General features: G+C 44.5%; 1 protein-coding gene across 1 annotated transcript; it reads left to right on the forward strand.

Moving 5' to 3' along the window:
• The first annotated feature begins 3,590 nt into the window (after nt 1-3,590).
• On the forward strand, nt 3,591-51,834 carry OVOL1 (ovo like transcriptional repressor 1). The gene is made up of 4 exons (XM_078660709.1): nt 3,591-4,382; nt 30,386-30,588; nt 35,028-35,214; nt 47,634-51,834. The coding sequence occupies exons 1-4, from the start codon at nt 4,283-4,285 to the stop codon at nt 47,927-47,929; spliced, it is 786 nt and encodes a 261-aa protein (XP_078516835.1). The 5' UTR covers nt 3,591-4,282; the 3' UTR covers nt 47,930-51,834.
• The last annotated feature ends 20,255 nt before the right edge of the window (nt 51,835-72,089 follow it).

Consider the following 72,089-nt stretch of genomic DNA (forward strand, 5'->3'; position numbering starts at 1 on the left):
CATGTCGCTGAAATTGTTCTGGCGAAATCTGTGCCATCGGGCATAATCAAACGTGGTGGTTCTATCTGGTCTGTCCATGTGAGTCTGATTCTTCTTTGTCTCGCGCCTTTTCCCTTTCTGTCGGCCTGTTATTCCTGTCGGCCCTCTATTCCCACTCTTGCTCAGCAGAGTCGGGCATTGTGCTTTCCAGTGTCCGACACATCTACAAAAAGCGCATTGGTCTTGCCCTAAGTCTGGCCGTCCTGCGCGTAGTGTCGGGGGATAACTTTCGGGTCGTGGTGTCCAGGGGTTGTCCTGTCGATATATTTCTCTACCTGCTCTGTCCTCGTCTTTTTTCTGTCGTTGCATTGCCTCTTTGCGCCACATACCGAGACTGTCGAGCATAATAGGCGTTGTCTTATTATTGCGAAGAGCTATTTCTAACGTTTCTATTTTATCAAGCTCAAAGGATCCTACCAGTGGCCACTGTTTGTCTTGACTTTCTTTGGTATACCTGTGCCACAATTTATTATAGGCTATGGTAACTAATCCATAGTTTATGAACATGTCCTTATTAGGGGTGCCTTCCAGCGGAGCTAGATGATCCACCTCTAATAAACGGTCCGGGCTGAACCAATTATCAACCAGTGGGGAGAAGACAGACATGACGGCTCGCAACGAGGGACAAAAAGTCAGCACTGCCTATCTTATCACTGTGCGCAAAGACTAGACAGAATATTTCTATTCTACGTTGTTTGCAGGCAGTGAATACCTCATGAACCAATAATAAAGAATAACCAATAACAAGGAACAGCCAATAATAAATAAAGATAAAATAAAATCAGTGGGGAGAGTAAGTAGGGCGCAAAAGTCTGCGTCCTCTACCCTTTCACTATCCGTAAAGAGGAATCTGTTATTTCCTGTTTGCAGACAGAGAATCTCCAGAAGACAATCCGTGAACAGTAGTTCGGGGTCAAAGAACCCAGTTAATCAGTGTGGGAGAGGGAATCTCCCGAAAACCGTTAATAAATAATAGGATTCAGTGGGGGAGAAAAATAGGCACGACGGCTGCGTTACCTATCCTTCACTGTTTGCAAAAGGGAAAGAGCCTACTGTTTCTCCGCGTGCAGACAGTGAATCTCCAAATAAGTTAACAAAGAGTAATACTAGTATTTTCTTGAACAATCAGTCAATTATTTTGCAGTTTGTCGTGTTTACACGACCTTACCCGGACCGCATGGACAGTTTCTTGTCTTCCGAATCCAGCGCCCGATCGTCCTCTTTTTCTCGTATTCCTCACAGCACTCCTAATGGTTCCCAGTCAGGACCGTAGATCACTCGAGAGAGGTCTGTTCGGAACTAGTGAAGTTCGGATGATCGGCTGCCAGACGAGGGTCTATTGGGCAAGAGCTCTCCCGATCGTTGCAGTCGTTCACTCTGTCGTCAGGACCTCTCCCACTGGATCCACGAGTCGCTGATGGGCCCCACGCTTGGGACGCCAATTGTAAAACCTAAAGGTCGGGGACAATCGATATTTGCCCGGCGGTATCGCCTCTTTAACCCACGAAACATTAATCAATGAAGAGGCAGGCGCTGGAGACTGGAAGGCAGGAAACAAGGTTTTATTTTCTCCGGAGGAGAAACACATCAGTTGGACAGCAGGTATCGTTCTGAGGTGCTCTACCCGCATCTCTGAGGCCTGGCCTCTTATACACAAGTTTGTCACTTTATTGCATGTAACACATTCCCGTTAATACTTTGATGTACGGAAAGACATCCCCGGGATCTCCCCCTCGGGCCCGTTCCCACACACATTTACAGTAGAAGTCCCCACCCCGGTCACAACAGGTGATGGTTATCGCGCAGCTGGATATTCCGCCGATTCATGGAATGTGGGAGGTTCGATTGGATCTCGAGGGGTGGGGGCTTTGATCAACTCGGGGGTCCTTTGATGAGGGAAGCTTCCTACTGTACGGAGAGGGGCGAGGAATAGTATCGGCAGAGCTAGGTGTTGGCCTGGGAGCAAGGAAGACAAACGGGCACAGGAAAAGGGGGTTTTTGTATCAAAGGGCCGGGGACTATAAAAAGAATGAAGGGAGGGGTCGCGCTGGGAACAGGATGGGGCTTTGAGGCAGAGCTGCGCTGAAGAGGGGTTTATGACTCAAAAGCATGTGCGAGCGAGGGGGGGGTTGGTCAGCGTGCAGGCTTGGTGAGGGCGAAGGGCTATGTCGGGGGCCAGTGGCATGCAAAAGGGATGGTCCTGATCGAGGCACCTAAAATGGCGGGCGCGCACGACAAAAGTGTGGCATCAGGGGAAAAGGCAAGATGGCGCAGATAATGTTCACCAAACCGTACTAATTTTCCACACCTGCGCCTCCTGGACAATCCGGTAACACAGGGAATTATTGAACCACCGTTTGTGTACGTATTTCCAAACACATGGCATAAAAATTAAAATTGCCACTAGTTAGTTCCCGCAGGGGTACAGGTACCAGAGTTACCTGTAGGTGAGAATAAATGATGCAGAGAAGTTCGGTTAGAAACTTCTTCTATCGTTCTGAAATGAATAAATATGTTCTGAATTTGAAGGGGGGGACGGGTCGGCCCTTCGAAAATATCGTACCTGTGAGGTTATCTCCCTGCGTATTTGACTCGGTTCAGGGGTTTCGGGCACCAGTCGCCGTCGACATAAGTTGTGAGCACCATTGGAAAATATATGCCAGCACTTCCAGTACTAATTCGCAACTACTATCAGAAAACAGCTTTTGTAACACAGATGACACTGGGTGTGAAAGTGCCTTTAACTTTTTTTTAGTGTCTAGTTCGTCCTGTGCTTTCTATGTGGGCGAAAATAGTGACTTAAGTCATTCTGTGCCCTAAGGTGGCTGCATATTTGTATTCCTAGATTTGATTGTGACATATTCTGGTTTTTGGTTTTCAAAATCTGATCACCCAATCAAAGCGTTATCTTCAATAGAAAGTGTGCCGTGAGCCACAATGTACATGGAAAATGGGACATTTATGTATGGTTGAAAAAAAAACGAACAGAATTGGGATGCAATGGGCCTCTCACGCCCTGGGCCCCAGTGCCACAGTCCCTGTTATACGAATGTTAGCTCTGCCCATCCAGGCTCAAAAACTTCCTGAGCAGCCTTCACATTTTCGGTTTTCAGAAAAATCTACAAGAGCCATCCATGTGAGTAAATAAATAGGCGCCCATTCTTGACAAATTTGGGCCCCACCCTGCACGGAGGCACGATTTATATGTAAAAACAGTCGCCCGCCACCTCCTTTCGGGGCTCTAATGTATGCAAACTGCAGGCCGCAGTAACGTTACCTCAGCCGGCCCCTCCCGCCCTGCCTGCTTCTTTTGAAACGGTGATTTCTTCAGAAAGGCATTCAGAGAGGGCAGGTGTAACCACAGCGGGTGGGGCCCTGTCATGCCTGCTGCAGTTTCTCCCCTCCCGGAGAGAGAGATCCACCTTCGGGAAGCGGCTTGGAAACCGGTATTACAGGTACATCCGAAGGCGAGGATGTCACCGTTATTCCTGCGCGCAGGCGCCTCCTCCCCTCCCTGAGCCGGTTTATAGCCTCTCTCTATCACTTGTCCTGAAGTCAGGTCTCTTCCTGCTGCCGACGACACTGCACGCCTGAGGTCCAGTCACCTTTACTGCGGCGAGAAATGACAGGGTGCTGCAAAGCGTGAACACGAGGAAGCGAAGCACGCACTAAACAGAATTATATATAAATCAGGGTAAAAAAAAGATAAGAACGTGAACGAAAAAAATGCGAATTCGAACGGGAAACAAGAAGAGACGATTAAAAGAAGTGAAAGGAGAATATAAAAAGAAGTTCGAAGTAAAATAAAGACGGGTTGACTTAGAGAGAAACACAAGAATAATGAACAGAAAGTGAAAATACAAAGGTGGGAGAGGCAAAAAGCGGAGAGATCGAAGAGAAAACAAAAGGTGAAGAAAAAAACTAAAGTTCCAGGAGTTGGAAAGCAAATACCTCACAGAAGAGAAAAGAAGCGAGATGGAGACCGTGTAAAAAGTCTCACAAAAGGAGAGCTGCCTGGACCAGCCCGGTGCACCTTCGGAGGGGGCGGGAGCTGCCACCCAACGCCTCCCTCCTGTGGGAACCTCTGCAGAGACTTACCTACCCCGGAGCAAGCGGCGGAGCACCCCGAGAGAGAGAGAGGCCGGGCGAAGGCACACAAAGTGCCGGAACCGCCGCGAGGCACTAGATCGAGGGGCGCGACACCCCAGTATAAGTCCGCACACTGCCCGGCGCCCCCAGAACCATGCCGCGGGCCTTCCTGATCAAGAAGTCCTCGGCGTCCAGCAGCAGGAGGAAGTGGAGCGAGCTGCCCGACGAGGAGCGGGGCGAGGTCTACATCCCAGGTGAGCCCGGGCTCCGCCGGCCGGACACATGTGTATTGCCTGGGCCCTACTGTTGGTAAACAGGGCTCGGGCGGGAGGGGTCTGGCACCCTCTCACCCAGGGCCGCGGTGTCACTGCACCTGCTGCACTGCTAGTCACTTCTTTCCTAGGGGAGTAACGGGTCTTCAGCTCTCTGAGCTCCAGCTATTACTGCTTTTTTTTATGGCGCCAACATGTATGCATCACACTGCTGTGTGCAGCAGGCACGAAACCCACTCAGACACCTAACTGTATCTGGGCCTGCTGAAGCATGCCCTGATCTGTTGGGGACGGGGGGTGGGGCTGTGCTGTTTGGTGTCGAGTGATGGAAGTAACGGGTTTCCTCTGAGGCTGCTCGGTTTTGGGGGAGGAGAGGTGTGGGGGTCTGACACCCAGGGCCACGATGTCACTGCATCTGCTGCCCTGCTAGTCATTTCGTTCCTAGGGAGTAATGGGGCTTCAGCTCTCTGGGCTCCGCGGCTGGTGATGTAGTTGGGGGGGGGGGGGGGGGGTAGAGGGTCGACATTAACGCTCCAACCACTATTCCTATAGGGCTGATCGCAGGGATACGTGGCTGTGGGAGAAAGACCTGCGGGTGTGGGGACCTACTGTGATCAGAAAACGCTTCTAGGGCGTTTTAAAGGCAAATGAACCCTAATCTTTTTTACAGACCCTGCATCCTTCAGATGATACCCGTTTAATGGCCCTAGGCCATTACTGCTCTTTTATGGCGGTAACCTGTATGCATCACACTGTGTGCAGCAGGCACGCAACCCACTCAGACACATAACTGTAACTGTTCCTGCTGCAGGATGCCCTGATCTGTTGGGGAGGGGGGGGGGGGGGGGGGCTGTGCTGTTTGGTGTCGATTGATGGAAGTAACGGGTTTCCCCTGAGGCGGCTCGGTTTTGGGAGATGAGGGGTGTGCGGGGGTCGGTAGGAGGGGCCCGCGTTGGGCACAGCATACACAGGAGTGAACAGTAACACGTTCCCGAGTGTTTGCGTCAACGTGGGTAGGTCATCCCGCAATGCGTCTGTTGTCTCATGTACGCGTCCTGGCGTAAGCAGGTCCCGCCATTTTATCACACTGACAGGCGTCACTGTGTGAGGAGGGCGCCCTGCAGCAGGCACTGATTTGGGTCAGATAGAGGAACACTGAGCATCCTGGCGCTAAATGTAGGCCTGCTGCAAATGTTTACCTCCAAAAGAGCATATTAAACATAGGTTGATTTTCATTTATCAGAAATGTGTCAGAAAAGCATCGCCTGCCATATCAGTCCCTGATTACTGATGGGGCTAATTCCCCACTTTCCACTTGAAAGTTCATAATGGGATTATGTAAGGTCTTTCTCACACCTGCCAAATAAAGCAGCCCATCCCGTCCCACTAGTAATCAGGACTTAAAACAACAGCTGGCGCTGCCATCCTATGGCTTTGTGCAATGTCACAAAAGTTGCTCTGCAGTTTCAATATTCCTGTTGCAGAAATGGCACCGCCAGGAGTCTGCACCGAGCGACTGACAGGCCCTGCGTTTGGAATCAAAACGCTCCTAACAGTAAGAGCGCATGACATCCCTATTGGTGTTTTTTTTTTTTAAAAAAACCTTGCGAGCCTTTTGTTCTCAGCTCTAAAGGGCCAAGCCTCTGCAGGTGTTTTTTTTTTTGCCAACGGCAGAAGCCCGCAGGGCCGGCAAACTTGAAATGGGGTTTCAGTTAAAGAAGTAAACTGATTCCAAGATGGCTAGGGAGTTTATGCGGGCTTTATGGCAAGCGTGCGTCCTGATGCTTGAGTGGGCATGAGTCATGAAGCATAGAGGCTATTTTAAACGTGCCAATCCAAAATGGCGGAAGGCCATGCTAGGGTGGCAAATTAATTGTTAAACAAGTTAAAGAATGTAAGCAAAGCGGAAAAAAAGGGACACAAGCAGGCCTGCAGCACTTGGCGCTTTATTGCGTGCCTGCCGTCTGAAGAAAAATAACATACATAAACATAATAATTCAAACAAGGTGGGGGGGTGATATGAGAGTATGCAGAGTGCGGGGTGGGAGAGAAAGCAATGAATAGCATGCACTTCCATTGAGTGTTGAGTGCTTAAAACAAAATTAAAGAAGAGTCTCCTCAGGTTTTTAGTGGAAGCATACAACTCATCCAGTTAGAACATGGCAAGGCCTAAACGCCCCTGAGCAGGGTAAACACAAGAATAATGAGGAAAGCCATCGAATCAGGAGCAGACAACTGAGATGGGCAAGAGAGCCATCCAGTTATGAGCATGGGGCTGGTCCACACTCCACTCTATATATGTTGTGTATTAGAAGAAAGAACCTTCATAGCTCTCTGTGCGGAAGACCTAAAAATAGGACTGTCAACACATCCTTCTAATAATGTGCTAAAAAGCTAAAAAGCGAGGCCTGACTACACTGTAAGACAAAATGAGAGCCATGCTGTGCACACCAATGAGCTGGCCATTCACATGGCACAAACCCCTCCCTTTGGAGGGATCACTTCCTAGGCTTTGGTAATGGTTCTTGACCCATGGGCTTGGGTTGCTGAGAGTGGTAGATGAAGGGCATACTGTGCTTTCAGGGAAGGCAGTTGAGCTAACATACCTCAGTGAAAGCATCGGGATGGCCTGGCCTATAGGACTGTCTGGCAGTCCTAGAAGGACTGATCTGACAGGTCAGCGTGTGGACTGTGTTTTCAGTTTGCTTGTGGACCTGTTTTATGGTCTAGTGGACTGATTTTTACTGATTTCTCTGATATTACCACACACATTGCCAGAAGTGTACTTTCAATGGGGGGTGTTTGCAGTGCTTATTTTGTAAAAAAGATAAGTGCCAGGGCTGTCGTCAGGAGGCCACTGGAGCTTGCACCACACATTGCCCCTGCCATGCTGCCAATGATAGCAATTACACAACTACTAACCTTCACTCTCCTACAAGTGTGACAATTCGGACTATTCCAGGCGACCAAAGCTATAAGAATGGCTTGGGCGGTAGGTAAAAGTAATTTTTAATGTATATTGAATTAACAATTAACTGTTGTTGTGGTCATTTCTAAATTTGCCAGACCGGTTCATCCTGTGGCAGATTGTCACAAGCACTGGTGTTGACTATTAAGTGCAGGTGCCGAGCACCAGAAACCACCGGCTCAAATTGAGCATGATATCAATGATAATTAATTTGGTATCCCAGCTTGATTGTCGAAAAATCCAAAGCTCACACCCCCTCAGTCTTACTGACCAAGCTACGCCCCTGCTCATTTACAAGTTCATGGGGGCCACTTTTTATTTATTTGCTATGTGATTCGCTAATCAGGAACACTTTTATGTTGGGGTCTGGGCCTGCTTTCTGTCCCAGTTTGACCCTGAAGGCCTACTTTGGACAGTCTTCGCAATAAGGAACTCAATAATTTTAATTGGAGAGTACGGGACTTCTCAGAAACGAGCTTGTACTCTGGTATAGAGTACCTGCACTTCTATTTTTCCATTTCAAGTACTGCCTAGAATGACCTGTACTTATTACATTTTGGAAAAGGGTAAAGTGCAGCTCTGCAGGTAAACTACTTGTAGGTGCTTCTAACCAGGAAATAGGCTATACTAGTCAATTTAAGAGAAATCAGGCTGAAGGGACAGTCCAAGGGGCCCTTTAGTTAACATTACTTCTGAAAAGGGTTACTTACAATACTCGTCCTCATCACGACCAACTCACCCCAGCAATCATTCACATGAACTGCCCCCCTTAACAATCCTATGTAAGTCTATTTCTTCTATCACAAACGGACTGTGGTTAATGTATGGAACAGTTAGTGATTTGCCCATAATCACAGGCTGTTGAGCCGACGCCGAGGCTCGAACCCGGTCTTCAACTCCAAAGTGGGCAGCCGCAGCTCTAGCCAAAAGGCCACATCCTCTCCCCTTGCTACAATGGCATTAAGCCGTTCTACTCAGGATCGACACACACACCTCTCGGCAGCAAGTATTTATTTTTATTTTATTGTATTTAATGCAGTTTTATATAGCGCGGATTTTACCCAAAGTTGTCAGAGCGCTTTACGTTAGAACCAAGACCGTTACACGAGAACATTTACATACATTCAAGTTACAAAATACAAGGAAGAAGAAAATACAAGGAAGAAGAAAACATTTTAAGAAGTTCCTTGAGGGCCTAGAAAAGGGATGCATTAATTCTGGAAGTGTCTTTGGAAGAGAAGTAGTCTTGTGCGGCAGAGGGGCTGCTTTGCTAAACTCTCCGAATTAAAGTGTCCTGTGTGCAGGAGCAGAAGGCGACTTCATCAGGCAATCTGGGGAGGGGGTGGGGCGATGTGCCCCCTAAACTAACAAAAGTGCCATTTGGGCTGAGAGCTGCGTTATCCAGTGATTGAACATGCCCGGGGGGAAGCGGAGGGGGTTAAGATGCCCCTCCCGAACCAGTAACTCGCCAAGGCTGTGTTTGACTGGCCTCGCCCGTTAGCTTTGGCACTTCCGCCTTTGTTCTGGATGAAAAGTTCGAGTAATCTCCGGCGCTCGGTGTAACCGGAGGAGGCTCGGATAATTGGGTTTGGGGAAGGGGAGGGCAGAGCTGTGGGTCCGTTCTCACACAGGTGGGCCTGAAGGAACACTCCAGCCAGTGGAACAGTTTCTTTGGGATTTACTGGTGGGAAATTGGCCCTTTAAACTGCAGCAGTGCACGTTTTCCTCCAGCGAGCATTTTTTTGACCAGTTGACACTGGTAGCGCCCGTAATAGTCCGAGGTTCACGAGTGAGCTCAGGTGTGTTTTCTTTGCCTTTGTGGGACTAGTAGCCCTGTTAAACCAGTTATAATATCTGGACTACAAGTCCCAGAATGCAAAGCAAACACCCAGCCTGGTCGAGCTACTGATGAATGCGAATAGAGCTGTGGAACTTAAAAGCTCCGCATTGGTAGTACGGCGTCAATAGTTACAATGGTTTCAGCTGTGTAAACTAGATTAATTGTTACACAGATTGAAGGGTTACAAGGTGTAACTCATGACTTTCAAAGACAATTTAAGGTTATTAAGTTTCTCAATGACACCCGAAGCACAGTTTTTCAAGTGGGGGCCGGCCGAGCACTTTAGCCAGGGCCGGTTTTGGTTCCCAGTCCGGCCCTGGTCAACTAAACTAGTTTGCAGTGCATTTTGAGTGTCACTTTAAGCGTGGACTGAAGGAAGAAGTAATGAGATACATCTCACATGTTACCGCTTACTTGATGCGCAATATAATTGTCTAGAAATGTTCTTAAAACAGCACCAGTGCTCCCAGAGTGGATAGGTATAGTAAATAACCTATGTCAATTCTTCCGCTTGTTTACTGTTCGTTTTTGATACAATTTTATAATGGGAAACGCAAGAGTTATTTATCTTATATAATCAAAAACAATTGACAAAGCCAATAATCCTGACTTGTAAGGTATGATGTTACTTGTTGTACCATATCTGGATGCAATGACAGAAACCGGAAAAATACTAGTCAGGCGGCACACTATGCTAAGCACAGATTTTTAGGTTATGTATTTTTAAGCTACGCCCTTAATTATATTGGCCACACACCTTTGGGAGACCCCCCCCCCCCCTAGATTTTTCATCCCACTTAAAGACCTGAGTAGGACTAACACACTGGAATGCAGTGATTAGAAAGGGAAACCCAAAACAGGAATATGGGGTCCCTGCATGTATGGAGTCATCTGATAACCTTAGTAATGTTTCTGTATCCTAGTGGCAAGGAGACATCTGGTCATCCTAATGACAGATCAACTGTATCCATCACCTGCTACAAGTGGAGGGAATTGTCATAGAAACAACATGAATAAATACATTATATTCAGGTTGATAACATGAGGCATGTGGTTGTGCCTGGGTGATGACAGTAAATGTGTTTCTTCTGCATTTCCAACCCTTTGAATAGCGCCATCTGACGCGCATGCGTGCTTCACTATCAGTAGGGGCAAGTTTTTCAATGTTCCTAGAAATGTCTTGATCATACATGCCAACCCTCTCGATTCAGGCGGGAGACTACGGATTTCAAGGCCAATCTCCCACCTCCTGAAGACTGATCTTATGTGTCATGGAGTATGCACTACCAGTAGCCTGCTCCCACAGGCCAACGCATGACAGAATTGTCGCGCCCTCTCTGCCTGCCATAGCGCTTTCTCCTTGCTTCTGAGGAAAAAAGTGTCTGTTTGCATTTCTGATATCCCATCTTGCAGCAGCATTCGTCCTGCTGGTTATTTTTTTTTTTAAATCTCCCACTTCACCATAAAATATTGGCATGTATGCTTGACTGTCGGCCGGTATAGGCCGGAGCCGCCACCAGTGAGGCAACATCTGCGATTGCGGCGAGGGCGTGCTGTGTGTTTTGTTGATATCACAGCAGGTGTGGTTAGGGCCCAGAACAAACATATGGTAAAGTCCCTGCTTTCCAACCTCTTACTGCTTAGCAAACGTGCCAGTAACAGGTACACCAGGGGCGTTTCTTCCTCACCAGAGATCTGTGAGAAGAATGCTGCTCTCCAATGCTGTCAGTTAACCATAGAACTGACCTCCAGGCGCCCCTAAAGCAGCAGCTGAAGTGTATAAAAAGACATATAGGGAACTCTGATATTGAGTACAGTGAATTTGAAAGCAAGGCCGGAGACATAGCTAAAAAGAACCACATTATTTTGAAACATTAGTACAGATGACTGCATTTTTTTTTAAAGTATTTTTATTAAATCAAACTTCTCATCGACAGTTTAGACATCAATTACATTTTGTGTGTACAGTAACACCATCAATTTTCATTGGATGTACAGATCTTCTCATATGTTTAGAGCACATCATGGAAGAAAGAAAAATAATATAGTTCTGAATCAGATGACTGCATATTTAACTTAATTGACAGAATTTTAAATGAAAAATAAATGCAGGTTAAACCTATATGTTGGAAATACACTGATCTGGTTAAAAAAAAAAAAAACTCAGTTGATCAATGCAATCGCTTCAGGTACCTGTGAGTGTCAATGGAGTTTCACTGATTTGAATCCTGGTTTGTGCAGTGGGGAATAGTGGCATGCGTATTTGTAGAGCCACGAGCACCGAGCCTAGTATCGAAAGCACTACAAATATGTTAGTCATTAATTTAAAATATTTTAAATACAGTATGAGGTAGGCTGCTAGAGTTTAAAAGTGCATTACTGTATAAGAGAGGCTACCAGATAATTTGTAAAAAGATTAAGCGCTTTAAGTGCTTGCTGTGCTTTCAAATGTTATATTTTTTGTGATATACAATCAGGCTTTACACAGTGCAAACATTGTTTCTTTATTTCAGCTGGCTGGTACAAGTAGACATTTCAGAACTGGTAACATCCTTAACAGTATCTCTCAGAAAGAATAACTTTTTTGCCACCATGAAACTGCAAATGATTCTATCAATTAAAGCCCATACTGGTTCACAAGCAGTATGTGCACTTACCGATTAAGCAACTGCATCCATGTATAATTCTTTCAGATTGCAGGCACCCTGAGAAGAAAGGTTTGTTGCTTTTTCAGCTGTCTGTCCCTTCTTTCAGTTTACGAGATCCTTTCCAGCCCCTTCAATTTCTCACTGTTTGCCTCTCCTTCTCTTTCTCCCATTTCTGCAGTTCACTTTCTTGCACTGGTTAAAAGTCTGATGGTGAAAAACAAGCCCTGGTCCTTAAAAATGAGAGACATTTCAGAATGAGTAAAAACACTAGCTGAAGAACTTGTTTAAAAATGAAGGCTAACTAGGTGTTTATGATCTTTGAAAGGGAGAGTTATTTTGAAATTGTAAAAAAGGAGTTGATAGTAAAATGTGTCAAAGAGCCCTCTTACTAGGGTCTAGAACCAGAAGGAGGTTTCAATTGCTTTACATCCAAAACAGCAAAGTATTCCTACTGACCCTTGAAAGGTAAGGCTCAAACACTTGGAAGTCCAAACTAATAAATCCATAAAGCCAATACTCCCAAAAAGTACTGCTTCAACACCTCGTGTGGGCTAGTAAATGCTATGTAAATGTTACTACAACCTTACACACTACAATCCAAAATAGAAAAATATTTTTCCTTTTTGTTGATTAATGCAGAGCTCTGAAATTTCCCAGGTGTATGTGTGAGAAGCTCAGCCAGATCAGATTTAAGCTGTACTTTGTGACTTTGCGACCTGTTTATCCCATTTTTAATCAAGACTACAAGTACCAGAATGCACAGTGAAACCCTGAAGATATGCATGGACCTTAAAGAACCTTGATCTTATCGCATCCCTGCTCTGTTATTGCATATTGTAAGAGTGGCTCTGCAAATCTGCTTGTGCTGGTACTACTCCCCATTATACATAGATGCAATTTGTTCTTTTAGTACCATTTACCACTCTCTGCAACATCAAACTCATTTCCTTGTTTTGGGCAAGCTGAGATGGCTTTCAAGGAAACGGAGATGTTAGATTGGCCAGCCAGCTGCCACTTCCTTAATGGTAAATTACTGAATTCCAAAAGTACACCCTCTGCTTTTATACAAGCAAGGAGATACTTAGTCTAATAATCAAAGCACTGGTCTTCAAAGTCCTTTCCACCCAGACTTTTAAGATTATGTGAGTGTGAACAAATTAGAGAAGAGAACATTCACTACACTTGCTTGTGTTTTATTTGTTCTAGTGCTTGCCGATGGCTGGCACCAACTCTCATTTTTGGGGACCTGACTTATTTTTCACAATCTACCAGACTTTGACCTAGAACAATAGTGAGAAATAGAGGTAGCCGAGTCAGCAGATTAACAGGGAGAGCAGAGCCAAGGGTGTGGCTTGGCTCTAAGAGTCCGTGCAGCAGCCAAGCCATGAACATATTTGCAGGTACATCAACAACACACATGTACAAAGATGTCAAAGTTTCTTCAAAATTAAAATAAGTGTATTTCTTTACCATACAGTAGTTCTTCACCATAGTACATCAGATGATGTCTATGCACTGAGAGGTATTTATTAAAAGTGATAGTTTTTAACCCTGAACTACTCCACCCCATTCAGATGTCAACGTTATTATTGAACTAAAAGACATTCTTGTTATAGCTGGAGCAACATTATAGTCTATTAAATAAAGACAAGGGCCCTTATTTACGGGGATTTGGCATAGAGCAGCGCAGCAAGTCATCTTTCTGCTCTGCCCTACTCAAAATTGAAAAGGAAAGAATACTCAGTATTTATGCAATATGGTGCATTCCTGTCCTTTCTCCCTGCTCTGGCGCTGTTTCCGCAGCCTGGTGCCAATGCACGCCCCCTTGCTCTATGGTGCAAGTTTGCCCGTGTTGTCAGCAAGATTGCTTTTGTGCATGAAGGAGTACCTTCCTGCGCAGAAACAATCCTAAGAGGCAGCACACATAGAAAGAGGTAATAGCGAGGACACATAAAGAAATGTCTCTGCGTTACGCCTCACCTCGGAGGGGCGTATGCAATTGGCACTTCCCCAGGTTTACATACTCTTGTATATCTGGGGCAGCTTCAAAATCCATGGGTGCTGCGTGGGAAAACCCACCACAACGCCCATGAACGGCTCCCGAGCACAGAGTAAGGCAATGCAGCGATTTGCTCTGCCTTCCCTTACTCCATCTCTATGAGGCCTTTCAAAGTCATGCATAGTGGCTTTGCGTGGCATCATAGGTATGATTTTTTATTCTGCGCTGCTGGAGCGTCACAAAAAGTAATGGTCCAGTAGCACTGGGGGCTCGTAAATAGGCCCAAGGGATTTTTTTGTACAGTGCCCTCCCTGAACACACATTTTTGAAGGTGCTCTTATATATGAATATGAATTACTAAAGAGGCTCTGCAAAATAAAATGTTTGCCTAGGATTGCACATGTAGTCAAGCTGGGAACCTGAGATTTATCCCAGTTTTTCTAGTTCACATTGCGCAATTCAACCACTAGATGGGTCTATCTTTCTCTCTCATTTTTACTTTACTTAGTCTTTAATTTTTGGCACATTAGGTTGGCGTGTAGGTGGCAAGTAGAAGGCACATAAAAGCTTGGCTCATTTTGGGCTTCTGGGCCCATAAGGACCACAAGGTGAGCTAGAACCAGGCATCCGGCTTTAGCTTTTCCTGGCTCACCCGTCTCTAGTGAGAAATGCAGAAAAGTGAGAAAAAAATAGGAAGTGAAAGACATAAACTGGTATCAAAAGGAGAAAGCACAGGTGAAAAAGAAGTGGCACAGGTCAAAGTTACAGGAAGTGTAGAGTGGAGGATGAAAGAGGCATGAAGTGGAATCTGGACTGGGCATCCTCTGTATTCGACACCTCCAGCAATCTCCTGTGCGAGCAGTTGGGGTCCTAGGAAAACCTTTGGGCCAATGTGCTTTTAAAAAAAATATACAGTTAAGGACTGGTTTACCCCCTGTGATGACGTATGTCAGCTCTGTCCTCACTGCACTCATGATTTATAAAAACGGCCCATGTAGCATGTGAGAAGAGCTTTCCTACAGCAATAATGATCAACAATAATAAACTGCAAAGTTACAAATCAAACAAAATATCTATATCCAAAAATGTTGATATTCACACAGTATCAGCATCATGCATTTGTAACCAAAAATTATAGTGCTGTGCGGAACTATGGTACAGTGACGTAGCAAGCGTACCATGGGCCCACATGCAAGCCTAGATAATTGGCCCCCTTTCTCAGAGCCATGTAGTAAGAGACAGCCGTTGGGAAGGGAGTATGGCAGGATTTGAGAATCTATTAACAGGTAGCCATTTTTGTAGGGACCTATTGCAAGTCACTCAGGAGGTCTGTGACAGTAGCGGCTGCTACCGGACTCGGGTGGTAGGCTGGGGAGGGCGGTAGGTCGAGGAAATGAAAAAGATCAAATAAAAAAAAACACTTACTTGGCTACCGCCGGTGTTGCCGCCAACTCTCCTCCGATCTTCTTCATCTTCCTGTCTTCTTCCTGTCTGAAGTCCGGCAGCAGGAAGCACCCAGGCTCCCCTGACCAATCACAACGCTGCAATACAACATCGTGATTGGTCTGAGCGCCGTAGTTCGGCGCTCAGACCAAGCTTGAGGGCCTGGGGCATGTTCTCCACCCAGGCTGTAAAGCAGCCTGGATGGAGAACATGGCAAGTGCGCATAACTGTTATGGACGGCCCGAGAGGACCAGTCAAAATGTCATGCACACTTGGAGTGCCACCACTCCTCTCCTGCAGCGCTCTGGCATCACGGGGCCCAGCCCCATCCCAGGAAACAAAGGAGCCACTGCAGTAGAAAAATAAAATAATAATGTTATGTTACTATAATTTCTTTTCCCTTTTTTCACTGCTCGGAGAGCATGAGGCGACGCTCCTCCACCCTAGCGGAGCAGCCGCCACTGGTCTGTCACCATATTCCTTTAAAAGGTCTGAACTCTGAAATGGCTTGAAATATCATTTCAACGTATGGCAGAGGTTATTTTCTTATAATAAGTAGTCACACAAACACTCTTTCCACAAACCTCTTAAATCACTGAGCTCTTTCTCCTTCACATGAAAGAGATATTGGTGGCAGACATTAGTAATACAATTGGATTCTGTAGTGCAAAATTAAACACACTAAAAAGTAATTGGCACTTTGTGGCAAAAATATATTAAGATCAGTCTATGGTAACTAGGTTAAAAAGGGTTGTACCTCACAACAAGTGGTAACATACTGAGAAATTCTTTCTTTCCAATGTGCAGAAAATAACCATTACCATAAATATCTCCTTTCTACTAATCACTGTTCATTTTAGAAAAACAGATCATAAGAACGAAATTACAGTTCTCGTTGTTTACAATGTAGATGCAATGATGCCATTCACCTTGGTTGCTGGCTATGTCAGCAGTCATTATGATGTTACATTTCAACTTTAATATTACAGTTGAACAACTACTTTCTTATTACAGGCGACTAGATACGTCGCAACTGGACTGTATTAACATTAGAGACAGGTTTTTGTTCTGGGAATGCAGTCTTCCATGTATTTTATTTGTTTTCTAGACGATACATAAAACCAATTGTTGCACTTTTAATTAAAACATGTTATCTTGTTACTTCTTAGCGAGAACTACTGAATTATTGTCACAAGGTGGAAAGCAGCTTCTTCAAGCTGTTCAATAAAAGACTGTGCTTGTACCACACAGGGACATTCTCTCAATGCTCGACCAGATGCAACTCTTGAAAGAGTTAAATGCAAATTAAGAATTGAATTGAGGATAACATCAATGGAACACACTATACTGGATAAAAAACAAACAGTGCTTAAGGCAGAGCCCAAGTGGTGCTGTTTCCAACACTCCATCTCCTGATGTGAGTCGAATGTCATTCACAGGCAAATATGTGTGTGACCTCTGTCGACTCTGGTTTTTTACCATTTCACCTCTATCTATGCCACTTCGATTTTCTTCTGCCAATTTTGTGGCGCGGAAAGGTGGGCAGGCCTTTAAATACACACAGGTTGAGGCAGACACACGAAAGCAGGCATTGACAGACCCGGGAACTGCATAGTGGCAAACACAAACATGGACGCATAGGGCAAAATCACTGGGCGGTATTTAGAGTTTACAGAAGTGGTACTCCGTAAAAACATGACAGACATCCCATCTGCAGTACTACCTGCAGTACTACCAGTGCCACAGGCTATAATGCACTTGTGTTACAACGCATGCCATTACCCTGTATTTTTTACTCTGCAAAATCTTGTACAACGCAGGGCTTTACACCGCAAATCATTACAAAGCATTCCCCAAAGTAACACCCCAGTGGAATTAGAATAGTAAATTGTGTTGTATTGGGGAATGCGTTGTAATGGATTACATTGTAAAGCCTTGCATAGTAAAAGATTTTGCGGAGTAAAAAACGCGGGGTAATGGCACGCGTTGTAAAAGCGCGCTGGGCAAAGTGTTCTATTCGGCAGGCACTATGAAGACATAGGAAGACACAGGCCAGGACAACAAATGAAGAAACACAAACTGGGCAAATTGTGAAGGTAGTAAACAGACTGAGCTGGCTAGACAAGGGAAGATAGTGGGAGAGTCTCAAGATGGTCTGATAGTGACACAGATGAAGTTACTGGGCAAGGCCAATGCAATTTCATACTACTGTGCAGTAAACCTATGGAAATCTGGGTCACCATTAGAGCTTTTAGATTGAAACAATATTTTAAGTAAATGACTTGACCTATTTATATGTTGCAACAGTTGTTGGAGGAGGATGAGGTGCAACCCTCTGGAGGCCTTAAACAAGCCAACTGTCATACAACCAGCGTCGGATTGGCAACGCAGGCACTCGGGCAATGCCCGAGGGGCCGGTGTCCAGTTCCAGCTGTGGGCTGCTTTTTTTAGCAGTCTGGGGGCGATTTGGCAGTTTCTGCATTGCTCGGATGCTGCCAGCGGCCCAGAGGGGGCCTGAGTGGCCTTTCTGGAGGCAGATGGGCCTCAATTACTTACCTTTCATAAAAGGGCAGAGGTGTCACTACCTTTATCTCGCTGGGCCGGCCTATTAACGTATGCTTATTGAGCGGGGGCAGGGGTCTGGAGCAAAAGTGGCCTCACTTGTATTCAGGGGTGTTTCACCAGTGTAAACTAAATTTACACCCTCCCCCCTTCATTTTTTTTAATAAAACTTCGCCGAAGGTGTGTTATGCAAAGGCAATATGCAAGTGTGGGCCACTTTTTTTTTTTTAGCATGCCCGGGCCGATTTCTTATCCCAATCCAACCCTGCATACAACAGCTGTCCAGCCTGCAGTCTGTCAGAACTGATGACAAGAGAGTGCCCTACGAGTTCCTAGGCAAGCTTACTTCACGCACTCAGGAGTCTGCCGACGACACACCGAACAACCAATCCATAGGGCTGGGCCACACGCACATCTGCACCAGCAAGCACCGATAGGCACGACCCCTCACACACCTATTCCAGACCCAAATCCTGTGAGAGGTCTCCGCTGGGACAGCCCAAAAAATGTCAAACAACGGGGTCTAGGCACAGAACTCTGAGAAACTAAGCTCACACCAGGGCGAGGACATAATAACTGATATAACTGATAACTTAGGTGCTGCAGGGGTACCAGAGTCAAGGGATGGCAGGGGCCCATTGTAGCAGAATTAGGGCTGTGTTTTTTTTGTTACTAACCAACCAGGGGACAAGAGGGCTTATTTGTTATGACGTGCATTGGAGCCCGTGGCTACCTTTATGCAAATGATCACAACAATCTGGATCACAGGGACACTCATAACGAATCCCTTAGTAACTTTTTTAAAGATTTATGCATCGTGTACTATCGGGTTGCTTCTCGCTCAGAGACCAGTACCGGCAATTCTCACAAGAGATGTAATAATTGTATTTGGAGAGTACCGACACTTCTCGAAAGCCTGCACTTCTATTTTTCCATTTAAAGCACTGATCTTACACTCATTCGGCAGCAGTTCCCAGTTCTGTTCTTTGCATCCCTTCGATGGCGCCGAGGGCGCGCGCAGAGCTCTTCCAGAAGTAGAACGAGGTCTGAAGCGCACGCAGGCCGACGCCGGAAACGCCATGTTTGGACGGTCTCCGTTGTGGCTCCCGTGCGCATTCCTAGGTGGTGGCTAGAGTAACTGGTTTCCCAGAGGCGTTGGTTCCTTTGCAAGGTTTCAAAATGTTATTTGGGATGCAAATGGTAACAGTAATCTGGGCGGCACTACAGTAGACGTAGGACGAGGACGCCAACCATCCCAGCACAGGTGTCGAACGTGGGCCCTGATGGCTGCGCTGCCGGAAGGCAGTTAGAGGAACCTCAAAACAACATACACGTCACATGGGTCCTTATATCACACCCAACGCGCGCACGTTGAAATGTTTCCTTCAGTGCTGTGTGTGAAGTAGGAGTCGGGTAAGAGTTTCTTGTCCTGGCATGATTTCCCATTTTGTTGAAACTTCAGAATAAAAAAAAATGCACCCTAACGTCTTTCAACACACTCACAGCATTCTCTTTAATGCACTTTCCTAGAACGTGCCATAAGCAGTGGCCTAGCCAGTTTGGTTGCTCGTGTTTCATCTTGTGAATGACTTTTAAGATATTGACATTCAATAAAAATAAAGTTAAAATGAAATTATGGTTACTACAAAAAATGCTCTCTGGGTGCCCATTGGGCATCGCCAGTGCCCAGATAAACCCTGGATGGTCCATGTCTCCAGAGCTGCTGAGAACTTCAAATGCCAAACACAGCTAGTTCAATAACCTGTGGGCTGGCTCGGGGTCTCCATTCAGAGCCTGCTAAAAAGTCCAAATACATGGATATTCTTTAAGCAACACAACTGTGGTTGCGTACAATGGAGGGTTAGAGGTTGGGCAAAGGCCTGCAGCCAAGCCACACTGTGCACAGGGAAAGCCTTGTGCAGAGTGAGTTGAATGCATGGTCGCAGGACCTGGCCAAAAGCCTGGTCGTGCGACCAACCCTAGCTGTACACGACCAAAGGCAGCGGGGGATGGAACAATGGGGTACGGAGTATGTCATGAAAAACAAAATTCCATGAAAGAAAACTTTAATTGTAAACTATGGTGTCTTCTGCTCATAAGATATTGACATTCAATAAAAATAAAGTTAAAATGAAATTATGGTTACTGCAAAAAAAACTAAAGTGCCCTGAAATTGGCCAGTTATGGTTAGCTGAGCAAGATTCTACTAGCCATTGGATAGAAAGCGCAGGAAAGAGCAGAGTAATTCTTCAATTTTCCTGAAGACAGTCTGCTCACATCATGAGCATGGAGATTCGGTATCCCACAATTAGCACGTTTATGCATTTTATGGATTTTAAATATTCCAAGTGATTAATTGCATTTTAATGAGGAGTTGCTTTGATGCTGAGATGGTAAATGAGGGTTGTGTTTATTATTATGTGGAAAGGGTACCTCTGGATGTTTATGCACATTCCTTTGAAGTTCTCTGAATGATACATACTGTAAAGTTTTTTTAACGTATTAGAGCTTAATCTATGTGCATCGCTAATGTTTCTTGTGTCTGCTTCTGAACCCACCTAGAGGGGCTGGTTTACGCCTCCTTCTCCCTGGAAGCCATTACCATTGGTCTAAGTTTCCGCACTTGTTTCCTTCCTCCATTGGCTTCTCTCTTTCCAGGCAATTGGCATTTAATAGTGAGAGACGGCGCAGCACAGATCAGTGTCCTGGTACCCTTGTGCTCCTGACGCCCTGCCCCCCACCCTGAGCATGGAGCTCTGATCTCCTCATAACCCGCAGTTAGCCGAATTGTGGATTTTATCTATTATATACAGATTAAGTGGGATCATTAATCTCAATCTGGAGTTACACTGATGCTGAGATTGCAAATGGAAGAGCTGTTTTTAATATGTGGATACAATGTCTCTAGGTGTTTCTGCACATCCATTTGAACTGTCCTGGAATGATTTGAACTTCATTGTGTTTTTTAATGTACTGGGGTTTAATGTCTGTCCATAGTTTGTATGTCCCTTGGTTGCTTTTTGACAACATGTAGGGGCTTACTATACTCCTGCCTCCTATAAAAGTGATTGCAATTAGCGTCTGTCCACCTTCCTTCCCTATCAGGCCAATATTTACCCCCCCCCCCCATTCAGAGCGTTAAGTCCACCTGACCAGGTAAAGGGTAAAGCGGTTAAGGGTGGCTTCTTGGAGCCACTTCCCTGTTTGGACTTGTTAAGGCATGGAAAAGGCCTAGGGCCAGAAAACCTTGTCCTCTGGCAAGAAGAGTGGTACTTATCTCTCCCCCCTTCCTCTTCCCCTTAAGCTAACATCTTATTCCTGCAGGTACCATCGATTGAAACCAGTCAGTGCATGCAGTTAAGGAGAATTTCTCCATGGTATGCCCTCAAAACTTTACTTGTGGCCTAGCAGTGCCTTCAAGGGTTGGGCCAGTAGTGCTCTTGGGTGGATACCTTATAGAAGTTACTGCCAGTCTAACACTGCCTTGTGAGTCTGTGCTGGCACTTCACCTGGGTGGACACCATAAAATAATTAACAGTGGTTTCAGAGTGCTGCCTTTCGTCAGGCTCCTACTATTCCAGAGTAGATACCATGCAGTAATTACGAATGATCTAACGATGCCTCCTGGGGTTAGGCCCCATCGCTTCTGGGTGGTCTCCATAAAGTAGCTATTGGTGGTTAGCAGTGCCTCCTGAGTATAAGCTCCTATTGCCCCGGGAAGATCCACATTTAGTCACTACTGATGGACTAAAAATGTCTCCAGGGAATTGACTCCTTTTGCTCCTGGGTGAAGTCCCGAAGTGATAGAAGTCTCACTGTGTAGGAGTCATCTTCAAAGAGAGTCTGCAGGCCCTCCCGCTCTTGGTTGTGTTCACCCACCCTCCCACACTCCTCCCGCTATCCACTGTGTTTCAGCCACCCCCAACCCTCCTCCCGATCTCTGTTGTTTATCATCCACCCCACGCCCTCCTCCCATTCTCCGTTGTCTTTCTACCAACCCCCCCGCCCTACTCTCACTCTCTGTTCTTTCAACCTCGCTGTTTTTTCACCCACCACCCTACCCTCCTCCCACTGTTCTTTCAACCTCCTGCTCTCCATTGTTTCATTCACCTTCCGACTTCCTTCCGCTTTCAGTTGTGTTTCCTACCCTTCTCCCTCGTCTTGCTTAGCCCCCTCACCACCACCCCCTACGCTGTTTTTATACGCATTGCACAGCGGCGCTGGCTGTTGGCAACAAGGGTTAAAGGAAAAAAAGCCCCATTAGGCTGTCAATACTGGCTGCCTCATAATGCTTTTTTTTTCTTTAGCCATGTCGAACACCAATTTGCGCTGCTGTGCAACATGGTAAAACAAATTGACAAAGCCAACAGCTTTCGCATATGCTTGCTTTAAAAGCAGCCTTGTCTCTACCCTTGACAGGGCTGCTTAACAAAATGTAATTCAAACAAAATATAAATGAAGGTATTGAAGTCTGCTGCCTCTTGAAAGCCTCTATCACCTGCACTCACAGTCAGTTGTTATGAGGGCTACTTCCTCATACATATTCATGCCACAGGAGTTTTTGCAAGCTCTTGCGAATGGGAATTTTGCGATGCGACTGATTAGTAAAGCAATTGCAGCACAAAATGAAGGTCTTGTGGTGTGCAAAAAAACACCCAACTGCTTTGTGACTTGCCCATCGTTCTTCATACACATTGTATGGCTTACTTTGTTGATGCATTATCCATTGCTGACTCTGTACTTTATTGCTAGTATACACCCTGCCCTTATCCTGCCTCTTTCAGGGTCAGAGGAGAACGGAATCTATGCCCTCCCAGTGACCAGGAATCCTGGAGACCTCACTTCTTAGGGCTAGGAAGAACTATCCCTTCCACCCGTCCATACAACCTTTGCCCTACACCTTAGAATGTACGCTCAGATGTCTGGTATTAGTGATATAGGCATTTATCCATAAGCAGGGCCACTGACATTCAATGGTGTAACACAAAATGATGGGGCCCACCTCTGGAATGTGTCATGGGGCCCCTAAGTTTTCCTTAACTCAAAGATATTCATTGACCTTGGGCTGAATGGGGCCATCCTGAAGGGTTGGGGCCCCATTTAGGCTAATTCACTCATGTACCCATTCACCCATGCGCTACAGGTGTGTCAGGGGCCTGTGCTACTCCACTACTGAAAATATGCGATTCTGCGGCCGCTGTGTTTTTCTCACAGGTATTGATTTGCTGCATTCACCATTCGCTACATAAACCATCATCTGCTGCATACAAATTTATGAAGTAGTCCTATCATAAAATGTGTCGGATTAAGTCGCATACTTTGCCTTTTCTTGCCGCTTAATTTAGTCAACCGTGCCACATAAATTGATCCTCCCACCGCAAAATCCCACGCGCCCTTTCCATAAGGAACTGAAGCGAACTTGGTCTAACAGTTCCCATACTGATTGCACAATGATCCCCACCGGGCCCTCACTGTTGCCAATCCCTCCCGGGTGGAACAGAAACCAGAGAGGTGATAAAATTCCCTCTACCTACACCAGCTTAGTGAGTCATCAGCCATCACTCCCGCCCTAGAGCACAATAAGGAGAGATTTAGGGAAAAGACTTCAGCCAGATTACTTGGAATGGCTTTGTTTGGGAGTATCTACCTGAAAGAAAACAAAACGGCTCCACCCGTGACACAAACGCACGTCGAACAACTTTTAACAAGGTGTCACGAAAAAGGCGCAGGGAGGCGAGGAGGGAAGGCGATGCCCAAACCGTGGGTGGAATTGGCAAGGACTGTCAGGTGTGTAACAGTCAACTTGTTCTGCCGACGCTTGTAACTACTACCGGGCTGGCAGCCCACACCCCACCACCAGACAGAAACCGCTGTGGCGTGCTAAGGCAGCACGTACTGGGCAGGGAAGCTTCTGGATGTGCGATGTGGTCTCACGGCTAGAATGCCGACCTTGGAGCTGGGTTCGAGCCCCGGGGTCGACTCCATATCCCCTGATTCTGGGCAAAATCACGTATTTTCTCTGTGCCTACCCCCAAGGGGAAAAAAAAGAATTTGTTATTGTGTAAGTAACGTAACTGGTGCTCAAGAGTAAAGTGATTTGGGTCGAGTTGGCCTAAATAAATCTGGAAAAAAGCGATTGGATGAACCAGAGAGTGGAGAGCTACAAGACGTGTACCATGACGTCAGATGTCTGTCTGCTCGGGTTCTAGAGTGGACTGCGAGTCAAGAATTTTGAGCGCGCCAGCGCTGAGGCGCATTTTATTGTAATGTAACGTTTGTGCAACTCTTCCGACGCAGAACACGGCCAGGGCCGCTGTTCTTGGCACCCTTTGGATGGGGTTTGGTAAGAAAGATTTCAGATGTAAAATAACCGATAATGATATTGATTGCGGTGCAGGAAATTGGAAGACAGGCCCCAAAACATGGTTTGGACCGCGTTGAAAATATCCATAACGGTCTGTGGTGAGCGCGAGAGGAGTCTCATTAGCCAAGTAGCATTATCACTCCAGTAAAAAACATAATATTATGCTTTAGCATATAAATGCACCGAAATGCTATATTTAACAAGCACTGGCAAAGCTAATAAGTCACGCTTTTTCAACTTATGGGCTTTGCCTAAGTTTTTTGGCTGACCCTGTGCAATTTTTTTTTTTAAATTGATAAAAGAGCAGGATGATGTGTATGAGTTCACATGCGCACACATAGTATAATGTAGCTGTTATTTTAATTATTTATTTACCGTTCCAAGATGGCGAATACCTCGTAGATGAGCAAATTAAAAAATATAAAGGTGCGCGAAAGTGATTTTGAAATGCCTGGTTCCCTAATTCCAAGTCTGCCTTGTCTTGATTACACTAAGTACCTCTTACTTCCACCACTCTTCAACTTCAGTTTATTTATCGCATTCTTGAAAGTTGTTTTTCAACCCTCTTTTCTGTCTGTCACTGTTTTTCAGCCTCTATTTCTTTACTTTCTTCTTTTGCCCTTTTTTTTCTTTTTTTCCCCTCTTGCTCTGGGTCAAAGTTTGATGATGACAAATAAGTTTGGGTGCCCATAAATGAGTGCTGGTGCTTAGCACCTTGAATCACTTACACAAATTAAGTACTGGTTTTATATACTGATGGTGAAACATAGACTACTGGACGGGCTTCTGCTTTACTGTCTTGCAGAAAGTGTATCTGTAAAAAAGAAGCACTTAAAAGAACTTGAGACAACATTCTGGGATAACAAAGTGGGGTTGAAGCTCTCCTCGTGCACGTGGACAGTTGACATAAACAGAATCTCTGATAGAAGATGCCCTCCTATGGTAAACCCAATCCACCAAACTTCAGTTCTCACTGCAAGCAATGGAGAACTGTACTATCCTCCCTGTGCATCTCTGCTAGTGCCCTTCAGTACGTTGGCATCGTGCTGAAACCAAGAGCATTGATGCTACATTCCATCTGAGAGGACGCTACCTGATATTATGTTATGTTGTTCCTGTGTAGCGGACTTCACACCCATGGTGTCTAATTGCACTGGTAAGATTGCCATCAGTCTGGGTGGTCGGCTGCCAATTTCTGTTGGGTAATTGAATAGGCTTGTGCAAGTAGGTAGGTTTTCCCCTCCTATTTCTTTTTTCTATGGCAAAGTGCCAGTGAGTTCCACTGTTGGTCACGAAATGGAGCAGCTGATCCTTTTGAGGCGTTTATAACTTGGAATAAAAGTCGGGTTTAGGTGGTGAGTTGGTTGCACTTTGAACATATGATTGCTCCAGTTTAATCTAAGCAGTGCCCATTTTAACTGCATTTTGAAGAAACAGAGGTTTATTTGACAGGTTTTTATTCACACCTAGGTATGCGTTGTTTGAAAAGTCTACACAAGATATCCCCCTTGGAAGAGCAGACTGATTTGATCTCGTCAATGCGTCTAACAATAAGTGTGTGGTGGGAAACAACCTTTACAACGCAACTTTTACAACGCACTACCATTACAACGAAACTTTCACAACGCAACAACCATTACAACGCATGCATTTACAACGCAACCATTACAACGCATGACACTACAACGCACACCACTACAACGCATGTCATTACAACGCAGTCATTACAACGCATACCATTACAACGCATAGCATTACAACACATAGTACCCCTACACTATCCAACACTTACCCTACTGTTGCCCCCCCTGGAGTTAGAATAGTAATTTTTACCCCTACACTATCCATCACTTACCCTACTGTTGCACCCCCTGGAGTTAGAATAGTAATTTTTACCCCTACACTATTCAACACTTACCCTACTGTTGCACCCCCTGGAGTTAGAATAGTAATTTTTACCCCTACACTATCCAATACTTACCTTACATGCAATGTAATGTTATGCGTTGTAATGGTATGCGTTGTAAAGGTAGTATGCGAAGTAATGGAATGCGTTGTAAAGGTAGTTTTTTAATATTCGTTGTAAATGCATGAGTTGTAATGGAATGCGTTGTAATGGATGTTGCGTTGTAAAAAATGCGTTGTAAAGGTAGGCGTTGTAAAAGTATGCGTTGTAACGTCATACATCCGTGTGTGGTGGGGAACTGCTCACCCGATAATTTAAAGTAAATTTACTATGACATTGCTTGAGAAACAATCTAAGGTGACAGCATACTATCAATATGGCATGCTGCCTCTGCCCACATAGCCTGCTCAAACGCAGATGCTGAAAGGTGTAGCTGTCACTTCAACTGTTGTGTTATATATTTCAGTAATTCCCTAGGGACTTTTCCTGAAGGTGGCAATGCACAGTACTACCTCCAAGGGTATTTATCTATCTTTCCAGTTAGGTGTTTTATTGTCATGCTACTGCTTCACAAAACTTGTCAAGTGACTTGTGTAGAGCTGGATGTTTGGATCTCTGGTCCATCGGCTATGGTGAATATTGGGTTGGTCAATATTTATATGCTCTGGGGTGAAGGAGACATAGCAGTTAAGATGTCCGGCTAGCTGCCTTCATGTGAAGTTACATGCACTGGTTGTTACTGGACCAAATGGTGTGCTTGTCTACTTCATCTACAATTTGTTTATTTCAATCTATTCAGGCATTTCCGGTGCTGTCGTCATCATCGTTTGCACATAGCTTAGATTGCCCCAGAGGTCCTTCCTACCTAATCCTCGCCACCCCCCTGAAGAAAAATAAATGGTGGGACGATGTGCAAAGATTTTGTTGCCACTCACTCTTTAGTTTTCCTAACTTACTATTGAGTTTTACGAGTAAGTCCAGACTAAGCATGGAGGAATCCTTGCTTCAGTGCTTAATTTGGAAAAAACACGAGTGGCAGGGCCCAAATTATTTCCCAAGAGGCCGCAGCAGCTTGTATGCCATACCAGAGCTGCCAAATGCCAGTGCCACATTACCTTCTAACCATAACACTCCAACAGCTGTGCCAATTTGGATTATTGGATGTAACCAAAGCTTTCAAACCGACCCAGACATGGTATTGTTATTTTAGTTTGTATTGAATTAAAAAAAAATCCCCTTTTCTTAAATATATATGCAAAAAGAAACACTGTGACGGCCTATGAGAAATAAGTGTATATGTTAAGAAATAAGCTCTGATGCAGCGCAGCGGCAAACATAAGCACAAATTAAGCTAGCACTGAAGCAAGCCAGCAGTGCCCCAAGGGTAAGTCACTCCTACTCTTTGTAAAGTCCTTATTAATCGGGACCACGGTTTTCCAAATCAAGAAAAATACATCCCTTGCTCCCAGCCGTCCCAGCACATTGGCCCAAATTTTTAAACAATAGCCGAAAGTAACAAAACAGGTGAACTGTAAAGCACTGTCAAAACTGCTTTGCCATCAAAGTCAGTGCACACAAGGCCTTTCCTCACAGCTAAAATGTGGTCACCATGAAACCACAACAAAAGCCATGCGTCTAAAAGCTGCCTTCTCTTATTGCACAACACAGGAACACATAGATGAGGGTGGGAATCTGTCTGAGGTAGCATTAGTTGAACATGGTAAAAGTATTGTAGTTTGCGACAGAGGCTGCCAAAATTGCTTTCAAGGTACAAGAGCAATCTGACAGAACTGACTCCAGGCACTGGGACTTCGCTTGCCATAAAACAATGCCCTCTATCCCTGCTTTCACCATTGAAACCAAATCTCAACGTCTACATGCAGCCACAAAGTAATATAATATAATTTCTGTTGCAATTTAGGTAGGGTGACCATTTTCTGAGATATCCATCCGGGGGTGATTCAAGCACATTATAAATCTCCTAAATAGATAAAGAACCAAAATCGGGGCATTTTGCTAAAATAGAAGAAGGACTACAATTTTCCATCAACAGAATGGTGCAGAATGACAGCTCTCATCAACTAGGATCACAGAAGAGACACTGAGAATTTTTTTTTCATTTCTACAGCCATCATCCTACCTGTTAATTAAATTGCTGATTTATAACAGCTATTAACTAGCACAGCTTTAGAACACTCACAAATGTGTCTTTCATTGTTATCAGTTGAGCCCCCTCTAAAAACCGGACAAGAGCCAAAAATGCCGAACTCAACTATGATCTGAGCCACTTTATGATGCATAAGAAAATATATGAATTGTTCTGTGTAACAATTGAAATGATCCTTTCTGATATAAGCTATACATTCATAACCAGACCATGAATTGTCATTGGATACATTCACTCCGATTACTCATAGGATAGCAGCGTGTCATTTATATTTATTGTATTCATCTTTTGTATTTAACTTAATATTGGATGATTAAAAAGTTCCATTTTCTTTTTAACATTTTGCGTTGCTTGGCCTTTCTAGTTATGTATGCATAATACTAGATATAAAGTGAAATATAGACTGCTTAAGGGTGTTTTTGCATACGGGAAAACCGGGACGCCTGGTCACCTTATAATTAGGGGTCTAAATTCTAACATACAAGCTTTATCCGGTTGAAAAGAGGTTGGACGTGGACTTGCCAAGTGTAGGAGTACAGATAGGTACATTAACACTTTGAGGAAATTGAACTCCATGTCAACCTTCCTAACTCTGACAGGTAGCAGGTGTAAGAATGTACCGGTAGCGGAAGGGTCAATGGGCCAAGTGCTCTTGTGTGTGTCTTTAGCAGATTGTTAGTCTACACATGATGAAGTAAGGCCACCTGGCTGTGAACATTTTACTAGACCAGGGATGCCTTTGACCATTATATTCTACTGGGACTGTTGGAGGGAGTTGCTGGCTCCCATAAGTACTTTTAGAGCAGAGTTCAGACTGAGTGGAACACATTTCTACAGAAAATGCTAACCCAGTGTTGTGAAGTTAAGGAATATATAATACTCAACTTGCTGAATATGTGTAGGTTGTAGAGCATATTACCAGAATGCCATGTTTTAAATATGTGGCTCCAAAAGCATCATAGACAGACCATTGACCACCAATTATTGAAAATGACATTGTGGCAGAAGTGTAGAAGAGGTGATAATTATCCTGAAGTTATATCGATCATAGTGTAAAGGTAAAAACTTCGAATTCTCTGTTTGCCCTTAAGGGGTCGATTACATGTTAGCTCTTAATCCCGCTTCGGCTGGTAACTGAAGTTACTGGCCGAATGAGAATTTAATATGATGAAGGGGCTCCCCACGCCCAGATTTCTCTCTACACATTTCAGCAGGAGAAAGTGGAGAACAAAATTACTAGTGAGGAGGTCCAGCATCACTCATAATTGAGGCAGAATGTCATTACCTCACATGGTCGCAGTAGTGAATTGTCATAGATCACACACGCCCCCAAATATTCACCTGGTGATTTGGTAAAGGAGGGTGGATGTGGTAGTAATTGGGGACCTACCTTAGAGGGCTCCTGTACAGGCTTGCATAATGCATTAAGTGTAATATAGTCCTATAATGCAGGATGTTGATATCCGAAAGGGTCATGACTGAAGTATCTCATGATACCTCCTGGATTCCAAGGTACTGTTACTCATCCTTTGGAGTGTACTATGGAATATCGAATCCCAAATATTGACGGAACAGAATATTGTTTCCACAATATCGTGGGACAAAGTATTGAAGGATAAGTGCACAAAGAGCGGTAACGATTTATTATTCTTAACTCCACACCTACATACCTTGAAAATGTATATCACTATGGTACGTATATGTAAAGTTAGATATAAAAAATGTATAGAAATGTATCTTTTGGCATTTTGCCCCTCAATATTGTGGAAACAATATCCTGCCTCGTCGATATTCTGCATTCGATATCCCCATCCTTCACCATGCTTTGCATTTCCTTTCAGGAAGTATGCACCCAGAGGGAGCTCCTGGATGTGAAAACTGCCCTCTCAGGATATTTAAAATATTGGGATCCCAATAGCAGTGTGGTGGCTGGGTGGGGGAGCAATGATGGTCAAGGAAGGTCAGAGTACTAAACTATGAGATCTGCTGCCTGATGATCAGATTCCATGTGTTTTTGAGTTGTCATGAATGGTTGGTGGCACTTTCATCACCCCTTTAATGATGTTTGTATCTTTTTGATCATTGCAGTTAGTCTTGGGTTTGTGGCCCAGGCTGTCCCTGCCTACACTGAGATGCCACCATCCTGCTGCGAGGCGATTGACCTCTCAAGACGAGACTCTGGTTATGGTGAAAGTAGTCCCCTCTACGTGTCACATGGACCAGAGGATGATGCTGAACGTGTCTCCGAGACCGACAGTGAAATTTCAACCTATCTGCATGCCAAGATGACGGTAAGGGTGCCCGAAAGGATCATCAAGAGAAAGGACAGGCTTACACCCACCTTAAATTGCTGCCCAGAAGTCTCCACACTGGCTGGCAGATCTTCCAATGAAAAGACAAGGAGTAAAATAGTAGGGCCAGGAAACAAGATGGCTGCTTTTATAATGGCTGATGCTATACACCATTAATAAATGTGACTGAAAATATATTTATGCTTCCGATATCCAGAAAAACAAAGCCTACTGTAGATGCCATTTGCTAATTCAGCTCTGCGTTTCATTGAGGCCCCCTGCTCAGACAGCCATTTCTCGCTTCACCAGGTTGTCAAGCATCAATGCTGCTTAAAACTCCTCCCTCCCTTGTGATCTCACGCCGCGTAGTTATTGAGCTGAGCTGCTGGAATTTTGGGGCAATGAAGAAAAAATTATGGAGCAGGCAGCTTTTTGCTGTGCATTGACTAGCCATATTATTTTGCTGTTTTATCTCTTTAAGATATATTTTCACTTTACCAAATAGTAAATTTGTATGTGCAAACGGTTCACTTTGTTAACATCAGTTTAACCCCGGTTTACAATATTCAATAACTGAGCGGTAATGGTTGAATGGAATACAAAAGTATGGGAAGTAAGGGAACTGTTAACCTGAGTGCAATCCTTTACATGTCATCAAAGCACTAGCCAGAAAATGTAAACACCACCGCCCCACTTAAAACATAACTCGAATCAGACTGAGTATGTGGCGAGAGGAAATGCAACACTCCTTAGAAGAGTTCCTTTTACCTTCCATCTATCCATTTACCCTTCCATCTAATTGTCCATCCATCTGTCCATCCCTTCACGTTTCCAGCAACTCACCCGTTGCCCCATCCATTCATCCATGCATCTTTTCTCATATCCACCTTTCAATACTATCAGCACTTTGCTGATGATCTCGCTAGGTCTAACAAACTACCTAAGAAGTTTAGCAGCTTAGCCTTTGGAAGTCTCACCGAAACTCTGATCTCAAATCTCTGACTTTTTTAGAGTAAGATTTGGGGCATTATTGCATCCTTAAAGGCTGCTGGTAGTAACAAAAGCATTGGCTCTCACTGGTCAGATTGCCAAAGGGTATCTACTACCACTAATAGCAGTGAGACAGTTTGGCCTTGAGTGAAGCCCTTGACAGTCCCACCTCCATTTTCTTGCTTCATAACAGAGTTTCCCCCGTTTCATTGGAGGATGATTCTGAGCAAGCCCCTAGAGCCTGAAAGTCGGGATCTTTGCCCTCCCCGAATCTTGCTCGCTAATGCATAGGCCATACATTCCTCCTTTAATGTGTCTCTAAATAGCTCTCTGAGCCAATCCATTAATCCTAGCTGCTGGAAGAACGCTAGGCTAATCCCAATGCAAAAAAAAACCCTTAGCAGATAAGACCAGGCTGGCCAACTATAGACCAATTTCTTTAATATCTGCCTCCTGTAAGATCCTCGAGAAACTAATTAACATCCAACTTTCCAGCTATCTCGAGGCTAACCACTTGTTGCACCTTTTACAATTGGGCTTTAACCCTGGATACAGCACTGAGTCTGCTTTGGTTGAGGTCTCAGGCACTTTTAAAATGGCCGTGGACACAGGGAAGAAAGTAGCCTTGATATTTTAGACCTGTTAGCAGCGTGTGACATGGTGTTCCATCCTATCCTGTTGCAACACTTGCAGGACATTGGGATGGATGGGACTGCTTTGGCCTGGCTGCGTACCTTTCTGTTGAGCAGATGTCAGTCTGCATGGATCCCGCCATTTGCATCAACTATTGAGTTTGGGGTCTAACAGGGCTCAGCCTTGACTCCGACATTATTTAATGTTTGCATGTCCCCTTTTGGCAATCCTGGTGGAGTCCTTTGGAGTGCAGATGATCTCTTACGCTGATGACACACAGATCATCCTAACTTGGGACAATAACATTTCTGTGGCCAATGCTGATTTAAAGCGTGCCTGTCAGCAGTGTTTCAGTGGATGTGCCAGAGCAACCTCCAGTGCAATACAAGCAAGACAGAGGTACTGGATTTTGGTTCTTCCTCCACCTTTGTTGGGTAGTGAAGCTTGGCTTAGTTCTGCTACATCTTCTCCGACTCTAACTACAGTGACTAAGAATCTTGGATTGAAGTTCAATAGCAATCTGTCTTTTAAACCACAAATGGAGAGTAAATGGAGAGCACAGTTGGGACCTACTTTGACTTTCTTCATTTCCTGAGGAAGTTTTGTTCCTTCTTCTGGACTCTTGTATGAAGATGGTAGTCCATGCCGTATAAAATCTCAGCTGGACTACGCTAATGCATTATATTGGTTCCTCTCTCTGTTCCAACTTTAAAGAATCCAGCTAGTGCAGAATGCTGCAGCCAGGCTCATACTCAATATTCCCAGGAACGTTTCTGTTCAGGCCCATCTCAAGGAGTTGGATGTATGACATTACAACGCATGCTTTTACATCGCATGCCTTTACAACGCGGTTTTCACATCGCATACCTTTACAACGCATAGCGCTTTGGGGTGCTGGATAGTGAATAGTGTAATTTACTATTCCAACTCCAGTCCCCGTGGACACTAGGGAAGGTGTTGGACAGTAAATTAAACCTATTCCCTATCCTAGAGCGCCCCCCAGCGCAATGCGTTGTAATGGTTTGCGTTGTAAAAGTTGCGTCGTAAAGGCACTGCGTGGTAAAAGTTGCGTTGTAAAGGATGTTTCCCCAAGGGGTTGCATTGGCTTCCCATCTGGGTGAGAGTGAAGTTCAAGGGACTGGTGCTAGCCCATAGAGATTTCTATGGATTAGGCCCTAAATATCCATACAAGCGACTTCCCCATTATCACCCCTCCAGAACCTTTGCGTTCGGCTGATGCATTGCTGGTTGCTACGCCTAAGACGAGGGGGAAAAGATTGGGGGGGGGGGGGTACCTACGTTTCTGCTATAACTGCTACAAACTGGAATGCCCTCCCTTGCATCTCAGTGTGACTAGGGATGCAGGTTCTTTTAAACATAGTTTGAATACCATTCTTTTTAATTATGCCTTTTAGACTGTGTCCCTCCGCTGGGTAAGACCAGCGGTCAATTGGATACTCTCTCGAGTAGTTAGTACTTTACAAGCACGATTTGATTTGATACTAGTTCATGTATCCATCTGTCGTTTAACCATCTATCCATTCAATCTTCTACATCTATCCATTCAGGGCAAGATTTCGACAGATGATGAGGGAAAATTGAATAAATAATTAATGTTCCCTCGTCATGGATTGTCGAAGTCCCCGCCCCCCCCCCCCATCCCCCCTTGTTGCTCCACCGCTCTGACCTACATGGGCCGCTGCTGCATCTAGGAACTTTTTTTGTTAATAAAAAGAATGGGAACTGTTTCCACAAAATTAGAAATGGAATGTCATTTCCAGCAGTTACAATGTAATTCGACCTCAGCTGAACAGTGGTCAATTAACCTTGGCAAAGGGTCCACAATTTATAGCACTATGTATAGCACTTTCTTTTTTTAAATTTTGATGAGTTTTGGTTAGAATTTTTTTTGTGTGTGATCTAGACACTCTGCAGCTTATTATGGATTATATGATGTTTATGGTAAACCAATAATTATCAGTGGTGACTGGTAGGGTACGGTTGCGGGGGGGATAAAAAATAAAAAATACTTACATGTGAATGCTGCCGCCTCCCCTCTGTCCTTTTCTCTGGGAACAGAAGCATCCAGGCTCCCAGACTCTCCCAGCCTATCATGATGCTGCCTTACAGCAGCGTTGGGATTGGTCTGAGCACTGTGGTTTGGTGCTAAGAGAGGGACTAGGAGCTTGTGCATCATACAGCTGGTGGAGAACATGCACAGTGAGCATGATGGGTTGGCCGGCCCAAGACGGCCAGCCAAACCGTCATGCGCACGTATGGTGCAGCCACCACTGCTCCCTCTGCTGGAGTCTCACAAGCACAGCCCCGCTCCACTCTAACATGGAGCTTAAAGGCAGACTAAAAATAAAATGGTAATAACGTTGTGTTGTTATCATTTTATTTTTACTTTGGTCTGCTCCTAGAGCAGTGGGGCGCTGCACCTCTGCTTTAGCAGACGAGCCACCCCTGATAATTATGCAGAAAATGCAGCGGCCACAAAATCGCATCATTTCAGTAGCCCTGTTTATGAGGAACAATCCAAGCTATTGCGTTTTTATTATAATATTGATATCAAGATGAAGCATATGCATTCCATGCATCTTTAAGATATTTTTCCAGTCGAGTTAGTTTAATGTCAAAAGTTAATCTCAAAAGCAGGTGAGGATATGAAACGTCCAAGTCACAATATTGGGGTGCTAAGGAGAACAACCTCAGATCAATCTCAGAACCAAAAATAAAATCATTGGCTTTTCCTTGAGAAAATGCACCATCATGATATGTATAAAAGATTGAGATATGTGTTTCTTCCCATGCAGGTAGAGACTGGAAATTGCCCAAGGGATCCTTTCCGATGCCACATATGCCAGAAGGCCTTCTCCTTCCAGCGCATGCTGAACCGGCACCTGAAGTGCCACAATGACATCAAACGGCACCTCTGCAACTTCTGCGGCAAAGGCTTCAATGATACCTTCGACCTCAAACGACATGTCCGAACACACACAGGTAAGGGAGAGCCCAACTAAAAATACAGGTGATACTTGCATGCCCTTTCTGCCATTTCAAGCACCAACAGCCAATAGCTTCATCACTGTCTTGAAGGATCACTCTCGTCTCTCCCTCATGCACATCACCATAACACAATAACCGCACCTCGGTGGTCCTCACGCTCGACATGGAAATACTTCCTACATAGTATCAAAACAAAGACAAGACTCTTCTAACTACAGACCCTACATGGTGTAGTATGCTCCCATCCAAACGCTGAGATAGTAAGCGCTATATAAATATAGCAATACAGCATCATTGTGGATTACCTAGAACTTGCCAAGAAGATGGGAAAATATGAACCCTTTCGACTTTAAGGCAGAGGCACTTTTGTTAGTAACATCTCTTTTCTACTTCCAGGTTAACGTCACTAGTTTTCATGTTGTTATTAATGTAATACCCACACTTATTGCTAGCACACCAGGCCAGGGTCATCGATAATAATAAATAGTAACTTGTTTTTTATATAGCACTTCAAGCTACACTTCTGTATTGTCTCAGCACTGTAAATAGTATACGTTACTACTACCCACACCATGGTACTCAATTTAGAGTCCTCATGAGGCTAAAACACTGAATCTGTCTTGCTGTGACACAAACTTGTGTCTTTCACATCTCTGATTGCCAGCAGCGATTTAACCCACTTTAAATGCTCATTCAACCCTTGGCTAACACAGGAAGGATGATAGCCAGCAGATCTATATGTGCTTGTGCAAGGCAATAGCATAAAGGATAGTCCCTTAACTAATATTTTCATATCCTTAGGGTTTGGCTGTAGCTACTATTGACACCCCTGTCAATCTTAGGTATCCCTTAAAAGGGCAGCACTAGACTTTACACCAGCAGGATACAGTATACACTACAAACAAAAAGTCACCACACACTCTGGCAGGGTGTTATGTGCCAGCAAGAGTCAATACTAAGATGGTATGCCAGAGTAAGCAATAACATTTGTATCCACCTCAGCCTCCACTACCTCTGGCTCATTTGAAATCAAGCAGATGATGTTGAGCTTCACCAAATGCAGAGGACAGTGATGGTCCAGCCTTTCAGGGCAGGTCTGAACCCACTGAGAAGTGCTGTGCTGAAAGATGGATCTTACAGTGGGACAGCAGGGTGCTTTATGAACATTGGCTACAACATAGACTACTACAGTGGTGGTAGAAAATGTGTTTTATGGAATGAGCCCTCTAGAGTCAATTTATGGTTCTAAAATTGTCTTCCTTTATGTGAGATTGAATAAACTAGCCATTCAAATAAACAAACACTGGCACACCCAGCCTTCTGAGATGAGCGGTTACAATTGCTAGTCATTCTGTGCCCACCTTTGGAGGTTAATAGAGCCCGTTAATGCCAACAGCTATTGAAAGCAAGCTCCTCTGTGCTCTTGTACACTGATAGCCAGTTAATGATCATGTGAACATTTAGGCTTTGGGGGATGGATCTGATATGACTGGTCCATATTCCCCAAAAAATCTAATCAACTGGTCAACTGTACATACTTTGATCCTCAGGGGATGGTCAATGAACCACCAGAACTTCCATCTGGGAGACTACTGCTCATCTACTGAGTATATTTCTGCCTACGTGTGAGCTTGACTGTTAATTTAAAGGCAGGCCTTTACGTTACTGGCAGCTTTTTTCTCTCCTGCTATTTAACAAACTCATTGTTTGTCTTCGCCCATTGAAGGATTTAACGAATCAGACACTTGAAAAGTGAGCAAAGGCAGCAGACCTGGTCATCACAATGGAAAATGAAAGCTCTTGATCAAGCCTAATAAAGTCCACTCAAGAGTTTCACCTTATAAAATGCTTTTAATAACCTTTCTAAGGTTGCACTTTAACAACAGAAACATCTTTTGTCCCTTTCTTGTAGGTTACATTTTATGCTTGAACGCTCAGTTGTAAAAGGGAGTTTCCACTTTGCTTTCTGCTTACATGAGAATAAACCATAGCGTTAAACCTTCCACATTGAACAAAGTTCCTTGGGTAGCCAGTGCCACTCCTTTCTGTCCTGGCTCCTAAGATCTGGAACACGTGTCCCGAGGAACTAAAATCTATGTAATCTCGCTTCATCTTTAGGAAATACCTAAAGTCTATCACTTTTCCCTTTCAACGTTTCCTTTTGCTCACAGTTCTTTCTATAGCGCCAATAGTCCTTTGGGTGATTTGTTTGTGTTTTATAAATTCTAACATAGTATAACACGTAGAAAGGAGTAGAAGGTGAGGTAAATAGTGGATGTAGGGTAATGAGAAACTATAGAATAGATGATCTGCACACAATGGAAGCCAGGCCTCAAAGTGTGCATTAGATGTGTGCTTTTTTCTCCTTCCAACTAATCACAATATAAACTGGTTACAGATCCTGCAAAAATATGCTTTCACAATATCTCTCCTTCTGTTCCTTTTCCCTCAGGAAACACTAAGAATTACACCCTCTCTTTTTCTTCCTAAAGTGGATAAATGTAATGCATTCAATGTAAGCTCTGTAAAAACTCTTGTATCATGCATTTTAAACCAAAAAATATATTGCCAATCCTAATGCTGAGACACTTCCACCATGTTCTTAATTTGTAAAAAAAGAAAAGTACAGGTCCCAAAGTTCTTCTTAGAAGCCCATTACTGGTACTGCTAAATATTTGGGGTTGCTGAATGCCAGCGCTCCCTAGCCTGGATTTAACCGCTTGCCTTTTCCTTCCACCACCCTCACTACACTTACTGCATCTGTATCTCACTTTGTCACTGTCTCTTCCTCCTTCTCCTCTCCTTTTCTGACTTCCTTTAATGATGAAAAAATAAGCCTCAGTGACCGAAAAGAAGTGCTGGTGCCAAATATGTGCAAAATACTACACACATAAAGGCAGTAACTTCTACACAAACCAGTTAAACACGCGGACAGATCTATGTGGTATACATTTATAGACTGAAGCAAGTTCCAAGAATTGATACGCCGAAAAGTATAGCTGTGAAAGTTCTATCTGTACCGTTGTAGTCTGAACTACTGAGAATGTGTCACAAATGTCTTCCACTCAGGATCAGGGTGATGCTGAAAAAGGGGTCCACCTCCTGATTTCCCTACTCTCTGATTGTTATAATAACACAGAGCGAAAAGGCAATCAAGCGAGGGAAAAGGTAAGGGAAGGGACAGCAACGGAAGGGATAGCTGAAACGACAAAAAGAGAGAAATAGGTTATCGCATATAATCCTAACTACTCTCATTTAATTCTCGCTAGTATCCTTACCTACCCCGTAATCAGGAGGGGATTCTTTCCTCTCTAATAGCAGATACTTCTCTACTTTATAAACAGCTGCCTGAAACAGAAACCCCGAATTAATACCAGTTCACCAATACTCAAACAATAAAGAACAGGAACCTCTAAACAGACTTACCCTTGATAACTTTTCCCTTGAAACCAAAAAGAACACTCTCCAGTAACCCCGATGCTGTAGATCAGTGAAGAACTGAAACCTCTGCAGTTTGTTTGCATACAAAGGTTCTGGGAAGAAACACAGTCATTGCCAAATGCCATCCAAGGTATGAACAAAAAATAACCACTAGTTTCCAGCTGGGCCCAACTACACGGAACACTAGCAAAAAGAGTGAAAGGATAAAAACAGTACAAGTCCCATCCTCTTCTGAGGCTTACCGGCAGAGAATGTCAAATCATGAAGTCTTGCGCAAGCCTTTCCACTGTGCAGCTTCTCCCAAATGTTTTATGCTTGTAGGAAGCCCCCACAAACTCCTTCCCCGCCGCAGCCGCTAGCGGGAAGGAAATGAAGCAAGCAGCAGCTCACGGACTCCAAACTCAATGCCGGGGACAAACAGCTCCGTCTCAGCCGAGACCTCAGGAAACGCCCCAAACCTTCCCCGCTGCAGCCGCTAGCGAGAAGGTAATCCGGTAGTCGCACAGGACGACTACGAAATCCTCCGTCTTCCTCCAAACTGTAACAGAACGCGTCTCAGCCGAGAACGCGAAAGTCCTTCCCCGCTGCAGCCGCAAGCGGGAAGGACGGAAACGTAGATCAGCTTCTCCCGCGTTCGAAGAAGCAACACTCAGGAACTCCACTCGCCTGAAATGGAATAAGCGGTATTCCTAACTAAAGGACTCTCCAACGTCCCGCTTTCAGGAACTAACACAACCTAACAAGATTCAGAAAGTGTAATCACATACAGCGCACCCTAGTGATGCGCTGGAATATATGTCCAGTAACTCCTCCCACGTAGTTGGATTTCTGGGAGTTGTAGTCAGGTAGGCGCCATTTGATGAATCATGACAGTATGCCCTCCCTCCTAGCGCCTCCTAGCACCAGGCTTCCTCGGGTTCCTAGCATAGAACAACTGCACCGCACGAGGAGCGTGTACACCCGAACTTGGCTCCCACGAATCATCCTCAGATGAGTATCCTTTCCAGGACACCAAAAACCACAACTGCCCATTCCTATAGCGTGAATCCATAATCTTCCGCACCTCATACTCCAATTGGCCATCTCTCATCACTGGAGGAACCCCTCTCCGCCTACCAGTGTGTGCAGGTTTTAGCAAGCTACAGTGAAAGACCGGATGGATTCTCAACGAGGCCGGTAGCTTCAATTTGTACGCCACCGGGTTGATCACCCTGACGATTTCATAAGGCCCGATAAAGCGTGGATGAAAAATGCTACGAAGACGAAACCGTATGTTCTTGGTTGACAGCCATACTCTATCCCCCACTTGATATACAGGGCCCTTTTGTCGATGACGGTCTTCCCACCTTTTGTAGGATGTTTTTGCCTTTTCCAAGCGCTCTTGTACGCGCCGATGGATTTGCAACGGCTCTTTCATCTGGGCGGCCACAGTAGGATGATTCTGCACATCACGAGGGATGGTAATGGGCAGTGTTTCTGCGTGGTATCCAGTGTTGGCTCGAAACGGTGTCTCTCCAGTGGAACAATAACATGCATTATTATACGAAAGTTCAGCTAACCACAACAAAGACACCCAGGATTCTTCCGCCTCCTCGGCGTAGCAACGCAAATATTTCTTTAGGGTCTGATTCAGTCTTTCTGTCTGACCATCAGACTGAGGATGGAAGCTGGTTGACAGAGCATCCTTTACATGTAATGCTTTGCACCACATGTGCCAAAAACGGGCAACAAACTGCGGGCCACGATCAGATATAATGGTTTTTGGGATGTCGTGCAAACGAACCACTTGAGTTAGCAATAACTGGGCGGTCTGCACAGCTGTAGGAAGGTTCCTACAAGGGATGAAATGTCCCATCTTAGTCATGCTGTCCACCACGACTAGGATAGCATCGAATCCCTTGTCTAAAGGCAGCCCTAAAACAAAATCCATACTAATCACCTGCCATGGTCTTGAAGGAGTAGGAAGCGGCATCAAAAGTCCTTTACTTTTAGTTTGTTCACCCTTTGCTCTGGCGCATGTTTCACATTGATCTATCCAAGTTTTTACGTCTCGGATCAGACCTTCCCACCAGAACTGTCTCTGTAAGGCATGAATAGTTTTTTGATGACCAGGATGACCAGCCACCATAGCATTATGACACCAATTGAACGCCATCAAACGGAGGTCATGCGTGGGAAGGTACAGTTTGTTGTCTCGCATTGGTAACCCATGTTTTAGACACCTCTGTTTCTCCTACGCAGCCCACTTCTGCCACTGGACCAACGAACAATGGTTCAGAACCTTGTCAATAAAGTGTTCTACTGTCGTGGAGCACAGCACCACCTCTGGAGTTAAGATCGATACCGGTTCCCTTTTCACCACCGCTTCTGAATCTGATTGTCTTGATAAGGAGTCCGCCTTCCTGTTTTCTGTGCCAGGACGAAAAGTGATAGTAAAGTCGTACTCCGCAAAAAACAACATCCATCGCATTTGTCGTTGCGAGAGGTGCCTGGCCGTCTTCAGAAACTGTAGGTTTCGATGGTCTGAATATACCGTGACAGGATGTTTTCCCCCCCCAGAGATAATGTCTCCATTCTTGGAATGCTCTCTTTACAGCAAGCAACTCCTTCTCTGCTACGGTATAATTTACCTCAGCAGGATTCAATTTTTTGGATAAAAATGCAATAGGATGCAGTTGACCCGTATGCTTGTCTCTTTGTGATAGAACAGCCCCGATCGCAACATCCGAGGCATCAGCTTCCACCACGAAGGGGACATCTACTTGAGGATGTCTCAAAATGGGGGCCGAGCAGAAAGCTTCTTTCATCTGATCAAAGGATGCCATAGCCTCAGGAGTCCAACAAAAAGAAACACCCTTTCTCAACAACCGGGTCACTGGAGAGGCTAACTGTGAGAAATGTGAAATGAACCTCCGATAATAATTGGAAAATCCTAGGAAACATTGAACATCTCTCACACACCTAGGAACAGGCCATTCACGCACAGCTTCCACCTTTCTATCAGCCATCCTAAAGCCCTGCGGACTCAAAATCACCCCCAAAAACTCCACTACAGTAACTCCGAACTCACACTTACTGAGTTTACAGTACAAGCTATGTTCCTGCAATCGTTTCAGAATGAGAATAACCTGACTGACGTGTTAAGCAGAGGTAACCGAATAGATCAGGATGTCATCAATATATATGACTACGAAGTGATCGATGTAATCCTTCATGATGTCATTGAGGAAATATTGAAATGCCGCCGGGGCATTACAAAGCCCAAACGGCATTACAAGATACTCAAATAATCCAAACCGAGTTTTAAACACTGTTTTCCACTCATCCCCGGACCGGATGCGCACCAAATGGTACGCACCACGCAAATCCAACCGTGTGTAAATGTTTGCCTCCTTCACTTGATCTAACAGAACGGGGATGAGCGGAAGAGGATAGCGATTCTTGATGGCAATTTTATTCAACTGGCGAAAGTCGATGCATGCCCGTAACTCGCCATTAGCTTTCGAGATAAAGAAAAGAGGCGAGGCCGCTGGAGAGCGTGATGGGCGGATAAACCCCAGAGAACAAAGGCGTTCCAAATAACCCTTCAGATGTTTTGTTTCTGACTCTGCCAATGCATAAACACGGCAAGACGGTATTCTAGCCCCCTCCACCAAGTCAATACGACAGTCATAGTCGCGGTGAGGCGGGAGCCTCTCTGCCTCTACCTCACTAAACACGTCCTTATACCCATGATATTCTGTGGGCAAAACAACCTCCTTTTCAGCTGCTGTAGCTACCTGGAGAACCTGAGCCAAGGATATCGTATGCGAATCCAAATGCGTCTGCATACAATGAGATACACAATGCGCTGACTCAAACTGAATGGTTTTTTGTTTCCAATCCATGGTTGGATTGTGTTGCCACAGCCATGGCATTCCTAAGATTATCTCATATTGTGGGGCCTCTATCATGTTCAGCTCTATGTTCTCCACATGATCCTACAATGTTCCCCAAAGAGACAGTTCCAACAACTCTGTATGCTCCACTATGGGACCAGATTTCAATGGAGTGCCATCCACTGCCAAAACCGTTTCGGGTCTCCGAGTGGGCACTTTAACAAGCCCCAGACGCTTCACCAGGCCATAATCTATAAAATTCCCGGTAGCTCCAGAGTCTACCATAGAGCGTACAGGATGTTGTTGTTCCCCTATTCCCAGAAGCATGGACAAAACCACATGAGACTCTGAACCCGTCCTATCCGATGCTTCTAATGAGGGTATTCTCCATTCTGTAACCTGAGTCTCGGCTCTCTCTGTTCTCTCATTCACCTCCTGACTTTCAGATGCATCATCGGCTGACAGGACCGCTACCTTTTTTGCCGGAAAATAAGGACTCCTTTTCTTTGGTTTCATAGGACATTCACGCACATAGTGTCCTTTCTTGCCACAATACATACATAAGCCTTGAGCACGCCTGCTTTCTCTCTCGGCCTTAGTCAAAGGAGGACGAACGGCCCCAATATCCATAGCCTCGGGTCCTGATTCTCTTGCAGCAGGGGGACCAACAACCTCAAAACCTCCTCCCATCCTATCGCTCCTCCGACGCTCATCCCCCCTCTCAGAAAGGCGATGATCCAACCTTAATGTAAGATTAATGAGGTCAACACATCTAGTGGGCTGTGGGTCAATGTGTGCTAATGCATCCTTAATTTCCTCATTCAACCCCTGGTAGTATAACGCCATCCTCTTCTCCTCGGGCCAGGCTGTTTCAACAACCAAACGATTGAAGGTGGTCATATACGTTATAAGATCTTTCTTCCCTTGTCGCAACCCCAATAACTCGCGATCTGCACTTAGAGTGGTAGCACGTCTATCAAAAACTCTCTCGAATTCTCTCCTAAAAGCTACCCAGTCAGTCATCAAAGGATCATCATTACGAACAAGAGGGACCGCCCAACTGGCAGCATCTCCAGTAAGGTAGGAGATAGCAAACGCCACCCTGGAATGATTATTAGGAAAAGAAGCTGGCCTGCATGAAAAATGCAGTGTTATTTGGGTTAAAAAGGTCTGTATTCTGAGAGGGTCGCCTGCATAACGCTCAGGGCTGGCCAATGGAATTGGCGGAGGCACTGTAACCTGTATCTGTGGAGAGCCCCCTGAAGCATCAAAGGGGTTTCGGGCTTGTCTATCCATTCTATCCTTAAGTGCCGCGGTCTCAGCACGAGAGTTAACCCACTCCTGCTGAACAACCAACAATGCCTGCAGAACATCTTCTAATGTCGTCATTTTTCAGCACCCCCTGACCGGGAGGGATATTTTACGTGGGTATGTGATTCTGTCACAAATGTCTTCCACTCAGGATCAGGGTGATGCTGAAAAAGGGGTCCACCTCCTGATTTCCCGACTCTCTGATTGTTATAATAACACAGAGCGAAAAGGCAATCAAACGAGGGAAAAGGTAAGGGAAGGGACAGCAACGGAAGGGATAGCTGAAACGACAAAAAGAGAGAAATAGGTTATCACATATAATCCTAACTACTCTCATTTAATTCTCGCTAGTATCCTTACCTACCCCGTAATCAGGAGGGGATTCTTTCCTCTCTAATAGCAGATACTTCTCTACTTTATAAACAGCTGCCTGAAACAGAAACCCCGAATTAATACCAGTTCACCAATACTCAAACAATAAAGAACAGGAACCTCTAAACAGACGTACCCTTGATAACTTTTCCCTTGAAACCAAAAAGAACACTCTCCAGTAACCCCGATGCTGTAGATCAGTGAAGAACTGAAACCTCTGCAGTTTGTTTGCATACAAAGGTTCTGGGAAGAAACACAGTCATTGCCAAATGCCATCCAAGGTATGAACAAAAAATAACCACTAGTTTCCAGCTGGGCCCAACTACACGGAACACTAGCAAAAAGAGTGAAAGGATAAAAACAGTACAAGTCCCATCCTCTTCTGAGGCTTACCGGCAGAGAATGTCAAATCATGAAGTCTTGCGCAAGCCTTTCCACTGTGCAGCTTCTCCCAAATGTTTTATGCTTGTAGGAAGCCCCCACAAACTCCTTCCCCGCCGCAGCCGCTAGCGGGAAGGAAATGAAGCAAGCAGCAGCTCACGGACTCCAAACTCAATGCCGGGGACAAACAGCTCCGTCTCAGCCGAGACCTCAGGAAACGCCCCAAACCTTCCCCGCTGCAGCCGCTAGCGAGAAGGTAATCCGGTAGTCGCACAGGACGACTACGAAATCCTCCGTCTTCCTCCAAACTGTAACAGAACGCGTCTCAGCCGAGAACGCGAAAGTCCTTCCCCGCTGCAGCCGCAAGCGGGAAGGACGGAAACGTAGATCAGCTTCTCCCGCGTTCGAAGAAGCAACACTCAGGAACTCCACTCGCCTGAAATGGAATAAGCGGTATTCCTAACTAAAGGACTCTCCAACGTCCTGCTTTCAGGAACTAACACAACCTAACAAGATTCAGAAAGTGTAATCACATACAGCGCACCCTAGTGATGCGCTGGAATATATGTCCAGTAACTCCTCCCACGTAGTTGGATTTCTGGGAGTTGTAGTCAGGTAGGAGCCATTTGATGAATCATGACAGAATGGACTACTCTGATATCTTAATATCATAGTCAAAATATTGAGGATCAAAATATGGAAAGGTATGTGCATATATGAAAGTACAGATTTTCTATTATCTCCATGTCTACACACTTTGCCAATATATGTACTGTTGCCACTAGGTAGTTATAGTTAGGTCTGCTTTTCCATAGAAAAATAATAGTTTGGTTTACTAATAACTTTGGTGCTGTTTGACGAATCTTACCAAAACTTTCCCCCAAAAAGTTCATCCACCTCAGATCCTTCCTGGAAAGATTCAGGGTGATCAGTCATTCAAGGGCCGAGGAAAAAGAGGGGCCTCAAAACATAAAATCTCCATGTGTTTTCCATATGCATCTTTGAGTCAGGCCACAGCAAAAACTACTAAACGAAATTACAACAAATTTGGCGGGAAACTAGATCTTGGTCTTCTGATTGTGCTTTTTGTAATTTGGTGTAAATCCGTTCAGTAGTTTTTGAGAAATTAAGGGTAAACAATGATTGCATATCTGAATGGTTGGGTCTGCAAGAGACTGTGGGAGTGCCAGTTTAAAAATGAAGCATTCTGATCGGCCCAGGGAGCTTTATTTCGCTTGGGCCCATCTTGCTACCACAGGAGCTAGCACTCTGATTGGCTGCCAGCAACATGAGAAATATGTTGCTGTGGCAGCCATTACAGGACTTGGGGACTTAGTCCCCTATCCTGAAATGTAAACAAAATTGGTTTAAGGGGGAATCGTAGGAATACGCTAATCCCCGAAGGGACACACCCCCCGGGCCAAAAAAGAAAAAATAGGCAAAAAATGCCATAATCATGTGAGATTCTTGCAAGATCGAAAAGCAAAACGGTGGCTGGACCACATTTAAATAGCTTATGCCCCGGGGAGCTCACCCCAGCACTGAGTTCATAGAAGGGAGGGGAGCTGCGTGACCCCCCTCCCAGATCCTTCAAAAGCCCTGGGGAGCCCACTCCCAGGGCTGAAATTTGTTTATATGGGAAGAGGGGAATGCAGCCCCTCTCCCCAAGCTACCAAAGGCCCCGGGAGCCCACCTATGGGGCCGAAATTTTAAAAAACAGGGAGGGGACTATGTAGCCCCCTCATCAAGCCTCCAAAGGACACGAGGAGTTCACCCTCAGAGCCAAAAGTTTACAAAATGGGAAGGGGGCCGTGCAGCCCCCCCCCCCTAGCCATTAAAGGCTCCAGAGAGCACATTCCCAGGGCCAAGTAATTTAAGGAGGGGAGCCCAGCAGCCCACCTCCCTGAGCCATTAATGCCCCGAAGACACCATCCCCTGGGGCCAGCTCAGTAGATATGTCCCTGGGATTCCACCCCCCGGATATAGTGGTTTCCCTGACCACAACGGCGCAGGCAGGGAAACCTGTGTTAGCTCTCACTCTACAGGAGCATTTTTGATTTCCCCACCAAGCGGGTGCAAACACCAAGTTCGCTCCCAGTGGGCGGGAACTTTGAAAATGCTCATGCTCACTGGGAGCTGACTTTTGATTAGTTTCCCTGCCCACACTGGAGCGGGCAGGGAAACAGATCGAAATATTGCTCCCGCCCAGAGGGAGCAGCATTAGAAGCTGCTACCTATGGGTAGGAGCAATACTGGCTCCCGTTCTATGTGAGGAACTGGCTGGGGTTGCAGGGGCATCCACCTTTAAGTTTGAGGGTCCTGGGTTCGGGTCTCTGGCCTGAAATTAGCCGAGGGAGGTAGCCTGTGTGTCCTCATACCCCGAAAAAGCACTCGGGGGGCCTGAGGCTCTCAGGGACAAATCAGCTCAGGATGGTGGGACGCATGCCTCCTCCCCCTGACAATCATATTGGGACACGGGATGGGGCTCCACGGGCCGAAATCGGCCCAGGGAGGGGGAGCAGCATGCCCCCCTTGATAATCATGCTGAACCATCAGAGATGTCATAAATAATGGCATACAGTATGTCATGAAAGATGTAATATGTGCGGTCATAAGCAGTGAATGGCGGTGAGGAAGTTATGGTTAGCCCTGCTAACTATAACTGAGGGCTAACTATAACTGGTAAAGTTCTGTGCTTTTTTAGTTCAAAACATTAAGGTTGTCCCTGACAAATTGACCTAGCTATAACATTACTTTAACCTTTGTTTTTTTTCCAGCGAATATAGATATATATATATATATATATATATATATATGTATCTGGAGTAGCCATATGAAGTCTATACATACTTACCTGTTGATAATTTTGTCTTTGACATTTTGGCTACTTATGTTAAGGTATAACGATATTCCCTCCTAGATATTCTGTGCCCACTCCGTCAGCTGTATCACTACTGTTTTAAGTGTATATTTAGCATACACAATGAATATTGAACTTTGGTCAATTGCTTACCTGTCTTTCCCTTCCAGGTGTGCGCCCTTACAAATGTAGCCTGTGTGACAAGGCATTCACTCAACGGTGCTCGCTTGAGTCCCATCTGAAGAAAATTCACGGTGTTCTCCAGCAGTATGCCTACAAGGAACGGCGCACCAAGTTGTACGTATGCGAAGAGTGTGGGTTCACAGCTAACAGCCAGGAGTCCAATTTTATGCACCTGCGAGACCATCACCCTGAAAGCCCCTTGCTGAGGAGAACCTCCAAGAAAGTGACAGTGGCTCTGCAGAACACTGTCAGCTCACTCCTGCAGAACAGCCACATCATGTGAGCCAATAGGCGATTGTTCCTAGCTGCTTCCGGTGCTACTGGATGCTGGTTTCCTTTGGCGTCCTAAAGGAGGGCCTGTTCCCCTAATCTTTGGGAGAAGGTGCAATGGTACCGCTTTACCATCAAAGTTCCAGTGCACCACGACGAAAAATGTGTGTGGCCATGCCAAAACAGACAGTAGTTTGGCAAATTCCACCGAAGAGCAGCAAAAAAACTTGCACAGGATGGTGGATAAATCACAGTCGAACAAGCTTTTACAGAATGTTAAATTGATGATCAGACCCAAAACCTGTGGCTGAGAGTTCCGTACAAAATGTGGGGGAGGGGGGGAGAGTGTCTTGACCTGAAGAAGTTGAGAAGCATTGACGTCTGTCTGCATGCACAAGATCAAGTGATGCCAACATGACAAAGAAACTGAATCTCAAAAATCGCCTCCAGCTCTTTTATTTTTGAAGCATAGTTTAAAATAAAAATCACACTGCCGATTTACCCTTAACAATTCAAACTTGTTTGGGAAGAAATGACTCATGTTGAGTTTTTTTTAATTTTTTATTTTTACATGTTTCAGCTCAGATCTCTACAGATCACTGGGCCTGGCAAACCTAAATTTGGGGAAGTTATCTTGTGCACTAGACCTAGGAAAACGTCTCAGAAATCATCATATTTTATGCCAGACCTTCCCTAGGGTGTCACTCATTGATGGAGAACCTCCGTGGACATTGATATGTTAGTCTTGAATGAAGCAATCTCTGGGAAACCATATACGGGTAGCCAATACCCCATGTTTTGCCGCAGCTATGGACCATGGAGGGAATGCTGGCTAGTTTGCACAGGGGTTAACTCTTCAGCTCTGATTCAAAGAGAAGACAAATATTTCCCTGATTTTGCGGACGATGAATGTTGTTGATCGACATTTTTTATGACGAACAGTACTTTTTTGATAAAAATAGAACAACTTAAACTCTGGAAAAAAATCTGAAACCTGGGTCTTTCTTCTGGCTATTTGTGCAATCACTACAAAACTACTGCTTTTCTACAGACTCTGAATATATATTTTTGAACAATAATATATGTGGATGTTACAAAGCACACTCAGCTTTTTTGTAAGAGTTTTTAAAATTAAAAACAAATATTCATGATGTTTGGTAGTGCATTTTAGAACCATTTTATGGCAGAAACGATGTCATTTCTTACAAGTGCTTTTGGGAGTGGGGATACAAAACATTAATATGCATACATACCTGTGTTCAGTAGCAGTAGAGTAGTGTTTCATACCGCCAAACACGCTCCTTCGGAGGGCATGCTTGCCTTCCCTAGTTGTTGCCTGTAGCTTACAGGGTGATCTTTACAGGTTCAGAGCAGGAGCTTAGCAGCTTTGAAGACAGGGGAGCGTGCCTCACATGTAAGGAAATGACACTCTGAGGTGACTTTTAGGCAGGGTAGTGGTTTGGAAACTAAATAAATTGACTTACCGGTTGAAGGCCTAAAGGAAACATTATATGACTCGCTAGCTTTGACCTCTCAATCAATCACTCAATCAGGGATTTGTGAAGTGCTCTACTCACCCGTGAGGGTCTCAAGGCGATGGGGGGGGGGGGGTCGTGAATCATGCAGCAACCTCTTACCCAAAGAGCTAGGTCTTGAGGTCTCTCGAACATATCCTCGAAAAATGTACGTAAATGGTCACCCACGCGTAATAATCAAGTGAGACAGAATCAGAAACAATATATTTTTAGTGCAAGAAGCTCATTCTGCCATGCAGATGTGGTTAACTTCTAGGCACCAGGAACCAAGATTCACCATATTTTCTGTCCTAGGCAGATTGTAAAATTGTGAATTATGGTAGATTGTAAAAATGGCGGACTTCAAGAAGCCCACCCGCTCCTCCCATGGCTTGTGAGAATCAAGGCTTACATAGGTACGAATCAGGTGCATGCAGGGCCTGTTGTAAGATTTTTGGGGCCCTGGGCAGAAAGGGAATTTGCGCGAGGCCCCTCTAAATTGCATACACCTGAAACTTTCAGGGCTGTCTGCATCTGAATAGATGCCCCCGGCTCCTGAAGCTGCAGCCCCTCCCTCTCAGCCACCTACAAGCACCTCTTAACAGCTCATCAAGGGCAGAAGGTATGAGGGTTGCATATCTCCAGAGAGGGTTAAGACTGCCAGGGAGCTAAACAGCCGGGCAATAGTCCTCCCGCTGTGCCTCTGCTTGGGTAGAGGCCTAATTGCGGACAAACCTGAGGAATGTGTCTTCTTGCAACTGGGAATGCCGACCCCATCACCTCAGGTTCCCCCTGCTACACCATAGCAGTGAGGCCAGGGGAGGGTGGCTCCTAAGGTGGCACACTTGCAAGGTGTCACCTTTCAGGCCTGGTCTGACTCTGTTGCACTGGTGCGGGCCCCAACTTGGAGGGCTGACTACGGGACCCTTGGGAGCTGCCCACACTGACCATGCCTAGCGCCGGCCCTGGGTGCTTGCCTCCTACTTAAGTATGCAAGGCAGGTGGGATAGTCAGGACCTACACCTTCCCATCGAGCCCTCCTCCTGCATACTGGTCTTATTTGTCACTTGGCTCCTCGGTGAAGAAAACCAGCAGATGAAATGTTACAATACTTTAAGTTCCATCACACATGCACACGTTTTCTAGAATGTGGTCGTAGGTTCTCAGCTGCCATGTTATCACAATCATGTGAAACACTTTCTGCTGTGATCTACTTCCATGTACCCTGGATCTGGAAAAAACATCCACATATTCTTTAGGGCATGGGTACTCACAAACATTTGCCCAGGGGCCACAAAGTACGGTCTTTGGTGTGACCGAGGGCCGCAATGATGCCAGCAGGGTGGCGGTAAAGGGCTTGGGTGGGTCAAGGACTGTGTAAGGAGGTCTAGAAAAATGTTAAAGGGGCAAGCATTTATTTGCAGGTTAATAAATGCTTGACCATTTATTTACTATTTTTTCTGAATGTTAGTGCTCAGTAACTAAACCGCAGCTTGTGCTGCTGTTTACTATGAGGGCAGTATGTAAAGGTCAAGAGGGCCGCATGCGGCCCGCGGGCCGTACTTTGAGTATCACTGCTTTAGGACTACCCGGACCCTGCTTTAATTTAGGATACAGCTGAAGATTCCCTTCTTTTAACAGCACTACATCACCACACACCAGCTGTCCACATCTTGACTGTAGCTTTGCCTTTGACCCTGTACTGCGTTTATGCTTTCAGCTAGGTTCAAGCTATATAAATACAACATACTTAGATACTTCGATGCAGGTACTACTAAAGCGCTGATCATTGTCCCGCAGGTCAGAAGGTCCCATTCAGTGGGCCGGTCTTTTTCTTACCTGGCTCCTCTTTACTGGAATGTGTTACCTCTCTACAATCATTTTAAATTGAGAAAATTGCTTAAGACAGTGCTGTTCTAATTTAGCTGTTCCCGCTTTACCTGAGATTCGTTTTGCGCCAAGATTCCCCTCCTGGGGTGATTTGTGTGCGCTACAAATTAAATTAACAACATAATATAACAAGGGTCCCATTGTACAGAATGTGTGCCAATCTCAGCCTTTCGCCTAGGTGTGGCACTGGATAAATGGTTTACTTTATTCAAAGCAAAATAAAATGCACTGTTCGCCTCATAGGTAAAAAAACACAGGCAAATGTATTTACAAATCTAGCACTTACGATGTGTACATTTATTAGGTAATGTGATCAGCAAGTATGCACATGGTCTGTTTTTTATCTTAAAAATTATTTATGAAAACCTTTTGAGTATGATTGGTATATTTCTAAACTTGGATTAAAAAGAGATTGTAATGTTTAAAATTTAACGAATGAATGGTTTGTGGTAAGAGAAAAAAGAAGTAAACATTCAGGTATTATTAAGTTGGCTATTAAAATGTTTTGTAGAAACTGTGTAATGTTGCTGTCGTGTAAGAAAAATGGGTTTCGTTTCTCCCATGTAGAGGAACACAGGTTAACATTTGAACTTTTTGTCGCAATAGATATTGTCCCTTTACTAACAAAATATTAGATTGTTCCTACATGATTTCCTTCCTGAAATTCTCCAGGACGGCAGGATACGTTCCACATCACACCTACTTTTAACTGTAGGCATCAAGGTGATTACTTCTCGTTCCACATAAATTAACGTGACATCATACCTTGTTCGAGAAGTCTGCGTCCTTTAAGCTAGACCTTAGCAACTCTCCTTAGTATCTCTTGAGGTTCTCTCATAAATGCTATTGCACAGCAGTACTAAAAATTAAAAAAAGTTACGATGTGACCAGTGCAATTTTTTTATTGCCTGCGAAAGGGTGGAAGGAGCCATCTAAACCTTCTGTATTGCATGCCCTCACACCCTTCCACCAAGCACTATTATATGCCCATCGCTGGGTGCATTATAGCTCTTTAATTTATAAACGTATTCAGCAATGTTGCACATCAGCCGCGCTGCTGTGCAACATGTCTAAAAGCAATGACAACGCCTATAGCTGGGATAGGAGAGCCCTTTTGACTTTGCCAATGCTTGTTTTTCTTCGCAGGGGCTACCTATTTAGGTAAAGCCTTTAAGACCAACGAGCTAGCCACATCACAGGAAAAAGGCCATAAATAAAAAAAATCTATAAGAATTTTCTTCCTTGTGAAACTCAAAGACGCGCATCTTTTTCTCCCTTTATTTCCAGGATTGATATTGAATGCTCCATACATTTTCTAATGTGAGATTTTAAAGATGTCTTCCTTCCCGGAAGAAAAGTTTAGCTTTCTTCACAATGAGTAGCTGAATCCAGACTTCACAATCTGGATTCTTCACAGTCTGGAACCCAGGTGGGAGGTACTGGTAGCCCTCAGTAAACCAATAAAAACAACTATCAATTTGTTTTAAAAATAATTTGGGCATAGGGTTTAAAACTCTGATTATAAGGGACTAGTAGCCTCTTTTCATCCTAACTTATGCATATCTGCCTTACAAGAGAAAAATAGGTGGTACAAATCTAAAAAAGCAAAATATAATAAGCCTGCTAATCTTGAATTGAGGATTTCATGGTCACGATTTTACAAATGATGATCGTACCCATGATGGCTACTTCCTGATTCGTATTCCTCATCGGTTTCCATGGTCATTATTTATTTACAGAGAAAGAATTAAACATTTGCACATTATTGAAATTAAAGTTCTGATTTTAGGGACTAGCTCAGGGGAGGATACACAATCACCATGACTGGTGGAAACATCAGCCGCCAAAGAGACGTTAATGTATGTCTTACAGATTTCTTTGTACCAGATTTTGTATATATATATATATATCAACCATTTATGAAATTGTTATAAGATCTGCACGACTGCAGTGAGCTCAAGGTGACTTCTGGAGTATTCAGTACACTACATCCCAGTGTTTGAAAGTTGGGATAAACTTAATTTTAGATGTAAATGATGATCAGGCTTTATCTTTTTTTTACAAATACAATGGGCCAAATTCATGTTTTGGAGGAAGCTCTTTCAGCTGCACTATCTGATTCAGAGACAGCTAATAAGGGCACATTTGAAATCCCACAAGCAATAATACAGCGTGGCCTTGATTATGAGTGGACCAATAAATTCCACTCGCTGTCTGACCCGTTTGCACAGGGATCAGAATGATAAGGACTGTGGTAATGATTGGACCCGCAGATACATTTCAGCACCTATATTCTGAGAGTGGAATCTTGAGTGGAAATCACAAATTCTGCATGCAATTCCTCATTTTCAAGCAGAAAACTTGAAATGTGAGGTTCACACCATGCTGTGGCATATCAGTACTCACCTATTCTAGCCCATGTGTAAGCTCAATCAATCAATCTATCAATCAAGCAATGATTTATAGAGCGCACTACTCACCCGTGAGGGTCTCAAGGTGCTGGGTCTACATCGCCAAATCACAATCACCAAGCTGTTTTCTTGAGATAAAGAATCACAAGTCAAAGCTTATAGCATCCAAACTATGTTGTTGCCGAATTAAACACGTGCCTTAACGTTTGCGCCTTAACTGTGGGTCTTTGGAGGCGGATCTGCATTACACTGGAAATACATGGCTTCTTTCAAGCCACAAGCAAGTAGTGGGAAGTAGAAGCCCAGCAGTAAAAGCAACAAATGAGCCAACTGTATATCCTGCTGCTATTGTGCAATAGTGTCATGGTGCCCATGTGCTAACCGCTCTGTTGTATTATTATGTTCTGCGTGATGGGAAAGGTCTGAGTCAACAATATTATATCATAGATCACTGTATGTCCGTTTGAATGTGGTAGTCGCAAGTGTTCCAATGGGCGATTCTGGGATTTGGATTTATTATTGCTGATAACTCTGGTCTGTGGCGTGTGATGTTCTTGTGGACCTGTGTGATTTCAGGGGCTTTACACTACCACTTTATGTATTGCCTTGTTTACATTCCATTGTACATATGTCCTTTCAGGCAGAACCTCGTGGCTGTTATCCAGAAATGGATGCACTTTTTTTATCACTAAAAACAAAATAAAATAATTTTTAAAGCAATCTTGATCTGTCGCATGATTCAGAATTTAACCACCCACCACAATATCACGGGTGTCTGTTATCTATATCTCTATTTTTAATAATAACTAACTTTATTGGATTTTTCGAAACAGGTGTAAATTGCTAAGAAAATTATAATGTCATCCTCAAACACACCACCAAGCACCACATCCTATTACACGATACCGGACCTCTGTGGTCATCACGCATGACATGGATGCACTTCCCACATGGGCTCAAAGCTAAGACAACACCATCCAATCACAAATACTAGCATGATGAAGCATGCTAGTTGTGTGGGTAAGCGCTTTAGCACCCCACTTAGGGGGTAGCAGGTGCTATGGAAATGATAAAGTTAGGAACAGGTTGATGCACATATCTTATTAGGTATTAGGCTGTAATTGTCAAAATACACGTCATTCTTTTTTATTAGAAGAAGACGACTGAGCAAACTGAATGTACACATTTGAACACATATAAGTGAGAGATATTGTTGTAAATAATTAGTAGCGTAGTCCACGTTGTGTCTTTAAGTAGTTTATTTCCATGAATGACGTTACAAGATTAGAAGAAGACAAACCCCACCAGGATCAGCCTCCCTGCCTCTCAGCCCTTCATCCAACTGACAGTCTTTCTCACTCATCATTCTAACTTCCTCTCACACCAAACATTCTAGGCTGAGAAGCAGGAATACAACATATATATTAATTTAACCCCTTCCGCGCTCATGACGAGCTGAGCTCGTCATGAGTTGCACCGCTCGCACGCTCATGACGAGCTCAGCTCGTCATGTAACGCGGTATTTTAAAAAGTCAGCGCACAGCGGGAAAACCGCTAGCGCTGATGCGGTTAAAGCTTTTTGCAATAGAGTGTACATTTTTATTACTTTGTTTTTTAAGGATTGTGTAGCCAGCTATTATGGTGTGTGCATCAACTTGCTAGACCCATTAATACTGACTAGTTTTAACAGATGCACGCTCCATTCCAGACTTAGGGGCCCATTATGCTGTTGGGCGGATTGCCCCCGCCAGCCTGGCGGTAGCCACCGCCAGCCTGGCGGGGGCAATCCGCCCGACATCCACACTCGTTTCCCCGCCCCGCCATATTAGTAGGGCGGGGGGGGGGACCTCGGTGGACGGAAAGACCGTCCGCTGCTTTTCCGCCCGGTCGCCTTGCGGCCGGGGCGGAAAAGGAATAATATGGTGGCAGTGTCAGACACTGCCAGCCATATTATGATGGTTGTGTTTAGGTGCCTTTCCGCGGCGGCGATGCCGCCACGGAAAGGCATGCGGTCTTTACTCTGGGGGCCCCCTGCGGGCCCCCAGAGTGAAGTATAGGTGGGGGGTGAACACGGGGGGTACCTGTGGTACCCCCTTCATTTGCATTAACAAAGCGGCAGGCACCGCGCGGTGCCTGCCGCTTTGTTAATGCAAATGCTGAAATGCATTTTTAGCATTGTGGCTGGCGGTGCAGAGAGCACTGCCCGCCACAATGCTAAAAATGCAGGATGTGCCCGCCACTGTGGCGGGCACATCTTAATACCCCCCACGGGACCCCTGCCCTTATGGCGGGCGGTCCCGAATTCCTACAGGATGGCGGGCGGACAAAGTCCGCCCGTCATCCTAATGACCCCCTTATTGTCTATGTAACCAAACACAAACTGATTATTATTATATACAAAAGTGGGAATACAGTCCTTCCCTCTTCACAGAACAAATGCTGAACAGCAATACAATACAGGTGCGGTAGCAACAGTGACATCAATACTCAACAGCCACTCTAAAGGTATTTTTCTACCTAGAGATATTGATACGTCCCCTGCACCTTTGCTCCTCTCTGCAGTCCATTGGTAGTGTAGGAAAATTGTTCTATGATTTTATTTTATTGCTAATGATATGGTTTGGGGTGCAGGTTGAGATGCACCCCTAAAAACGTTTTATCCCTGACAGCCAGGGATATCCAAATAAAAAAACAGGCCTCCTAAGGTTCCCGGAATAAATTTACAGATCCGACATAACTGTCCATAACTGTCCAAAACGCTCTAATCAATTTCGTCCTGCCTATTACACTCAGAGGAGAGACCAGCTGCCAAGAGTACTTGACTCAGAGTGTGGAAAGGGGGAGTGAGCAGGGCAAGTGGTTTATACTTTACGACTTTCTGAACTGTCAGAGTAATATTTTATGATTGACTAATTTATCTCTTCATATTTGTGATGGACGTTTCCATTCTCTATGTTATGTTACAAGTCTCAACTGCTAAAAAAACTCGTATCCTCCACCTCACTAGAACAGCCACTAAAAACAGACAGAGGTTTAGAAGCCAGTAAACCATAATTCCGACAGATGGCTGAGACTTTGCATTATGCAGCAAAGCAATATTTGCCAGTGTCTCTAGAGATACTCAGGTGGGGGCCACAGTTCCACAGTTCGGGTTCAAGTGATCCTTTCAATTTTCTCTGCTTTCTTGCCTTTAAGAACCCATTGGTTAGAAAGGCACTGCCTAAAAGCCAGCAAGTGATCCAATTCTCTTCCTAAACCTTCACAAATCAGGTCGAAATTTAGTAATCTGAAATAATAAGAGCTTCGCATCTTTACTAAAGTGATTCAATCATGGTTGGAAGGTATCACATGAAGCTTTCCAAATGCCTCGGCAAAGGACAGCAGCGAAAAGAGTGGAGTGCTCAGGGAGGTCTGGCAGCAGTAGCTCCACGCAGCAGGAGCGAGGAGAATCACAGCATGCCTTTAAATACCCCCAGCAACCTCAGAAACTCGAGCAAGTTGGTCCGTCCCGAAGAGAGCAGTCCATCAGTCTCCCAATATTTGGGCAATCTGTAAGAATGAGCAAAATGTGTCTCTCAGGGCTCCAGTTCTACTAAAGCGAGCCTTGAAACATCAAACGAAAAACAGCCAATATTACTTGAGACTATTGCTCAGATATAGCCCATAATTTCAAATCAAGTTGATTATTCCATAATCGAGTTATCTTTAACTATTGATTCCTTACTCCCAGATGAGAAAAGCAGAAATAATAATTTAAACAGCGCAAAAATGATTGCTTTAAAAGACTCAGATGGGGAGCAACTTGAAAAGCTGTACAATCTGACACCACTATTCCAACTTTATTTACCATCTCACCATCTACAACATCTGATTATATATTAGGATCATCATCTCCTTATTCTCTGATACCAGGGTTAGAGTTAAGATAGGTAACTGATTTAGAGTGTCAGTTTACATGAATACAAAAAAGGGCTCAAACAAGGGTTAACTTGGCTTCACTACAATTTAACCTGTATACTGCCAATATAGGCCAAGCTCTTTCTAGGGCTCATTCCCTCCCAGGACTGCCACACACCAGATTCTTTTTTACAATATGCAGACAATATAGTTGTAACAGATCAAGCTGTACTAGGACTTCAGTCAACTTTAAAAGAATTACATGTGTACAATCAATCCCAAAGTTGGTTGCCAACAAGGCAAAAAACAAAGATATGGTATTTGGGAAATATAAAAATAAGGGCAAAAGGTCTTGTTATCTCGGTTCTTCCACCCTGAGCTATCTCATTACAGACACAGAACTCAGATTCGGCTGGTATTTTGCCTGCTCAAGGCGGGCCCCAAGCATGGGCTCTTGGAGTGTTTGGGAGGGAGATCTGGGAAGGACATGTAGCGTCAGGACATATAGTGGCAAGCACACTTTCAGTTGCGACCGCTAGCGAGCTGAAGCAAATCTTCAGAGCTCCTTAAATTTGAGATACAGTTATCAGAAGGCCCAATTTATGCTGGAGGTGGTCAATTTTACTCATTTGTGAGAAATACTGATTTCATTATGCCAGTACATGGCAGTAAGGTTGGGGGATGGGGGCAACTTGATGGCTACAATCAGGCCACAGAGCTTGAAATTCAGTACATGTTCATGCTCCTGGAAGCTATGGAGCGGCTTCCACCTGGCATTGATTGCTCAGTGAGAGGATCATGCGGCCCATGGTCTGCAAGGGTTTTGGTGGATATTTTGGCTGGTAATTCGACCCAGAGGTGTGGAAAAAGCTCAGGCGACCCTGTGCCGGAGGTTGGGGGGACTGCAGCGGTGCCCCCATCTGGTGCTCAAAGGAAGAATAGCGACTCCAGTCCTGGTGCAGACAAATATTGGACAGAGTTCTGAAGGACCCAGGAACCACTCTGAAGGCAGCGACAAAGCAGGCCTAGTCAACCCTGGTGTGGGTTGTGGCTGGTACCAACATCCTGAAGGCTGGGAATCAATATGGCCAGCACTGCGGCAAAGCGGGCGGGGAGCAGTGAAGTTCGCAGCTCCATTCTTTCCAGACAATCATCAGCAAAGTGGGAGCTTCAGGGCCCAGGGACAGTGGGGTTAGTTGGTGGCAACCTTCCCGTGATAACATCAGTACAGGGGCCCTGGACAAGCATGGGATGCCCTCCAGAGACTGCACCAGGGCAAAGAGTTTTGTGGTGTAGGGATAGCGCCCTATTGTGGGCTCACTCTCCTGGCGAGGTGTTCTTGAACAATATTTTGAAAGTGGATGAAGGCCTTAGGTGGCAAGAGCAGGTGTATTGGGCAATAAATGGTGCAGGGGGCACGGGAAGGGTTGCAAGTGAGGAGTGGGGGGAGCAAAGAATTCTGGACAGGTGGCGGAGGACAGGGCTTCTCCCAGGTCAGTTGTGGTAAGAATAACAGAGCCAGCAGTGTCCAATGATGGCTGTGCTAGGGAGGTGTGGCAATTATTGGGGGAAACAGCGGTCCCTAGAGTGGAAATGTCAGCTTTAACTTCCTTGGGGGGAGGTGTGGCATAGCATCATGTGATGCTTTGGCTATGGATTGGCATATGTTCGCTCACATGACATTGACAGTCGGGGAAATGTAGTCCCCCCCTTTAGAGGAAGAGGGGTCTGATACTTGCCTTGGGCAAGCTCAGGACAATGGCAACCATAATCCAGAAGGTGAACAGGTGGAGGGGGAGTCCTCTGCCAGAGGGAAAGGAGAGGTGTTCATCAGGGCAAGAGGCACGCGCAGGAATGGTGTGAACCAGATCAACATTTTGAAGGTGGCTAGCTGCTACAGAGTGAAGACAGCTGGTACCCTGGGGAGAAGGGCCAGGAGGTGAGCATGAAGAGGATGGGCAGACTCATGTGGGAAGGGGGCTAAGTGAATAGAAAGAGGTGGTCATGGATATCTGGTCCGGGGGTCTTGGTGGTGTGGGTGGGTTCAAGCGGATGCAGAGAGTATGGTTGAGGATTGTGGGAGCACTTTTTGGCAGCGCAGCGGATGTGGGAAGCAGAAAACCAAGGCGCTAATGCAGGAATCGTTGCTGATGAGGTTCAGGAGCTGGGTTCAACAATGTGGTTCAGACTGCAGTGGTTGGTTCAATGGTGGGTCAGGCTTGGCTGCAACACAGGCGGGCAGAAGAGGAATAACACTGTGAATGACGCCTGGGTGGGGGTCTTCGCAGAGGCTGCAACAACGGCAAAGCGAAGTCAGGTGGTATTGCCTTATATAGGCATTGGGGACCCCTTTGGCGGTCTCTTTATGCAGACGGATACGATTTACACTAATGAGCATATAGATGTGTTCAAATTGCTGCATAGGGAGATGGTAAGTAAAGAAGGCTCAAAAGCATTGGAAAGGAAGCTACCTCAGAACCCTAAGGTGCCCGTTAACATTGATTCCTGGATGGCACCATGCACTATTTTCACCAGCATTGTATGTAAAAAGTCCCCACAGCAGAGTGCTGCCTTATGACAGTATATGGACGTCATTAGGATAGCGTGCATTAGCTTTGGGGGCTTGGCATAGTTTAGATATGACAAGCAGTTCAGGGTATGGAAGCCCACCACACCATTGAAATCACTGTGGAAATTTGTCCAGGGTCTTTGGCTGTGGTAGATGAGAACCTATAAGACTGATGCAAATAGCACATATGGCGAATGTACTATCTATTCCTCACAAACTCTTTCCTGGTTGCCCCAACCACCATGGGGGAAGGTGGAGGGGCAGGCAAGCAGCCCCCATGGGTGCCTGGTGACATTTTAAAAGAAATCTCTCTTAAAGGTACCCCCACAAGTTTCGCCATGACTGTTCCATGTGAAGCGGCAGGCACTCCCTGCTGCCCCTAGTGGGGCAGGGCTGGGGACTGGCAAAGCAGTTGCAGCATAGGGAGGATACTTTGGTTAAACTGGAGGCAACGCTACCATGGTTGAAGCAATACCCTGATGGTGTAGTTGCGACTTGCTTGTGAGAGGGTTTTTGGTTTGTTTTTTGCATACCTTACTCCGGTCCCTGAGTGGGTCGGCATGCTGACAATCCAAAGTGATCCACAGAGATAAGGAAGCTAGGGCGGGATAAGCTGGGAAAAGAAGTGAGCCCGGTAAGGATGCAAGGTCCGTTTCTGTTTCCGCCACAGAGGATCTTGATGTGACCCCACTGAGGGTTTTGCAAAAGAAGGCTCAGGTACAGTTCAGGCTGATACATCATATGTCATGGTCTGAAGGGGGATCTGTAAATGATTTGATCAACCAGGCGGGATGTTTCATGTCTTTTGCCAGTGTAGACATGGCCATTAAGTTAGTGCGGAGATACAGGGCTGATGCAGAAATGGACAAGGCAGAAATTAATTTGGCTTTTTGACTTCTGCCAGTGCACCTAGATGATTTCTACTTATTGGGAATGCAGTTTTCGGGTGGACAAGTGCATGCATATGGGGTGTTCCGCTGTGTGGGCAGTGATTGAGAAATGTAGCACCTTCCTGGAATAGTGGTTCGCACAGTGGTAGCATCGGAGCAGGTTCTTCATTATTTTTGCAATTTCATGCTGGTTGGTAGAGCAGGGGTCCGGGGAGAGTGTGCAAGTTTGATTAAAACATTGGTGGTCATAGCAAACCGATTTGGTGTACCACTAGCAGCCAAAAATACAGAGGGGCCAGCTGCGACGCTGACAGTTTTGGGGATTGTGTTGGATTTGGTGGCGATGGTGTCATGCCTTCCAATTGGCAAATCCAAAGTGCTGAGTCTGCTGATTGATGAGCTACTGCAGGGGCAGAAGTGTGAGCTGAAAATGCTGCAAAAGGTGTTGGGTTATTTGAATTTTGCATTTAGGGCAGGGGCCCCTAGGTGTGCTCTTTGTAAGAGCATTGCATTTGCGATGAGGTGGGGGGGGGTGAAACCACATCATAGGATTCGATTGTCCAGCCGAGTGGAGGATGACTTGTTGGCATGGAAGCGTTTCTTAGGGGGTATAACGGAGTGACTATGTGGCTTCAAAATGATCGAATGATGTGGAAGGTGGAGATCTTTTTGGATGCCTCAGGTGTGGGCGGTTTGAAGTGGTTCAGGAGGGGTACAGGTTCATAGAGTGCTGGCCCATAGCTTGGAAGACCAAGAGCCACAGTTTGCCTTTGTGGATTTTTTTCCCATTGCGGCAGGCTGTGCATCTCTGGGGCAATGAATTGGGAAACAGGAGGGTGAAGTTTGTGTCGGACAATGCAGCAATAGAGCAGGTGGTGAACAGGATGACTGCCTCAGATTTTGGGGTTTTAAAGATTCTGAAAGAATTGGTCTTGGTATGCTTGGAGAAGAACCTCTTGTTTTGTGCTAGGCACATTGTGGGTTTGGACAACGGTGCAGCTGATGCACTTGCTCGTTCACAGTGGAAGAGGTTCTGTGGTTTGGCCCTGAGTGCAGCAAAGGAAGATCTCAAGGTTCAAGAAGACTTGTGGGAAATTGGGCTATATACTAGTAGAATATTCATTGGTGGATTCCACGAGAAAAACAGAACAATATAGTTTGAGGGAGTTCATAGCATTGGGTGCCAGATGATGCAGCTGCAACAGATTGGAGTTATCCTTGAGACATGAGGATTTGTTGGAATTCATTTTAGTGCAACTAGAGAAGGGTTGTTCTGCCATTACCATAGTGGGCAAGCTGGAAGGTATCGTATTCTGTGAGAAGATGTGATGGGGTTATTGTCACATGGAGGTATTAGCCTGGTTAAGAAATGCCTTCTTTACATGCTCACGTTCTTAAGTTGCCTTTTCTCCCTTAAACACAATGGCATTTGAAACACATTAATTTACGTGCACACACAGGATAGCAACACTTGAACTCAATTTGCTTCCAATACCACTTCATAGGCACTATATTAAAACACCTTGAAAACTCTTTACAAGAGCTAATTTCAGCATGTTATCACAATAGAATAAACAATAGCGGTCTGACTGGAGTTTCGGCATGGTAACATGGAGGATGTTATTATATATATGACATCAAGGCTTTGTGTAATCAGAGGAGCATTTTCTGGCACTGAGAGGTCAGTTCATGCCAGAATTCCAACGTAGCTGATTCCTGTCACCTTATGGGAGCGATGCTGTCCCACTGTACACCAAGATGGACAACATGCTGACACTTGCCCACAGGTAATGGGGAGTTAGACCACCCGACAGGGATTTGGCAAATTCACTTACCTTAAACATGATAGGGTAATGCGTTAGGTAGGAGTAAACTATATATTACAGTACTTGTATGCAAACATATAGATTTCTATAATTAGCAAAATGGTTGCATTGTTCATCTTTTTCACCATTCTCGCAATTCTAATCACATTATTCTGTTCCCTTCTGTTAATCATTGCAGCACAAGTATTTTACTGAAGAATAACGTTGCTTCAATAAATATTGAAATGCTTCACTGTGTACTTCTTTTGTATCTCTTTTGGTATGGAGAAGTAACTGAGCGAGAGTTCTAGATATGTTACCACGATTTACTTGGGGAGTCATGGTTGTCGTGGTCTGAGGTTGCACATCCATTTGTTACTTTGTAAGGTTAGGTGTACAGATGGTACACCATAATCTAGTAGGACTATAGGCCAAGTATCATGAGGGGTGCCCAGAATCAGTCTTACACCAATCCAACGTTTGTGTTGTCCAGCAAATGCACAGTGGCACAATGACATGGCACCACCAATGGCACCACCAATGTTCTAGGTTGGGTTCTTATTTAATGGATCGCCTGAGTAGTTTTCTTTTTGGCACCCAAAAATCCCTACTCACCTACTAACAGGAGACGTCCTTGGTGTTAGAGCATATATCCTCCTCAGCTCAGTAACTCCTATGTATTGGATTACTCAAGCTTGAACCTTTCAAAGGATCTCCCCATAGAGGTACTCCGCACCAGCAGTTAACATACCAGCTAACTGCAGACAGGCGGTTATACAAATGCTGTTGTAATGTGTTCTGCCCAAGACGAGTGGAGATGTTACCTTTGTGGTTGAGGCAAAGGAAGCATTTAGGACAGAAGTATTTTATTAATGGCTTACATACCCAGTTTTTATTACAACTTCAAGACTGTTTCGCACATACACTACCGATACAGTTCGTAATAACTACACAGCTTATGAAGCACTAGAAATTCCATTAACTTACCAAGAACACCAAAACTAGTTTGAAGGCGCTCTACCACCTACATCCAGCAGAAACATTAGACAAGGTCCCCATAGAAATTAGGGAGCAACATGGCCAGTCTTAGGTGGATACACGCCATATTCAGATATAGAAAATCTGAGTGCTCCAGAGCTACATACATTATATAAAGATCTGGTCAAAACATATGGATGTTTAACACAGTTTGTCATTCAAACAATGACAATAAAACATGTGAGGGCTGCTTAAGCTGCATAACCACAATTGGCTACACCTGGAATTAATCCCCAAACAATAAATCCAGTCATGGGTAAGATTCCAGTCAGACGGGAGGAAATATTGTTCTGGATTGCACAAAACACAAACCAGCTTGAAGCAGTGCTTCCCCATATGGGACCCCAGGAAAAAAACTGAATTCTTACAATTTGCTTGCCATTGGGGATGGCTCCCCCGGTGGAAGACTGCACTACTTGAGGGACAGCCTTTGCTGCAGTATATACCAGAAAACACGCTACACACTCATTAGCTGTTTTGCCAGAGGTGATTAAACAGATCCAAAATGAGTCGCTGCCCTGGATTTGGGGATGAACCTGATGGGCAATTTTGCAGCGGTATCTGCCATTATGTTGAGTAACATTAAAAGAGTAGCAGCAGCATTGGCGCTACGTCAATGACTCTCTAACTTAACTCCGAGAGAACAGGAGCACAAGTTACCTAAAAGTTTTGAGAAAACCTATGCAACAATAGGCCGAGATAATTTGGGAACCAGACCTAGTAAACCACAACTTGAGGGGTATTTCTCAAAAGGATAACTCAACGCAAGAGTCTGAATTTTCTAAGAAGAAGTGGGATAATAAAAAATATAAAGAAAAGTCTAAGTTGTGGGTTGGATCTCCTCAACAGAAGATGACCAAAAAGCGATATAATTTGCGTAACCGTAACAATATCAAGACACCTGACAGTTTTCAGGATGCTGATACACGTTGACCTCGTTCCTTTCAGGATTCATCCGAAAAATGCTCGGAGAGAGGAGGACGGTCAGAGTGCAGATCAGAAGAGTATGAGAAACCAAAGAAGGACTCACAACGCTCTTCCGGCTACATAATAAAAAGGAAAAATTAACCTAAACAGTCCAAACCTCAATTAAAAAAGAAGGTGGTTGGCATAAAAGTCAAGCATGCCGCGGATATTGAGGACATTGCTTCTGAGAAGGGAGTGGGCTCTGACCATGCTGGACAGCGTGGCAGAAGTCATGATAGTTCGCCGGAACCGGATGGATTGTCTGGTGGCAGTAGCATTAAGTGAATATGTCCAGGGAGAAACACCGAACATGAGAGTGAGTATCCCACATCGATTATATGTGATGCAACTCCAGTTGGAGGGGGACGGACCAAGGAACATCAATGTTATTTTTTGGAAGAGCTTGTCATTCGTTTACAATATTCTCTTGGCCGAAAAGGATTGGCCACCTGAATACATGATGGAGGGAGAAGCGTTAATTTTACCTGCCTTTCCGACCTGGTCCCAGAGACAGCAAAACATTGATACGCCAAGGAGTGGGCTTTAACGCTATCTCCTGTGTTAGACCGTAACCATATGGGGTGGGATGACGGTTCCCCCTATCACATTATACCCTTGAGGTCAACCCCAAACCTCAAAGACAATAACTCATTAAACATGAGGCTAAAAAACAAGTTAGAGTGATACTCACACAACTTGAATACCAAGGTGTAATAGAAAGTTGCACCTCCCCTATGAATAATCCTTTGTTTACAGTGATCAAACCTGACCATTCATGTCATCTCGTATTAGATTACAGACACCTGAACACAGCTACATGCACATTTGCTGTACAAAGGTCACATAGTGTGGCACTAATGAACAAGATAGTGTGAAAGAAATACAAAACAACTCTAGACACCTCGAATGTTTTTTTTTACAATATTGCGCCTAAAAGCAAACACTTGTCCGCATTCAGCACTCTGGGTTCTCAAAAACAGTTCTGTTGTTTGCCTCAAGGGTATAAAAATATCCTAGGGTTGTTTTCAGCCCGGGTTAGAACTTCTGCAAGAATATGATGACCAGACAGTGTCTTATGTTAATGACACCTATCTGACGAATGATGACCTTTCAATACATTTGGCAAGAGTGGAACACACAGTATTGGGATGTCTTCCCATGGGCTACAAATGTAATAAAATCAAATCAAAAATAGCCCACCTCAAACTTTTGAATATGAGCTTTCAAGTGAAAACGAAGATGGCGGATTGAGGACGCCGCCCGGTGCAGCCTGAATCCGCAGCTCCCCCTACTTCACAATGATGGATAGAGAAAATGCCTTAAAACGTACAATTGAGGTAATATGGATTGATGCTTCACTTAAAACAACTTAAAACAACTTAAAACGTTTTATACGCCGATACTGAATCACCTTTGAAAGCGGAGGTTGTAGCTGCGGTCCGCGGAGAAACGGATGCGGCTTCTGTTTGCAGGAGGTTACGGCGGCCGCGAACTGTGGGCGGAGGCAGGCTGTGTTCGCTGGGCTCACTGGACGCTGCTGTCTTGGCTCGACTCTTCAGGTCCGGGACGTGGCTTCCTACTTCGCTCGAGTCGCGCGAGTGCAACTAGTGCCTCCTGCTTTGACACCAGTGGGGAGCCTACATTGCTGCCAGGTGGCTCGGCTTGCAGACCGGCGACGACAACGGCGATGGCTCCAAAAAATGAACCGCGGAGCACCAGGACCACAAATGGTGCACTAAGCGCAGAAGAGAATGGTGGTCAGGGAGCCTCAGCTGTCAGCAATGCCGCGGGAGAGAAGAGATCGGCGGCGGCTGAAAAGCAAAAGACGCCAGCCAAGCTCCTCGGGAAGGAAGGAGCTGGAACAGGTTCACAGAACTTACTCGCTACGGGGAAACAAGATAAGGCTGCAACAACGGCTGGTAAGCAACAGATAATGCGACCTCCCATGTTTACTGTTGGAGAACAAAATAGTATAACAAAAGCGAAAGGAGTCAATGTAACTATAGATTCTGCTGCTTCTGTAAACAATGATGTTATAGAGCAAACAAACAAGGGTTTAAATAAGGAAAAGTTGAAAGATACGGAGAGCAATGGATTTGCTGATACCGCCACATGCGCTGATACTGATGTAGAGACTTTAGAATTGCTAGAGGAACGGTCTGCAGCAGATAAAGCTGATAATAAAGATAAGGGCAAAGCACACGCACAGATACATGTTTCAGATTCAGAATTAATACTGCCTAATCATATGAATCATGAAACGCTGGATACCCAGGGATTAGAAGTGCTTAATACAGTTCAAGGACTTGAAGCAAAGGGATTTCTGGAGACTGCACAGAGGGAAATAATGAGAAACAAGCGGAGTCTAATGATGAATACGAGGAATTGATTGATGAAGAAGAAGAGAATGCTGGGGTGGGCTTATCACAGGATGAGTGGAAAACAGTGTTGCGAAAAAAAGGAAGAGGGAAGGCTAAAAATAAACTAAAGAATAAGAAAAGTATCAATCCTTCCACTCTCTCCTCGGCTATAACCTACGCAAACACTCGAGGCAAACCTACTATAGACGACAAACCTCTACGCAAGTGGATTCAAGCCAAAGGAGGGGTAAAATCAATGACTTTACGATTATCAGGAAACAGCTCCACGGGTCCGCCAACTCCACCACAAGTAGACCATGATCAGGATAATGCAACTCCGCCTAATCCTCTAAGTCAACCAATCTTGGATAATTCCATGGGAGCAAAGAGCTCTCACGAAGACATTAATGTCAGAGAAGGAACTACCGAAAAGGCTCTCAACTCTACTGATATCGCTGCTATGGCTAATATGGCTAAAGGAACTGGTCACTCCGTGAAAACAACTTCTCAGGAGGCTATACCCCTAGACACACCATTGGTGGAGATCCCTTCTCTGGCCCTAATCTTAAATATGTTGACCGAACAAAGGCAAGAAGCACAGCAATATTTTTTGCAATTGCAAGAGGACAATACAAAGACACAAAATTATTTACTTGAAGTTAATAGCAAAATGAATACTATAACTCAGGAAGTAGGAGAGCTACAACACAGAGTTATGCAAATCGAAGAAACTTTGGTCAAAACAGAGCAGAAAAATTCTCGCCATGAAGAAGAGATTCGGGCCCTACAATTCAAAATCGAGGACATGGAAAACAGACAAAGAAGACAGAATCTGAGACTTTTTGGGGTTCCAGAAGGAGCTGAAGGGGCAGATCCTCGGACATACATAGTCAAGCTTCTCCAACGTGCATTTCCGGATCTCGCGGATTGGGACTGGGACTCTCAGTTACAAAGAGTTCACAGATTACCACTAGTCAACAGAAACAAAGGAAGCAAATTCCCTCAGCCGTTTTTGATTTATTTTGGAAATTTTTTATTGAGGCAGGCTGTTTCTCTAAAAGCAAAACCTAACTCCCCCATTGTCACAGAAGATGTGACTTTTTTTGTTAGGTCAGACCTCTGCAAGACTACCATGGAGAGACGATGGAACTTGCGTCAATTAATTGACTCCTTTAAAGCAGCAGGGGCTTAGGTTTTCCTCCAAGAACCTGCTTGCTTAAAAGTTACTAAAGCTGGTCATACGTACTTTCTTAACCAGGTTAAGGAGGCAGAGATGGTGCTAGAAAAAATTACTAATGCTTAAGACACAAGAATTACGAGAGCTGATTCCAAGTGAATCTTATTTCAAACGGTCTGACTAAACTGACAAATTGTTTAAATTTGAAGGGGGGTATGGAAGGACACACTTAATGAAGTAGGGGAGGGGCACGCGGATGGCTGCACCCGCAAGAGGCTGCCCAACCAACGGCAGCAGGTATAAAAGGGGGGTGTTTTCCATTGGTACGGGTGGGGGGCAGATCAGAACTGGGGAGGGTGGGAGTGGGTAAGGGGGATGGGGGAGAAAACTAAAAATGGCATGACAAGACAAAACGAAGATAAATTGCTAGAAGCAAGACGTAAAATCAACAAGAATGATAAGAAAGGGGCAGTGATGTTTGATTTCATTAATATTCAAAATGACGTACTGTAGCTGTTTAGCTTGGAATGTATCAGGCCTGAATAATAAGATTAAAAGAAATTTAGTTCATGAAGAATTGAAAATGTATGATGCACATTTGGTTATGCTAACTGAAACACATATTTGCTTTAAAGACAAAAAATGTCTGAATCAATTGGGATATGAACTAGTGGTTTGCACAACATTAAATGCACCAATAAGAGGGGTTGCAATATTAAAGAAAAGACAATTGCGGGGAGAAGTCATTAAAACTGCGGCAGATAAGGGGGGGCGATGGGCAATCATGCAAATGCGGATAGGAGATTGCATTTATGTTTTCTGTGCTATATATGGGCCAAACAAAGATGAGCCACGCTTATATGATTGGCTGAACATAGAACTACTATCATGGGAGGGCGAGCTTATTTTGATGGGAGACTTTAATTGTGTATTAAACTATCAACAGGATGCAACGAAGAAAGGGCTACCTCACGTATGCGCAAAACAAGAGCAGCAATACTGGAATTAGCAAAAATACATAACATAAAAGACATATGGCGCAGTCTATACCCAGGCGTACCCGGATATACATATTATTCGTCTCCTCATAAACTATGTTCCAGGATAGGTTTGGCGTGGGCTTCAGATGAATTAATGAGCTTAGGACATATGCAGATTATGCCAAAAATCTCCTCTGATCATAATCCAATTATTTTCACATTTGGCCTAGCCCCAAGGGTATATGAGGTGTGCCCCTTTACTTTTCCAAGATATCTACTATCGGACGAGGTTTTTGTAACATCTCTCAAAAAACACATAAAGGAGTTTATCACATATAATATGGATACTGCTAATGTTCTATCAGTATGGGATGCCTGTAAGGCCTCTATTAGAGGAATAGCACAACAATATATTTTCAAACAAAACGCAATAAGAAAGAAGGAGACAAAGACAGTGACGGACAATATCTTACTTATTGAGAAACAGCTAGCTGACTTTCTGAGTGCCGAGGTACTGAGCAGGTCAGATATCGGGCTATTGGAAAATAAACTTTTGATTTTAAGTTCAAATATCAAAAGCTCTCTTAGAGAAAAAAACAGTTGTAAGATACTTAAATATAAACTTTCTCAATACGAATGTGGGGATAGAGTAGGAAAGCTCTTGGCTTACAAGGTGGCTGAGGACCGAGCTTCAACACTAATTAAATCAATAAAAGGTCCTAATGATACTCTATATTCGCAGCCTATACAAATAATGGAACAATTTGCTTCATACTATGAAAGATTATACACCCCAGAGACTGGGAATATAGATGATCAGATCCAATCCTATTTAAATGATAAACTCCCTGCAAAACAATATTTAGATCAGGATAACCTTGATAAATTGGAAGAGAATTATACTATCGAAGAACTACGTTTAGCAGTGTTTTCCCTCCCATCTAACAAGGCGGCGGGGGAGGATACACTTCCAGTTGAACTGTATAAAATTTTTGCGGAAGAAATGTTACCCCTCTTCTGTTTAGTTGCGAACTCTATTAATACAACAGGAAAGGCTCCGGAATCCTGGAAAACGGCTAAAATCATGTTTTACAAAAAAAAAAAAAACCCGACAGAATGCGGGTCATATAGACCAATTTCTTTAATTAACACTGATGCTAAGGCGTACTCCAAGCTACTATCAATGCGATTGGCACCTCTCATGCCATACTTAGTTAATGAACAACAACATGGTTTCATAGTTGGCAGGGATACCACCACCCATGTCAACATGGCAATCACGGCATTTGACGTAGCAGCAACTAATCTCACCCCACTCGGCATGATACTCTTGGACGCAGAAAAAGCGTTTGATCGAGTGGGGTGGGATTATCTGTGGAAAGTGCTAATTCAGTTTGGTATTAAAGAGCGGTTTCTTAGAAGTATACAGGCCATATATAGGGATCCCAATGCTAAAATTAGCTATGCTGGGTTACTTTCACCAACGTTTGCAATTTCAAGGGGGACTAGGCAGGGGTGCCCACTCTCACCCCTGCTTTTCGCTCTATCAATGGAACCCTTTATCAATGCCCTGCAAAATCAAGACAAGATAACACCGGTAAAACACAAACATAAAACTCTTAAAATAACTGCATATGCAGATGACCTAGCTATTTACACTACAAATGTAATAGATGCACTAATTGGAATAACAAAAGAAGCAAAAAATGTTGACGACATTTCAGGTTACAAGTTAAACCTTAATAAAACACAAACTATTACGAATTATCAAACTAATCAGGCAGTTACAGGAATCTGTAAATCGGCCGTGTATCTGGGGGTGAAAATCTCTTCTAAAATCAATGAAATAAACAGATTAAACTACGATCCCTTACTTAAAGAAGTGACTATGTTGCTTAAAAAATGGCATAAAATTCCACTTAATGTTTTGAGCCGAATCAATTTGATTAAAATGAACATACTGCCCAAATTTCTATATCTTTTTCATTCTATCCCTCTTCGAGTTAATAATTTATTTTTTAGGAAATTAGATGGAATCTGTAGCAGTTTTATTTGGAGCTACAAAAAATCTAGAAGGTCCATGGCAATACTAAAATTATCACTAGAAAAAGGGGGATTGGATTTTCCGGATTTTAAGTCTTACTTTTTTGCATAATTTTTAGGTCGGCTTAAGTGCTTACTAGACAAAAACCAAATTTTCTTTTTCTACCAGTTCATGCTAGGTACAAACTCAAACCAATTCTTAGCAAGAGTACAAGATCCTAATTTTTTCAAACGGGTTAAATTTAAGACAGCAAGAGATGCCGTAGGTATCTTTAATTTGATTCTGAAACACTGCGATACTTCTTTTTTTCATACAGACTTACCACTTTGGGACAATCCTGGGCTACGCGCTATTTTCAGCGATAAGACGGGGAGGGACTGGGCTATTTACGGAATTAAGATATTAGGTGACTTATATGGTTCAGATGGCTTCCTACAGTTTTCAACCTTACAAATGCTGTATAATTTGCCCGGAGCAATGACATACAAATATATGCAAATTAAGGACTACTTAATACGGAAAATGAAGTTGAAAAAAGTAAACGGCTCGGACATCTGGGGTTGCTTATATAGTACGAAAAAGAAATCGCTAATTAGTATGGGCTATAAATGTCTTAGTCAGTATAAAGCGGA

This window comes from Lissotriton helveticus, chromosome 9, assembly GCF_964261635.1.
Source record: "Lissotriton helveticus chromosome 9, aLisHel1.1, whole genome shotgun sequence".
NCBI classification, from domain to species: domain Eukaryota; kingdom Metazoa; phylum Chordata; class Amphibia; order Caudata; family Salamandridae; genus Lissotriton; species Lissotriton helveticus.

Bases quoted from the DNA above. Each gene is read 5' to 3' on its own strand.
- OVOL1 (XM_078660709.1), top strand. From the start codon at position 4,283: ATGCCGCGGGCCTTCCTGATCAAGAAGTCCTCGGCGTCCAGCAGCAGG. The intron at 4,383-30,385 runs GTGAGCCCGGGC...TGATCATTGCAG, and splicing joins GGGCGAGGTCTACATCCCAG to TTAGTCTTGGGTTTGTGGCC. The intron at 30,589-35,027 runs GTAAGGGTGCCC...CTTCCCATGCAG, and splicing joins ATCTGCATGCCAAGATGACG to GTAGAGACTGGAAATTGCCC.